General features: G+C 38.9%; 1 protein-coding gene and 1 pseudogene across 7 annotated transcripts; one reads left to right on the plus strand and one right to left on the minus strand.

The window, feature by feature from the left end:
• Positions 1-1,028: 1,028 nt before the first annotated feature.
• LOC132354091 (zinc finger protein 677-like) lies at positions 1,029-56,592 on the minus strand. Of its 7 annotated transcripts, XM_059905721.1 has the most exons (6): positions 56,443-56,592; positions 50,801-50,892; positions 49,309-49,435; positions 7,964-8,043; positions 3,545-3,579; positions 1,029-1,294 (listed from the first exon to the last, which is right to left on the minus strand). In XM_059905721.1, exons 2-5 carry the CDS (start codon positions 50,813-50,815, stop codon positions 3,568-3,570), a joined length of 234 nt encoding a protein of 77 aa, XP_059761704.1. In that variant the 5' UTR covers positions 50,816-50,892; positions 56,443-56,592; the 3' UTR covers positions 1,029-1,294; positions 3,545-3,567. The 7 variants fall into 7 exon arrangements, with proteins under 7 accessions (XP_059761704.1, XP_059761703.1, XP_059761700.1 ...); XM_059905717.1 differs by lacking the exons at positions 1,029-1,294; positions 3,545-3,579; positions 7,964-8,043 and adding exons at positions 11,834-12,006; positions 41,462-42,776; XM_059905718.1 differs by lacking the exons at positions 1,029-1,294; positions 3,545-3,579; positions 7,964-8,043 and adding exons at positions 32,614-32,699; positions 41,462-42,776.
• LOC132353837 (vomeronasal type-1 receptor 4-like) lies at positions 34,216-34,852 on the plus strand (annotated as a pseudogene).
• Positions 56,593-72,089: the final 15,497 nt, after the last annotated feature.

Consider the following 72,089-nt stretch of genomic DNA (forward strand, 5'->3'; position numbering starts at 1 on the left):
TATTCTAAAGAACTAACGTTGCATATTTTTAAACAGAAAGTTTTTAAAAAGTAGTTGAAAACACTCATAAGAACATCAGAAGTAGAGAAATAAACATTTGCAACTTCTAACTGCATGGTATTTCAGCAGGAAAAGATGACATAGACTCTGACCTGGGACATGAGAGCCTGCCATTTCTTTCCTCTTCCTCTTCCTTCTCTGGGCCTCTCTCTCAGAAGATATTATGCGGAGAAATCACATTTGCATCTTGTGAATATACTTTTAAAACCACCAGCAAAACCCTCTTCACCTGTTAACACCTCACCCACAGGCAGGGCTTTAAAAATGCAGAAAAGGCCAAATTTCCCAGTCCTTTGTCACAGCAGAGATTCAGAAACATGAGTTCTTACCTGGAGGCTGCCATGCGAGTTCCTCCTTCCCTGTCTTCAAGGGTCCTCCCCACACACAGATGCCCGCAGATTCTGATGCAGCAATGAGAAATATGGCTGCACCGACCTGCCCCTTCCAGCCTCCTGTAGGGCAGATCCTGTTACCTCCCCTTGAACCAATGCCTGCAAGCAAATCTCCTGTTACCTAGGAGCCCGCGTGCTCAACTTGACCTCAATTTAGAATCACGTGGAGTACTGAATTTAAAACAATGTTAATGTTCCCACCCAGACAAATAGAATCTGTAGGGTAGAGCACAGGTGAGGATCATTCTTACAACTCCACATGTGATCCTAATTGGAAGCCTGGGCGAGAAACACTTATCTAAGCCTTGCTTCTCAAGCTTTAATGTGCATATCAAGCGTTTGTGTTTTGTGCCCCACTCTAAGAAATTGTGATTCTACACGTTTGCAGTGGGGCCCGTGAGCTGGCATCTTAACAAGTTCCATGTTAGTGTTGATGTTGGGCCACCCAGACCCATTATCAGTTGAACTCAGCTAGAGAAAGCGCAGATAATGATGCTGAAATTCGGCCTCTGTGCACCGGTACCAAATTGAATCTTGGAGACAAAGTTTTGGGTGAAGTAGAAAAGAATAGCTTTATTGCTTCCAGGTAAAGGGGGCCATAGCCAGCTCATGCCCTCAAAACTGTGTGTCCTGACCTGGAGGGGGTAGTGAGGAGTCTTATTGCAATGGTTCAAAGAGGGCGTGATCAGCTCGTGGACCTTCTTCTGATTGGTTGGTGGGGAGGTAAGTGGCAGTCAGCATCGTCAACCTACAGGTTCCAACTGCTCTGGGGTCTCCGTGCTTGTGGGCAGCATGCCATCATTAATCGTTTAACTTCTCCCACTTGGAGGGGGTTTCAGTATCTGCAAAACAGCTCAAAGATATTGTTATGTGTATTCCTTGAGGGGGAAGCAGGACCTTACCCCAAGGCTGCACTATTGTTTCTTGACTGCTCTTCCCTTGTCTCTGCATTCCCTCCCTTCCCTAAATAGCAACTATTTGAACAAGCCTGTTGGAACTCAGGGAAGGTCATGGAGGCTGAATGAAGCCTATTTCCTACAAACCAAAAACGGGGGACGCAGAAGGGCTTTTGTGCCCAGGAGCCCCACAGGGTCCTGCTCAGTTTCAATAACACACCTGAGCCTCTTACACCCACTAACTCAATAGAGTTGGCTCTCAATGAAGACCACCAATCACTGTCCTGAAACAGCACATTCTTTACTGGCCCTTTAAAGTTTAAAGAAGGCTAGAGAATGTCTGAGCAAGTCTGTATTTGGAAAATAAACTGGATGCATCATTAATGCGGTATTTATTGAGCATTTACCATGTACTCACAGGTAGGTTACATTGCGTAGTGCTGGGAACCTCACACACATTTATGTGAATTAATTCTCATAAATCTTTAGGAGTTGGGTACTAAGTGTCCCACATTTTCCCTGAGGATGAAGATGCTGGGCCCTGCCTTTCTGTTTCTTCTGCCCTTCTCCTAAAATTGATTATAAATAAATGTTTGTATAGAATAGGAGCTAAGTAGAGATGGATGGAATACAGAAAGGAACAAGGAGTAGTACTTCAGAGGAAAGTCTCATTGTTTTCTTTTAATTTGGTAATGGGATAGATGGAAGAGATAAAAATAAGTTTTCCTCTACCCTTTGTAAGGGCAGAAAAAATTTCCCTTCTAGGTAATTTGGCTGGTCTAACAATTTGATAGAAGACAGATTAATGGGGGGAAAAAAAAGTTTAATAACATGTATACCTCTTGTATACATGGGAGAGATTCAAGAAAACTGAGTAGCTCCTCCAAATGGCCAAAGCCATCACATTAAATGCCATCTTCATCTAAAGACAAATAAAGATGTAGGGGTTGGGGGGGCAGTTGTGGGAGATGACCAGGAAAACACAGTAAACAGGGGTAAGGCTGTTATGCAGATTTCAGTCTTTCCCTTTCCCTCGGGCAAGAGTCTCTAGAGATTTAGACATCTTCCTCTTTCCAGTACAGATAGGGAGACACACTTACAAACGGAGATTTTTTTTTTTTTATGAATGTAAATGTCTCTTACAAAAGGAGGCTTCTACTCAGTTTTCAGAGCATTTTCTATGCCTGTTGTCTCTTAAAATAACCAACCTAAAATAATTCCTACGCCAAAGAGCTACACTTGGGGGTGACAAATTTCACTCCCCTTTCAGTAGGTAAATATTTAATTTTATAAGTAACTTCTAAACAGTTTTCCAAAGTAAATGTGCTTTTTACACTCCCATCAGCAATATATGAGAATTCTAGTTCCTCAACATTCTCACTGAAATTCAGTGTTATCAGTTATTTCTCAGTATAATTTTAGCCATTCTAGAAAATGTTTCTCACTATAAAATTTGAAGTGGTCTCACTATAGTTTTCCTGGCGATTAGGATGAATGTTGTAGGGGCAGAAAAGTTTTCCCCTCTTCCCTTCCAGCTTCTTTGGTTGGTCTAATATGCCAACTAAAAATTGGCACTTGTTGGGCTTCCCTGGTGGCGCAGTGGTTGGGAGTCTGCCTGCCAATGCAGGGGACACGGGTTCGAGCCCTGGTCTGGGAGGATCCCACATGCCGCAGAGCAACTGGGCCCGTGAGCCACAACTGCTGAGCTTGCGCGTCTGGAGCCTGTGCTCCGCAACAAGAGAGGCCGCGATAGTGAGAGGCCCGCGCACCACGATGAAGAGTGGCCCCCACCCTCCGCCACTGGAGAAAGCCCTCGCACAGAAACGAAGACCCAACACAGCCAAAAATAAATAAATAAATTTATATTTAAAAAAAAAAAAATTGGCACTTGCCATCTCGTACTACAAGAATGAAGTAGTATTTAAAAAAAAATACTACTACTGGGGAATTCCCTGGCTGTCCAGTAGTTAGGATGCCATGCTCTCACTGCCAAGGACACGGGTTCAATCCCCGGTTGGGGAACCAAGATCCCACAAGCCAAGCCGAGGGTGTGGCTAAAAAAAAAAATACTACTACTAAGTGTTAGCAAGGACGTGGAGAAATTAGAACCTATGTTCTTGCTGGTGAGAATGTAAAATGGTGTGCCGCTTTGAAAGACACTATGACGTTCTCTCAAAAAAGTAAACATAGAATTACCATATGATCCAGCAATTCCACTTCTAGGTATATATCTAAAAGAATTGAAAGAAGGGACTCAGATATTTGTACAACAATTTTCATTGCAGCAATATTCACAGTTTCTGAAAGATTTAAAAAAGTAAAACCAAATGTCCATAGACAGATTAATGAATAAACAAAATGTGATCTATATGTACAATGGAACGTTATTCAGCCTTTAAAAGGAAAACAAGTCTGAAACATGCTACATGGGTAAACCTTGAAGACATTGAGCTAAGTAAAATAAACCAGAAACAAAAGGACAAATATTCTATGATTCCACTTATACCGGGTGCCTAGAATGGTCAAATTCATAAAGATAGAAAGTAGCAGAGTGGTTACCAAGTGATAGAGAAGGCGGGGAATACCGAGTCAGTGTTTAATGGGTACAGAGTTTCAGTTTGAGATGATGAGAAATGTCTGCAGTTGGACAGTTGATGATGATTGAACAATAGTGCGAATGTACTTGATGACACTGAATTTACACTTAAAAATGGTTATGTTGGTAAATTTTATGTTATGTATATTTTACTACAATTAAAAAAAAAAAAGAGAAACTGACTTTTGCTTATACCCATGATGGAGTAACAAAGAACAGATCTACCTTCCTCTGGAAACAACACATACAAAGACAAATAACACATGCAACAGTGGTATTCAAAAAACTAGACATCATGGACTTCCCTGGTGGTGCAGTGGTTAAGAATCTGCCTGCCAATGCAGGGGAAATGGGTTGGATCCCTGGTCTGGGAAGATTCCACATGCCTCGGAGCAACTAAGCCCGTGCGCCACAACTACTGAGCCTGCGCTCTAGAGCTCGGGAGCCACAAGTACTGAAGCCCTCACGCCACAACTACTGAAGCCCACGCACCTAGAGCCATGCTCCGCAACAAGAGAAGCCACCGCGTTGAGAAGCCCTCACACCACAATGAAGATTAGCCCCCGCTCGCCACAACTAGAGAAAGCCTGCACGCAGCAATGAAGACTCAACGCAGCCAAAAATAAATAAATAAAATAAATAAAAGGTAAAAAAAAAAACTAGACATCAAGCAATGAAGGAAAATGATGCTTGAGAAATGGGAACAAAAGCATATGAGCTATATGACTCTTCAGATTACTCCCCAGAAAGAAGTTTTCAGCAGGTGAGCTAATTCAATCATGGCAATGAATCATATTTGATCTAATAAACTTTTGATCTACCCAGACTTGACAACGTATCTTATGTGGTTGTTCCTTTTCCTCTTTTATTTCATCACTATACTTCTATACTATACTTACTTACTATACTATACTATACTTCTGAAATAATACACTATAATTTGGTGTTTGCCATTCCCAAGCATTTAAAAATTTTTAACACTTACACATTTAACAATATACACAATTTTCTGCATGTTTACAATTTTTATACACAGCTAAATATACTGTTTACTTGAGCGTTTTGCCTTTGACCTCAAATAATTGTTTCTTAAATATCTCCATGTTGACATATGTGTCTCCAGTTCATTGTTTCACCATTGTTTATTTTTTGTTTTATAGCTGTGCTGGTAAATATTCTGCTTTCACTAGTGATACTGCCATGAATATTCTTGGGCACATCTTCCTATTGTTGCGAACAGACAGTGAGGAATAGAATTGCTGGACTGCCATTTTTGTGCATCTTCAAGTTTAGTTCATATGACCATTTTGGCTGTCTTCCAAAGTGATTCAATCAATAACACCTCTGCTATCAACGAAGGAGATTCTCCATTTCCCATATCATCTCACAGTGGGTAGTGTGTGTATTTTTATTATGTGGGTGATATGCTATTGTTGATTTTATTTGCATTTGTTATTAGTGATGCTATTTATATTGCCATTTATTATTCACATGAAGTTACTGATTTATTAATAATCTGGTCATACTCAGTTTTTCATTTTTTGTGGGTTGTTTTCCTTTTGTTTTTGGAATGGTAGAAAAAATTTGAACATCTAATCCGAACACTATTTTTTTTTTCGAGTGTTCAGCATTGCAAATACATCCTTCCATTTTGTAGCTGGTTGCAACTCCTATTTTCAGATAGCATTTAGTAACTTTAATATTGTCATAGTTTTAACCATTTCCTTTGCAGTTTGTATATCTTCTTTTTTAAATTTTTTTCAATTTTTCAATTTTATTTATTTACTTATTTATTTTTTGGGCCACACTGCTCTGCCATCTTTAAAACAAAACATTCTCAATGTTTTGAGAAGTGGAAGTGAGGAGTCTTAACCATCGAACCACCAGGGAAGTCCCTACAGTTTGTACATCTTCTTAAAGAAATTGTCTTCCACCCTGAAATAATAAAGTGTTTATTCTAAATTTTCTATTAAATGTTTTCCTGTATTTCTGTCTCCCACGTGTTGTTTGATCTATCTGGCATTTATCCATATATATTATTTAATGTAGGGATATAATGAAAGTTGTATCCATCTATGATTATTGAATAATCGCTTATTTCCTTACTGATGAGCAAATCCACCTTAGATATTACAGTATTATATATGAAAGTCTGCTTAGGGGCTACATGTTCTGGTTAATTAATCTCAGGGTAAATATAATATTACTGCATCACCACCTTCATTTTGCTACTTTCATTACAAAAGATCATAGTGTCTGTTAGAAGTCCTTTACATATGTTTTATTCTTTTAATTTTGTTTTCTCTATTTTGGGCACTGCCATTTCACCAGTTAATTTTCCAACTGTTTTGTCACATTCTCATTAAAACGTGTTAGTATTTTGATTGGAGCCTATTGAATTACACATTTGTAGTTTGGCAATAATTTACATTCTAATGTATTTCCAACAGTGAAATTGTGTCATGCTCCTCTTTTTAAATGTTTTATAACACCCGCCAGAAATTGTTCATAATTTTCTTTATAATGCCTTGCAGTTTTTCCCAGGTTTACCTTGGGACCATTTAACTATGACTGCTAAATTATATTTTAGTTAACTGGAAATGTATGTGAATACTATTGACTTTGGTAGATTGATCTTACACCCAGTAATTCTGTTGAAACTATTTAATTTTGTTGAAACTATGATATGAATCATAATTCCTTAGATATGCTCTGTAGACAATTACATCATCTGCCAATAATAAAATTAATGGGACTCCCATTTCCAAAATTACAGTTTTCATTATTATTACTTTTTATTTCTCAGAACACTAGCTATGTCTTGAAGCATAGTGTTAATGAGAAGCAATGACAGTGGGTCTATTTATCTGTTTATCTGAATTTAAAGGCACTAATGTTTTACCACAAAGCTTCATGTTTGCTATAATTTTTTATTACAATGACTCTACAATATTCTAGTAGTTTATTTTTCTATTTCTATGATAATAATTATAATTTTTAACTCCATCAAATTTTTATACTTTGTATGTGTTACTCATATTTCCCTTGTAAATGAATAATATTGAAAATTAGATTAATAGATTTTTTTAAATGTTAGGACTATAACAAGTAATTTAATGCACAAACCTTGTTTAGATCCTGCTTTAAACATCCAACAATAAAAAATGCATATTTTTGAGTCATTTAGGAGAATATGAAAATAAAGTGCATACTACAAGATATTAAGGATTTAAATATAATTTTGTGGTATAACAGTCTAGGAGTGTTATATTGTCTTAAATACAGGATATTATTTATGAGAGATAAGATTTATAGCATGCATTTTTTCATCTGGATCTTTTTCATCTCTAGTGGATTTAATAGGGCAAAAGGGAAATTAACTTGTTTTCTCACTATACCTAATACCTCAATGATATGCATAAAAATTGAGTAAGAATTAAATGAGGGGGAATAGACAAATCCTCCTTCAAGAAATATACCAAATATAATATGTAGATACTCCTCCTTCTAGGAGGTGGAGATTAATTCAACTGTACCCACACTCTTTATTTGAGCCAAACCTAGTAATTCCCTTCCTATCAATAGAGTATGGAAATTGACATGTGGGACTTCCCTGGTGGCCCAGTGGTTAAGAATCTGCCTGCCAATGCAGGGGACATGGGTTTGAGCCCTGGTCAGGGAAGATCCCACATGTCACGGAGCAACTGAGCCCGTCCGCCACAACGAAGAGTAGCCCCCGCTCGCTGCAACTAGAGAAAGCCTGCACGCAGCAAGGAAGACCCAACGCAGCCAAAAATAAATAAATAAATAAATAAATTTATTTTTTTAAAAAGGAAATTGACATGTAATCACTTTATAGTGAAGAAATCTGGAAATCACACCTAAATCAAATGATCAAGATGATCATCACCAATGATATGTCATGTTAACTGCACGAGGAGATGTGATATTCTTCAAGAAGTCTATAAACTCAGAAATAAATCACACACACAAAACTTTGGAGATATTCTAAGAAGTACCTGAATGAGAAAATGAAACAGAGAAGAGGAGACTGGGGAAACATGATGACTAAATACAATGTGGCATTCTGGAATGAAACCTGGAAGAGAAAAAAGACATCAGTATTAAAACTAGCAAAATGCAAATAAAGTCTGCAATCTAATTAACAGTAATATACCAACATTGGTTTCTTATTTTTGTTGAATGTACCATATTTATATACTGTGTTAACATCAGGGGCAATTGGGTGAGGAGAATATGGAAACACTTTGTAATCTTTGCCACTTTTCTGCAAGTCTAAATTTATTCCAAAATAAAAATTTACACATCACTAGTCATTAGGGAAATTCAAATTAAAACCACAATAAGATATCACCTCATGCCCGTTAGAATGCCCATTATCAAACAGACAAGAGATAACAAATGCTGGTACAGAAGTGGAGAAAAGGGAACGCTTGTGCAACTGTTGGTGGGATTCCAGATTGGTAATTGGTACAGCCACTATGAAAACCAATAAGCACGATCCTCCAAAAATTAAAAATGGAACTATTATACGATCCAGAAATTCCATTTCTGTGTATATATTCAAAGGTAATAAAAACACTAACTTGTAAATATATCCGCATTCCCATATTCATTGCAGTGCTATTTATTCAACACAATCGTCAAGACATGGAAGCAACCTAAGTGTCCATCAATGGATGAATGGATAAAGAAGTTGTGGTACATACATATTCAATACAATGGAATATTAAGAGTCAGAGGGTGGGGAGGGGAATAGGAGGAAGGTGATCAAAAGGTACAAACTTCCAGTTATAAGATAAATAAGTACTAGAGATGTAATGTACAATCTGATGACTATAGTTAACACTGCAGTAAGGATATATAGGAAAGCTGATAAGAGGAAATTCTGAGATTTCTCATCACAAGGATATTTTTTTCTGTTTTCTTCTCTCTCCCTTTTTATTGTATCTACATGAGATGACAGATATTAGCTGAACCTATTGTAATAATATCACAATACAGTTTAAGTAAATCAAACAATCCTGCAGTTTGCCTTAAACTTATACACTAATATATGTCAACTATTTGTCAATAAATCCGGGAAAATTATATTAAAATTGTAATTGTTTATAATTACAAAGTTACATTAAATTAGCTACTACATTTGAGTTAATATTCACTTTTTTCTTTTGAACGTGTACATTGTGATCCTTGGTGATTTCAAAAGCAATACTGTAAAACTCATTTTAAAAAATAGATTCATGTCTTTGGCCTCCGAATTGCTAGTCCTTTACTAATCCAAGCCTGATGAAAAAGTCCTCCATAAGTTTGTTTCCCCAAATTGGAAATGCAGAAATCCACTCTGAAATCAGTTTCTTAAGATAGTCAGTTGGCATTAAGGCTTAACAGAGAACAATGTACCTTCTAAAGACCACCAAAAATCACCAAAATCCATCCAATTTGATGGCAGAAACACAATGTGTATTTAATGTTTGTTTCCCACCTGTATTCTTTTTAAACATCAGAATATGTATCTTATTGTATTCTTTTTAAACAACAGAATAAATATCTTACCATGTTCTCCTTTGTCCCCTGATGCTCACTATTCCAATGTTTAACTGAAATATATTTTTTCAATATTTTCACCTTTCTCCATACACATTTTCTTTTTTTTTTTGAAATAATATTTTCATTTATTTGAAAAAAAGCCTTAATCTAGCATCCATACACATTTTCATATTCCAATTGACCACTATTTCTCTTAGGATGTAAGGCACAACGTTCTCAACTTAGCGGCCGGTGGCTACAATAACTAAAACATAATTTTCCCTCTAGCTTTACCCCAGTCACTTGCATTACAATGCAGGGACATTGAAGCCTCTCCTAAGGTTTCTTGAGGGAACATTCCACATATTATTACCTTTTATGGTACTGTATTTACAATGCTATGCTCAGTTAAATCTTGAGAAATTTTGATACAGCAGATTAAAAGTTAAATAGTCAAAAATAATTCTAGTATATCCAATTTATTTCAGGACTGTCTTATTATTGATTACACTCTGTACTTCTCCAGTGAAATGAGCAATAAAATACAATAATAAGAGTACTTTAATAATAATTTCATAAGATTTCACTTACAATGGCTATTATTATTTACTATTTATTGTACCAGAATCTGTTTTATACGCAACTGTACGTGCAATGAAACTGGCTATAATTGTGCTTAAGATCCTATGAAGAATGAGGACAAAATGGAATAAACATGATGAAAATCAGACTATTTACATTGTTCTGATGAGATGAGGTAACTGCACTTTTCCTGGTACACACACAGAGATGTCTGGATATACAGGGGACACATCTCCAGAGAACAAAGGGGCTGGCAGTTGGGAAACATGCCTTGATTAAGGCAGAGGTGTACACCAGCCACCAAATGGTCTTACGAACATGAATAAAATAAAAATAAATGATGGAGGAGAGGGTATAAAAACATACAAAGGTGCTCACCAGTACAAGGATGCTTTGGGTAGCTTTGGTCAAAGGGGAAGATCTAGGGGATACATTCTTCCCAAGGATCTTCTGGACCCGTTGCTTCTGCCTGTACAGAATGGATACCATGGAGCCACTTGCCCAGGTCATGTGTCCCAAACACAAAACATCATGGGAGGATACCAATACTATAAACAGTAAGTCTGTGTCTTTGTTATGAAGTTTAGAAGAACAGTATCCAAAATCTATAGTTTTTGTGATGTTTTTATTGTTCCATTTGCCAGTCAAATGCATAGGAACCATAGTATTTAGCAACATGTTTAGGATCCAGCAGAGAATGTTGGTAGGACCAATAAACTTTAGGGCTCTTACTTTAAGCTCTGCCCACTTGGAGTTGCTGGGACTGATTGCTATAGCCTGGAAGATACTCAGGAGGCAGGTGGTGCCCATGGACACACCTCTTGCCACTCTGTGAACAGAGAAAACAAGTTCGCATCCAAAATCTCTGAGAAAATCTTTCAACCCAAAAGCTGCCGTTGTCTCTGGGATTCCTCTTGAGAGAATGACCAAGGAGTTGGCTATAGTCAGGTGCTTGAAAATCAGATCCGTGGACCTTGACCTAGGCCCACTGAGGTACAGGAACACATAATGATATAAGAGTGAGAAATTTCCCAGGATTCCAATGCCTATCTGGAATAGGAAGATCATTACAAATTTCAAATCCATGAAGGGCATTCTGTCATTTTCCAGGGCTCACTGTTCACAAAGAGTGAAGATTCACAAAGAGACGATTCTGCACGAAAACATGAATTGTGGGCTATTTTTTTCATGAAATATTAAATTCAAGATTCTCCACTTACTATTACCTACCCTGATAATTTGTTTTAAATATATTTTTTCTTTTGTCCAAGGTTTCCCAAGTCTGATGTGTTTCGTTATATAGTGTTTACATTGTATGTATTGGGCTTTGCCCTAAACTATGGGACTTGACATTTAAATGAGTGATAAAATATTTAGAGTAGGACCTAAATTATTCTTCATTAAAGAACATAAAATGATCTGTTTATTGTTTTAGAAAAATTCATCAAAATTCTAATTAATATGAGATTTAAGAAAGATAATAAAACACAAAAAGTACGCAAAATGGAATTTGGAGTCAGGAAATCTTCTGCACTTAATAAATTGAAATAGGAGAAACACAAGGTTGAGCCTGAAAATGACATTAGAATTTTATAAACGAGAAAATATCAAAAGAAACAAGAGAACAAGAGAAACAAGATATTTGATCCTGAAAAATGCTGGAATCCTTAATTTTTCTACAGTCTGAATCCCTCAAGTGTAAAGTTAAGTTTTCCATGAAGCTTCCTTTCCTAACTTCATGAAGGAAAATTGTCCTAAGTTAACCAATTGACCACAAATAATTTCAGGAGAGAGCTAATTACTATCCATTAAACACATCAAAACCAAGTAAGAGAAGGGACTTCCCTGGCGGTCCAGTGGTTAAGACTCCGAGCTTCCACTGCAGGGGGTGCAGCTTCAATCCCTGGTCGGGGAACTAAGATTCCACATGCTGTGCCGTGCAGCCAAAAAAGAAAAACAAAAACAAACCTAAGAGAAAAATAATTATACTTCAGCAAATGTCACTTATATTTTTTATACAGAGATGGAGGATTAAATTAGCTCCATCAAACTCATTATTGCATGCATAGAACTTTTACTGAATTAACTGAACTAATTATGGAAACTTCTCTGTGACTTGTATAGAGCATATTAAATAGCAGATTCATTTCTGAACTACAGTCTTAAGGGTCATAAAAATAAGATTTTATTACTACCTGGAAGAAATCCCAACAATCGGTGAGGATTACATTAAAATACGTTAGGAGCTGTCAGAGATTGGTTTATGGTCTTGGACCTCCATTCTCTCTTCACAAGCTCAGCCTGTGCTTCAGGAATTATGATTCCTTCCTATGTGGGGCTTAGCACTGAACCAGTTTCTACTTCAGAAAAATACTTTTTCCAAACTAATAAGGATGTACTGTTTAGCACAGTGAACTCTACTCAATACTCTGTAATGGCCTATATGGGAAAAGAATCTAAAAAAGAGTGGATATATGTATATGTATGGCTGATTCACTTTGCTGTACACCTGAAACTAACACAACATTGTAAATCAACTATACTCCAATAAAAATTTTTAAAAAAGAAAAGAAAAAGAAAAATCCCTTTTCCAGACAAAGACTAATACAGATACAGAAGCCTTATTCCATTATAAAGTCTGTCTTTTATACTGAAATAGAAAATACTCACTTGACTCCTTTCTTCTGCCAGGACAGTGGATTCAGTGTGACAGTCATGATACCCTCTGCTTGTATGGGAAGGAAGCAGCCAGACCATAAGATATGGGATTGTAATTCTGTGACCTCACTTCCCCCCACAGAAATGCAATTATGACTTCACCAGTACTTTCAATGACACTGCACAATTGGGCATTTGAGACTATGTCTTAAAAAGTTTTTCCCAGTTCTCAATTCCCAGAAATGATTAGAAGTTTCTACTGAGCATCTCCAAAGAGACAGGTTTAGTGTTTGGAAGAAGTTTTTCCATTTCAATTACAGCCGGAGGCAGGCAGGTGGAAGTAGAAAATTTTGAGATTTGACAGTTAAGGGACTAGCAATAAAACACACATATTTAACTGGATTTTGTGCTTCCCTGATAAGTTTACTGTTCCCAACATATAACTCTGCATTTATGCTCAGCAAAATAAAGATTAGTAGTAGTAGTATGGAAGGATACAAAGGGGCAGAGAAGGAATTTGTAAGAAAAGAAGTGTGAAAAAAAAAAGAAAAGAGGTGTGAAAGGAAGAATATGATGCAATGAACTTACATTAGAAATCACAGACAAGATTTGTACAAAGTGCTAATTAATAGGGAAGTCTAGTGGACATGGATACTTTCTATTAGTATATATATATATTTTTTAATAGCTACTTTATTTATTTATTTATTTATTTATTTATTTTTGGCTGTGTTGGGTCTTCGTTTCTGTGCGAGGGCTTTCTCTAGTTGCAGCAAGCGGGGGCCACTCTTCATCGCGGTGCGGGGGCCGCTCTTCATCGCGGTGCGCCGGCCTTTCACTATCGCGGCCCCTCCCGTTGCAGGGCACAGGCTCCAGGCGCGCAGGCTCAGTAGTTGTGGCTCACGGGCCCAGCTGCTCCGCGGCATGTGGGATCTTCCCAGACCAGGGCTCGAACCCGTGTCCCCTGCATTGGCAGGCAGATTCTCAACCACTGCGCCACCAGGGAAGCCCCTATTAGTATATATTTATTTTATCATTTTTGATTCAAGAAGAGTACAAATTCTGAACTGATCCCTGTCCCCAGGGAACACCAAAAACAGCAATATTGGGCTTCCCTGGTGGCGCAGTGCTTGAGAATCTGCCTGCTAATGCAGGGGACACGGATTCGAGCCCTGGTCTGGGAAGATCCCACATGCCACGGAGCAACTAGGCCCGTGAGCCACAACTACTGAGCCTGCGCGTCTGGAGCCTGTGCTCTGCAACAAGAGAGGCCGCGATAGTGAGAGGCCCGCGCACCGCGATGAAGAGTGGCCCCCGCTCGTCGCAAGTGGAGAAAGCCCTAGCACAGAAACGAAGACCCAACATAGCAATCAATCAATCATCAATCAATTAAAAAAAAAAACAGCAATATTATAAAGCAACTCCCTCATACAAACAGCACAGATGATAAAATTTACTAGTGATATTCTACAACTCTTAAAATATGAAATAAACCCATGCTACTTTGGCCATGCAAAAGTATTGAACAATAATGCTTTCAAATAATTTTCTTTTCCCACTTAACTACTGATGGATAAAAGGAAGAATATACAATTGCTTTGTGAAAACAGTATCAGTTGTATTTGTCCTGATTCTTCAGAAGTACGTAAAGTAACTGGGGACTTATCCGAAATACATTTTCTTATTTTCTGAAAGATGGCTTCCTATTATATCTAGAAACATAGGGAATCATTGCTTTTTAAATTTTTTTATTTTTTTTACAGCAGGTTATTATTAGTCATCAGTTTTATACACATCAGTGTATACATGTCAATCCCAATCGCCCAAGTCATCACACCCCCACCCCCACCCCCAGCCGCTTTCCCCCCTTGGTGTCCATACGTTTGTTCTCTACATCTGTGTCTCAAATTCTGCCCTGCAAACTGGTTCATCTGTACCATTTTTCTAGGTTCCACATATATGCATTAATATATGATATTTGTTTTTCTCTTTCTGACTTACTTCACTCTGTATGACAGTCTCTAGATCCATCCGCTTCTCAACAAATGACCCAATTTCGTTCCTTTTTATGGGTGAGTAATATTCCATTGTATATATATACCACTTCTTCTTTATCCATTCGTCTGTCGTTGGGCATTTAGGTTGCTTCCATGACCTGGCTATTGTAAATAGTGCTGCAATGAACATTGGGGTGCATGTGTCTTTTTGAATTATGGTTTTCTCTGGGTATATACCCAGTAGTGGGATTGCTGGATCATATGGTAATTCTATTTTTAGTTTTTTAAGGAACCTCCATACTGTTCTCCATAGTGGCTGTATCAATTTACTTTCCCACCAACAGTGCAAGAGGGTTCCCTTTTCTCCACACCCTCTCCAGCATTTGTTGTTTGTAGATTTTCTGATGATCCCCATTCTAACTGGTGTGAGGTGATACCTCATTGTAGTTCTGATTTGCATTTCTCTAATAATTAGTGATGTTGAGCAGCTTTTCATGTGCTTCTTGGCCATCTGTATGTCTTCTTTGGAGAAATGTCTATTTAGGTCATCTGCCCATTTTTGGATTGGGTTGTTTGTTTTTTTAATATTGAGCTGCATGAGCTGTTTATATATTTTGGAGATTAATCCTTTGTCTGTTGATTTGTTTGCAAATATTTTCTCCCATTCTGAGGGCTGTCTTTTCGTCCTGTTTATGGTTTCCTTTGTTGTGCAGAAGCTTTGAAGTTTCATTAGGTCCCATTTGTTTACTTTTGTTTTTATTTCCATTACTCTAGAAGGTGGATCAAAAAAGATCTTGCTGTGATTTATGTCAAAGAGTGTTCTTCCTATGTTTTCCTCTAAGAGTTTTATACTGTCTGGCCTTACATTTAGGTCTCTAATCCATTTTGAGTTTATCTTTGCATATGGTGTTAGGGAGTGTTCTAATTTCATTCTTTTACACGTAGCTGTCCAGTTTTCCCAGCACCACTTATTGAAGAGGCTGTCTTTTCTCCATTGTATATTCTTGCCTCCTTTGTCATAGATTAGTTGACCATAGGTGCGTGGGTTTATCTCTGGGCTTTCTATCTTGTTCCATTGATCTATGTTTCTGTTTTTGCGCCAGTACCATATTGTCTTGATTACTGTAGCTTTGTAGTATAGTCTGAAGTCAGGAAGTCCCCAGCTCCGTTTTTTTCCCTCAAGACTGCTTTGGCTATTCGGGGTCTTTTTTGTCTCCATAAAATTTTTAAGATTTTTTGTTCTAGTTCCATAAAAAAATGCCATTGGTAATTTGATAGGGATTGCACTGAATCTGTAGATTGCTTTGGGTAGTATAGTCATTTTCAAAATATTGATTCTTCCAATCCAAGAACATGGTATATATCTCCATCTGTTGGTGTCTTTTTTTTTATTAACATCTTTATTGGAGTATAATTGCTTTACAATGGTGTGTTAGTTTCTGCTTTAAAACAATCAGTTATACATATACATATGTCCCCATATCTCTTCCCTCTTGTGTCTCCTTCCCTCCCACCCTCCTTATCCCACCCCTGCAGGTGATCACAAAGCACCGAGCTGATCTCCCTGTGCTATGCAGCTGCTTCCCACTAGGTATCTATTTTACGTATGGTAGTGTATATATGTCCATGCCACTCTCTCACTTTGTTCCAGCTTACCCTTCCCCTTCCCCATATCCTCAAGTCCATTCTCTAGTAGGTCTGTGTCTTTATTCCCGTCTTGCCCCTAGGTTCTTCATGACCATTTTTTTTCTTTTTTCTTTTTACATTCCATATATATGTGTTAGCATACGGTATTTGTTTTTGTCTTTCTGACGTACTTCACTCTGTATGACAGACTCTAGGTCCATCCACCTCACTACAGATAACTCAATTTCGTTTCTTTTATGGTTGAGTAATATTCCACTGTATATATTTGTCACATCTTCTTTATCCTGTTGGTATCATCTTTAATTTCTTTCATCAGTGCCTTATAGTTTTCTGCATACAGGTCTTTTGTTTCCCTAGGTAGGTTTATTCCTAGGTATTTTATTCTTTTTGTTGCAATGGTAAATGGGAGTGTTTCCATAATTTCTCTTTCAGATTTTTCATCATTAGTGTATAGGAATGCAAGAGATTTCTGTGCATTAATTTTGTATCCTGCAACCTTACCAAATTCATTGATTAGCTCTAGTAGTTTTCTGGTGGCATCTTTAGGATTCTCTATGTATCGTATCATGTCATCTGCAAACAGTGACAGTTTTACTTCTTCTTTTCCCATTTGTATTCCTTTTATTTCTTTTTCTTCTCTGATTGCCGTGGCTAGGACTTCCAAAACTATGTTGAATAATAGTGGTGAGAGTGGATATCCTTGTCTCCTTCCTGATCTTAGAAGAAATGCTTTCAGTTTTTCACCATTGAGAATGATGTTTGCTGTGGGTTTGTCGTATATGGCCTTTATTATGTTGAAGTAGGTTCCCTCTATGCCCACTTTCTGGAGTGTTTTTATCATAAATGGGTGCTGAATTTTGTCAAAAGATTTTTCTGCATCTATTGAGATGATCATATGGTTATTATTCTTCAATTTGTTAATATGGTGTAGCCCATTGATTGATTTGCGTATATTGAAGAATCCTTGCACCCCTGAGATAAATCCCACTTGATCATGGTGTATGATCCTTTTAATGTGTTGCTGGATTCTGTTTGCTAGTATTTTGCTGAGGATTTTTGCATCTATATTCATGAGTGATATTGGTCTTTAATTTTGTTTTTTTGTAGTATCTTTGTCTGGTTTTGGTATCAGGGTGATGGTGGCCTCATAGAATGAGTTTGGGAGTGTTCCTTCCTCTGCAATTTTTTGGAAGAGTTTGAGAAGGATGGGTGTTAGCTCTTCACTAAATTTTTGATAGAATTCACCTGTGAAGCCATCTGGTCCTGGACTTTTGTTTGTTGGAAGATTTTAAATCACAGTTTCAATTTCATTACGTGTGATTGGTCTGTTCATATTTTCTATTTCTTCCTGGTTCAGTCTTGGAAGGTTATACCTTTCTAAGAATTTGTCCATTTCTTCCAGGTTGTCCATTTTATTGGCATAGAGTTGCTTGTAGTAGTCTCTTAGGATGCTTTGTATTTCTGCGGTGTCTGTTGTAACGTCTCCTTTTTCATTTCTAATTTTATTGATTTGAGTCCTCTCCTTCTTTTTCTTGATGAGTCTGGCTAATGGTTTATCAATTTTGTTTATCTTCTCAAAGAACCAGCTTTTAGTTTTATTGATCTTTGTTACTGTTTTCTTTGTTTCTATTTCATTTATTTCTGCTCTGATCTTTATGATTTCTTTCCTTCTGCTTACTTTGGGTTTTGTTTGTTCTTCTTTCTCTAGTTCCCTTAGGTGTAAGGTTAGATTGTTTATTTGAGATTTTTCTTGTTTCTTGAGGTAGCCTTGTATAGCTATAAACTTCCCTCTTAGAACTGCTTTTGCTGCATCCCATAGGTTTTAGATTGTCGTGTTTTCATTGTCATTTGTCTCTAGGTATTTTTTGATTTCCTCTTTGATTTCTTCAGTGATCTCTTGGTCATTTAGTAACGTATTTTTTAGCCTCCATGTGTCTGTTTTCTTTACGTTTTTTTCCCTGTAATGCATGCTAATCTCACGGTGTTGTGGTCAGAAAAGATGCTTGATATGATTTCAATTTTCTTATATTTACTGAGGTTTGACTTGTGACCCAAGATGTGATCTATCCTGGAGAATGTTCCGTGCGCACTTGAGAAGAAAGTGTAACCTGCTGTTTTTGGATGGAATGTCCTATAAATATCAATTAAATCTATCTGGTCTATTGTGTCATTTAAAGCTTCAGTTTCCTTATTTATTTTCATTTTGGATGATCTGTCCATTGGTGTGAGGTGTTAAAGTCCCCCACTATTATTGTGATACTGTCAATTTCCTCTTTTATAGCTGTTAGCAGTTGGCTTATGTATTGAGGTGCTCCTATGTTGGGTGCATATATATTTATAATTGTTATATCTTCTTCTTGGATTGATCCCTTGATCATTATGTAGTGTCCTTCCTTGTCTCTTGTAATATTCTTTATTTAAAATCTATTTTACCTGATATGAGTATAGCTACTCCAGCTTTCTTTTGATTTCCATTTGCATGGAATATCTTTTTTCATCCCCTCACTTTCAGTCTGTATGTGTCCCTAGGTCTGAAGTGGGTCTCTTGTAGACAGCATATACGTGGGTCTTGTTTTTGTATCCATTCAGCAAGCCTGTGTATTTTGGCTGGAGCATTTAATCCATTCACGTTTAAGGTAATTATTGATATGTATGTTCCTATGACCATGTTCTTAATTGTTTTGGGTTTGTTTTTGTAGGTCCTTTTCTTCTCTTGTGTTTCCCACTTAGAGAAGTTCCTTTAGCATTTGTTGTAGAGCTGGTTTGGTGGTGCTGAATTCTCTTAGCTTTTGCTTGTCTGTAAAGCTTTTCATTTCTCCATCAACTCTGAATGAGATCCTTGCCGGGTAGAGTAATGTTGCTTGTAGGTTCTTCCCTTTCATCACTTTAAGTATATCATGCCACTCCCTTCTGGCTTGTAGAGTTTCTGCTGAGAAATCAGCTGTTAACCTTATGAGAGTTCCCTTGTATGTTATTTGTCATTTTTCCCTTGCTGCTTTCAATAATTTTTCTTTGTCTTTAATTTTTGCCAATTTGATTACTATGTGTCTCGGCGTGTTTCTCCTTGGGTTTATCCTGTATGGGACTCTCTGCACTTCCTGGACTTGGGTGGCTATTTCCTTTCCCACGTTAGGGAAGTTTTCGACTATAATCTCTTCAAATATTTTCTCTGGTCCTTTCTCTCTCTCTTCTCCTTCTGGGACCCCTATAATGCAAATGTTGTTGCGTTTAATGTTGTCCCAGAGGTCTCTTAGGCTGTCTTCATTTCTTTTCATTCTTTTTTCTTTATTCTGTTCTGCAGCAGTGAATTCCACCATTCTGTCTTCCAGGTCACTTATCCGTTCTTCTGCCTCAGTTATTCTGCTATTGATTCCTTCTAGTGTAGTTTTCATTTCAGTTATTGTATTGTTCATCTCTGTTTGTTTGTTCTTTAATTCTTCTAGGTCTTTGTTAAATGTTTCTTGCATCTTCTCGATCTTTGCCTGCATTGTTTTTCCGAAGTCCTGGATCATCTTCACTCTCATTATTCTGAATTCTTTTTCTGGAAGGTTGCCTATCTCCACTTCATTTAGTTGTTTTTCTGGGGTTTTATCTTGTTCCTTCATCTGTACATAGCCCTCTGCCTTTTCATCTTGTCTATCTTTCTGTGAATGTGGTTTTTGTTCCACAGGCTGCAGGATTGTAGCTCTTCTTGCTTCTGCTGTCTGCCCTCTGGTGGACGAGGCTATCTACAAAATAAATTCTTAAAATCTTACAATGATTGCCATGAATATTTGACACATTTCACATATATCTAGGGATCCAAAATTACTGAATATAATATTTACAAGTATTGGTACTAATAAAAGATTATATCATAATCAAATGCAGCTTATACTGGCAATTCAGTGGTTTAATTTTTAGGCAATACATTAATATAATCATGTTTTAAAAGTTAGAGAAAGACATAATTATATTGATAGTGGCAAACAAAGCTCTTTGGCAGAATTCAATAGGTGATAATAATGAAAAAAACCCAATAAGATATTAGTTACTATGTCCTTAACTGGATCAATATCACTGAGCTGTAGAGCAGTTATTCCACCTACAGAGAAATATTAGATTAATTTCCACTAAAGTCACTAGGAAAGAAAACTAGAAGGTTCATATTGTTTCAAATGTTTACCACTTTAGGGACTTCCCTGGCGGTGCAGTGGTTAAGAATCCACCTGCCAATGCAGGGGATACTGGTTCGAGCCCTGGTCCAGGAGGATCCCACATGCTGTGGAGTAACTAAGCCCGTGAGCCACAACTACTGAGCCTGAGCTCTAGAGCCTGTGAGCCACAACTACTGAAGCTCACATGCTGCAACTAGCAAAGACAATGTGCCTAGAGCCCATGCTCCACAATGAGAGAAGCCACAGCAATGAGAAGCCCACGCACCGCAACGAAGAGTAGCCCCCACTCTCTGCAACTAGAGAAAGCCTGCGCATAGCAATGATGACCCAATGCAGACAAAAATAAATGAATAAAATAAATAAATTTTAAAAAAATGTTTACCACTTTATTGGAGTCATTAGTGAAGGCAATTAATCATATAAAATAAAAGGATAAATTCATATTTGCTTGTCGAATATACAAATAATAATAATATGTACCCCAAGGAATTAACTTATATTTTATTTAAAAATAAAACAATAAAAAATATATTAGAATAAAACATTAACGTACAATGCATGAGTCTTCACATCTACAGATCCTACTCAGTTAAAAGTTACTAAGAAAAGGAGACTGCAATTGATAAAAGTATAAAATAAGATAGAAATGAACCTAACAAGAAACGAGAACAGCCTATACATGGAAAATTATCAAGTATTTTATATGATAATGCACACACACAGACACACATATTTGGAGAAAGGGAAAGCTGAAGTCATATCATGGATAGAAAGATTAGATAAACCCAATATATATAATACCAGATATTTTTCTTGGAGTAGAGACTTATTGAATAAGCAAAAAAAAAAATGTATTCAGGAAAATCCTGAAAAAGAACATGAAGAAAGCTGGTTTTACCAGATAGTAAATCATACTACAAAGCCTCTGTAAATAAAAGTGTGTTATTTGCATATATCTGACTGACAGATCATTGGAAAAGAAATTTCAGAAGTCAACCAAAACGTATGAAGAAATTTAATATCAAATAGAAAAGTGAGAAAAACCTCTCAAATAATTGGTGTTGGAATATTGGCATATTTTTACTGAAGAGCAAAGATAAACTACAATCCATTCCTGTTTTCACACCTCAACAAAAATGTCAAGTAAATCAGGAATGGACTTTTTTAATTAAATGAACTTTTCTTTCTGAGGGAATAACAAGAACTAGTTTACTCGCTCACCTGAAACAACAAATACAGAGATATAATACATGCAACAATGATAGTAAAAAAAAAAAAAAAAAAAAAAAAAAAAGTGGACATCAGGCAATAAAGGAAACGATCCCTGAGAAATGAGAAACAAAAGAGGTGAGTCACATGATAGCTCAGATTATTTTCAGGAGGATGTTTCCAGGCCATGGCACAGGGAGGACAGCAGAATCCCTACATCAAAGAGAGAGCTGAGAGTCCTTGGAGATCAAGGCAGAGAGAGTTCAAAGAACAGACTACCAGACCGGAGAGATCTGCATATAGACAGACCCCAGAAGTCTGCAGAAGCCTCCCTGAAATATCCAGCAGAGTACTGACTATACAAACATGTGAAGAAACTAGCTGATACTACAGGAAAAAAATATATATATATATGATTAGAGGAAACAGTACCTGGGGTTCACAGAGGGCCAGTTATAGTAGCTATTCCAAATAGTTAGACTTGAAAAAGTCAAAATTCAGGAGGCCTTGAGTAAATTAAACTAGCAGGCTTTGTCTCAGTAGTGAGGAACAATTATTCCTAAATTGAGTTCTGCTCAGGCCCCACCTAATAGATTGTAAACATCAAATCTACAAGGGTCAAATTGTTTCCAAGTCACTTAACTGCATCCCTGAAGAAATACCTCAAGAATACTTATGGGCATACAAATATATACAGTAAACAACAAGGGGAGATTAACCAAGATGGCGGAGTAGAAGGACGTGCTGTCACTCCCTCTTGCGAGAGCACCAGAATCACAACTGACTGCTGGACCATCATTGACAGGAAGACCCTGGACTTCACCAAGGAGGATACCCCACGTCCAAGGACAGAGGAGAAGCCACAGTGAGACGGTAGGAGGGGCGCAAGCAGAGTAAAATCAAACCCCGTAACTGCTGGGTGGGTGACTCACAGACTGGCGAACACTTATACCACAGAAGTCCACCCACTGGAGTAAAGGTTCTGAGCCCCACGTCAGGCTTCCCAACCTGGGGGTCAGGCAACGGGAGGAGGAATTCCTAGAGAATCAGACTTTGAAGCCTAGTGGGAATTGGATTGCAGGACTTTGACGGGACTGGGGGAAACAGAGATCCCACTCTTGGAGGGCACACACAAAGTAATGTGTGCATCAGGACCCAGGGGAAGGAGCAGTGAGCCTGGGGGAGACTGAACCAGACCTACCTGCTGGTGTTGGGGGGTCTCCTGCAGAGGCGAGTGGTGGCTCTGTTTCACCGTGGGGATAAGGACACTGGCAGCAGAGGTTCTGGGAAGTTCTCCTTGGCGTGAGCCCTCCCAGAGTCTGCCATTAACCCCACCAAAGAGCACGGGTAGGCTCCAGTGTTGGGTTGCCTCAGGCAAAACAGCCAACAGGGAGGGAACCCAGCCCCACCCATCAACAGTCAAGTGGATTAAGGTTTTACTGAGCTCTGACCGCCACAGCAACAGGGAGGGAACCCAGCCCCACCCATCAACAGTCAAGTGGATTAAGGTTTTACTGAGCTCTGACCGCCACAGCAACAGTCAGCTCTACCCACCACCAGAGCCTCCCATCAAGCCTCTTAGATAGCCTCAACCACCAGAGGGCAGACAACAGAAGCAAGAAAAACTATAATCCTGCAGCCTGTGGACCAAAAACCACAGTTACAGAAAGATAGAGAAGATGAAAAGGCAGAGGGCTATGTACCAGATGAAGGAACAAGAAAAATCCCCAGAAAAACAACTAAATGAAGTGGAGATAGGCAACCTTCCAGAAAAAGAATTCAGAATAATGATAGTGAAGATGATCCAGGACCTCGGAATAAGAATGGAGGCAAAGATTGAGAAGATGCAAGAAATGATTAACAAAGACCTAGAAGAATTAAAGAACAAACAAACAGAGATGACCAATACAATAACTGAAATGAAAACTACACTAGAAGGAATCAATAGCAGAATAACTGAGGCAGAAGAACGGATAAGTGACCTGGAAGACAGAATGATGGAATTCACTGCTGCGGAACAGACTAAAGAAAAAAGAATGAAAAGAAATGAAGACAGCCTAAGAGACCTCTGGGATAACATTAAACGCAACAACATTCGCATTATAGGGGTCCCAGAAGGAGAAGAGAGAGAGAAAGGACCAGAGAAAATATTTGAAGAGATTATAGTCGAAAACTTCCCTAACATGGGAAAGGAAATAGCCACCCAAGTCCAGGAAGCGCAGAGAGTCCCATACAGGATAAACCCAAGGAGAAACACGCCGAGACACATAGTAATCAAAGTGGCAAAAATTAAAGACAAAGAAAAGTTATTGAAAGCAGCAAGGGAAAAACGACAAATAACATACAAGGGAACTCCCATAAGGTTAACAGCTGATTTCTCAGCAGAAACTCTGCAAGCCAGAAGGGAGTGGCATGATATACTTAAAGTGATGAAAGGGAAGAACCTACAACCAAGATTACTCTACCCGGCAAGGATCTCATTTAGATTTGATGGAGAAATCAAAAGCTTTACAGACAAGCAAAAGCTAAGAGAATTCAGCACCACCAAACCAGCTCTACAACAAATGCTAAAGGAACTTCTCTAAGTGGGAAACACAAGAGAAGAAAAGGACCTACAAAAACAAACACAAAACAATTAAGAAAATGGTCATAGGAACATACATATCGATAATTACCTTAAACGTGAATGGATTAAATGCCCCAACCAAAAGACATAGACTGGCTGAATGGATACAAAAACAAGACCCATATATATGCTGTCTACAAGAGACCCACTTTAGACCTAGGGACACATACAGACTGAAAGTGAGGGGATGGAAAAAGATATTCCATGCAAATGGAAATCAAAAGAAAGCTGGAGTAGCTATACTCATATCAGATAAAATAGACTTTAAATTAAAGAATGTTACAAGAGACAAGGAAGGACACTACATAATGATCCAGGGATCAATCCAAGAAGAAGATATAACAATTATAAATATATATGCACCCAACATAGGAGCACCTCAATACATAAGGCAACTGCTAACAGCTATAAAAGAGGAAATCGACAGTAACACAATAATAGTGGGGGACTTTAACACCTCACTTACACCAATGGACAGATCATCCAAAATGAAAATAAATAAGGAAACAGAAGCTTTAAATGACACAATAGACCAGATAGATTTAATTGATATATATCGGACATTCCATCCAAAAACAGCAGATTACACGTTCTTCTCAAGTGCGCACGGAACATTCTCCAAGATAGATCACATCTTGGGTCACAAATCAAGCCTCAGTAAATTTAAGAAAATTGAAATCATATCAAGCATCTTTTCTGACCACAACGCTATGAGATTAGAAATGAATTACAGGGAAAAAAACGTAAAAAGGACAAACACATGGAGGCTAAACAATACGTTACTAAATAACCAAGAGATCACTGAAGAAATCAAAGAGGAAATCAAAAAATACCTAGAGACAAATGACAATGAAAACACGACGACCCAAAACTTATGGGATGCAGCAAAAGCAGTTCTAAGAGGGAAGTTTATAGCTATACAAGCCTACCTAAAGAAACAAGAAAAAGCTCAAGTAAACAATCTAACCTTACACTTAAAGAAACTAGAGAAAGAAGAACAAACAAAACCCAAAGTTAGCAGAAGGAAAGAAATCATAAAGATCAGAGCAGAAATAAATGAAATAGAAACAAAGAAAACAATAGCAAAGATCAATAAAACTAAAAGTTGGTTCTTTGAGAAGATAAACAAAATTGATAAACCATTAGCCAGACTCATCAAGAAAAAGAGGGAGAGGACTCAAATCAATAAAATCAGAAATGAAAAAGGAGAAGTTACAACAGACACTGCAGAAATACAAAGCATCCTAAGAGACTACTACAAGCAACTTTATGCCAATAAAATGGACAACCTGGAAGAAATGGACAAATTCTTAGAAAGGTATAACCTTCCAAGACTGAACCAGGAAGAAATAGAAAATATGAACAGACCAATCACAAGTAATGAAATTGAAACTGTGATTAAAAATCTTCCAACAAACAAAAGTCCAGGACCAGATGGCTTCACAGGTGAATTCTATCAAACATTTAGAGAAGAGCTAACACCCATCCTTCTCAAACTCTTCCAAAAAATTGCAGAGGAAGGAACACTCCCAAACTCATTCTATGAGGCCACCATCACCCTGATACCAAAACCAGACAAAGACACTACAAAAAAAGAAAATTACAGACCAATATCACTGATGAATATAGATGCAAAAATCCTCAACAAAATACTAGCAAACAGAATCCAACAACACATTAAAAGGATCATACACCACGATCAAGTGGGATTTATCCCAGGGATGCAAGGATTCTTCAATATACGCAAATCAATCAATGTGATACACCATATTAACAAATTGAAGAATAAAAACCATATGATCATCTCAATAGATGCAGAAAAAGCTTTTGACAAAATTCAACACCCATTTCTGATAAAAACTCTCCAGAAAGTGGGCATAGAGGGAACCTACCTCAACATAATAAAGGCCATATATGACAAACCCACAGCAAACATCATTCTCAATGGTGAAAAACTGAAAGCATTTCCTCTAAGATCAGGAACGAGACAAGGATGTCCACTCTCACCACTATTATTCAACATAGTTTTGGAAGTCCTAGCCACGGCAATCAGAGAAGAAAAAGAAATAAAAGGAATACAAATTGGAAAAGAAGAAGTAAAACTGTCACTGTTTGCGGATGACATGATACTATACATAGAGAATCCTAAAACTGCCACCAGAAAACTGCTAGAGCTAATTAATGAATATGGTAAAGTTGCAGGATACAAAATTAATGCACAGAAATCTCTTGCATTCCTATACACTAATGATGAAAAATCTGAAAGAGAAATTATGGAAACACTCCCATTTACCATTGCAACAAAAAGAATAAAATACCTAGGAATAAACCTACCTAGGGAGACAAAAGACCTGTATGCAGAAAACTATAAGACACTGATGAAAGAAATTAAAGATGATACCAACAGATGGAGAGATATACCATGTTCTTGGATTGGAAGAATCAACATTGTGAAAATGAGTATACTACCCAAAGCAATCTACAGATTCAATGCAATCCCTATCAAATTACCAATGGCATTTTTTACGGAGCTAGAACAAATCATCTTAAAATTTGTATGGAGACACAAAAGACCCCGAATAGGCAAAGCAGTCTTGAGGCAAAAAAATGGAGCTGGAGGAATCAGACTCCCTGACTTCAGACTATACTACAAAGCTACAGTAATCAAGACAATATGGTACTGGCACAAAAACAGAAACATAGATCAATGGAACAAGATAGAAAGCCCAGAGATTAACCCACGCACCTATGGTCAACTAATCTATGACAAAGGAGGCAAAGATATACAATGGAGAAAAGACAGTCTCTTCAATAAGTGGTGCTGGGAAAACTGGACAGCTACATGTAAAAGAATGAAATTAGAATACTCCCTAACACCATACACAAAAATAAACTCAAAATGGATTAGAGACCTAAATATAAGAGTGGACACTATAAAACTCTTAGAGGAAAACATAGGAAGAACACTCTTTGACATAAATCACAGCAAGATCTTTTTTGATCCACCTCCTAGAGTAATGGAAATAAAAACAAAAATAAACAAATGGGACCTAATGAAACTTCAAAGCTTTTGCACAGCAAAGGAAACCATAAACAAGACGAAAAGACAACCCTCAGAATGGGAGAAAATATTTGCAAATGAATCAACGGACAAAGGATTAATCTCCAAAATATATAAACAGCTCATTCAGCTCAATATCAAAGAAACAAACACCCCAATCCAAAAATGGGCAGAAGACCTAAATAGACATTTCTCCAAAGAAGACATACAGATGGCCACGAAGCACATGAAAAGATGCTCAACATCACTAATTATTAGAGAAATGCAAATCAAAACTACAATGAGGTATCACCTCACTCCTGTTAGAATGGGCATCATCAGAAAATCTACAAACAACAAATGCTGGAGAGGGTGTGGTGAAAAGGGAACCCTCTTGCACTGTTGGTGGGAATGTAAATTGATACAGCCACTATGGAGAACAATATGGAGGTTCCTTAAAAAACTAAAAATAGAATTACCATATGACCCAGCAATCCCACTACTGGGCATATACCCAGAGAAAACCGTAATTCAAAAAGACACATGCACCCGAATGTTCATTGCAGCACTATTTACAATAGCCAGGTCATGGAAGCAACCTAAATGCCCATCAACAGACGAATGGATAAAGAAGATGTGGTACATATATACAATGGAATATTACTCAGCCATAAAAAGGAACGAAATTGAGTCATTTGTTGAGACGTGGATGGATCTAGAGACTGTCATACAGAGTGAAGTAAGTCAGAAAGAGAAAAACAAATATCGTATATTAATGCATGTATGCGGAACCTAGAAAAATGGTACAGATGAGCCAGTTTGCAGGGCAGAAGTTGAGACACAGATGTAGAGAATGGACATATGGACACCAAGGGGGGAAAACTGCGGTGGGGTGGGGATGGTGGTGTGCTGAATTGGGCGATTGGGATTGACATGTATACACTGATGTGTATAAAACTGATGCCTAATAAGAACCTGCAGTATAAAAAAACAAACAAAACAACTAATACTAAACTTTCATTGGGTTATTTGTATGGAAACATGTTAATATAAATGTTTCAGACATTACATGAAATTTCTAAAAATCTTATATTTGTATTTGTATGGAAATATGTATGGAAATATGTTAATATAAATGTTTCAGACATTACATGAAATTTCTAAAAATCATATTTGTATTTGTATGGAAATATGTATGGAAATATGTTAATATAAATGTTTCAGACATTACATGAAATTTCTAAAAATCTTATATTTGTACTTGTATGGAAATATGTATGGAAATATGTTAATATAAATGTTTCAGACATTACATGAAATTTCTAAAAATCTTATATGTTCTGGTATAATGTTATAAGTAATAATCCTATTTATTACTTTAAAATGTATATCTCAGAAATAACTAATTTTCTTGTCAACTGCATTATTATGAACTGTCATCAAATCTTTAACCGTGGTCATTTTTAAGTCTTTTGTCATTTACAGACAGTTCTGGGTGTACTCTGATGATTTTGCAAATATGTTCCTATAAAAGGGTTTCATCTTCAAGAAATACATGGAAAAGACTCTGACAAGTACAGGTTTCTGGTAACGGACTGTACTGCTGAACTGAATGAATAAGCATTTTCAGAACTCTAATGAAAAACTGATGAACTCATAAAAGTGCTAACAAAAGATCAAGATGAAAAAAAAAAATTAATTACATGGGACTGAGTGAACTGATGAGGATGAGTATAATTTTTGTGACTTTCTGTCTGAATTTAAAAAAAAAAAAAAAAAAATTCCACAAGGACTCAGAGGCAAAGAATATACAAATCAATTTTCACTGCAAAGTAAAGGAGCTGTTACAGTGGAGGATTACTGGACTGAATGTCAATACTATGACATAGTATGAGTGTGTTTCATGTTTGGTAATTGCAATCATTGTTGCTTTTGTTGTGGTCATCCATGTACAATGCTTGGTGTCAGTCGATTTATCTCTTGTAAAAATAAAATACAGTGTGTGTGTGTGTGTGGAAAAAAAACAAAAAAAAAAAAAAAAAAAAAAACAAAGTGGTCTCTCCAAAAAAAAAAAAAAAAAAAAACAACAAGGTAAAACACAATGTGTGGCATCTGCATGTAATGACTCTGTCCAAAAATCTGCACTAAGACAGGAATAAACTGTAGAATAGCTTCTAGCAGTATAATGCCATGTCCCTGGGATGACCCCATCTTTACCCCTCCCCACCCTGCATCCAAATAAAATGCCTGCTTGAAAAGTCTCAATGCTGCTAAAAGAATTTTATGTATATTCTAGCCAACACCTAATGATTGGCCCCTGACCTCCTTCTTAGTGCATTTACTTAAGGGGCTTATGGCTGTGAAGATGTATCTTTTACAATTCAGAAGTGTCTTCCTCAGCACCAGAGAGTGATTCCTTTAATACAGAATCATCAGGAAGGATAGAGCCTCTGTCTTTTAGTGTCTTCGGGAGAACAGAATCCTAACTTCAATAACTGCCAGCTAGAAATGCTGTTGGAAAATGGTGCCAAGAGACTTGCTCGATGCAGGGTTGCCACAAACGTTCAATTTGTAAAAAACGCAGTATCTGGGAAGCACCATAAAGCAAAGCACAATAAAACAAGCTGTGCCTGTAAATAATAATAATTATAATAATAATTGCCAGCTAGTAAATGCAGCTGGCCTAATTGCTTTTACAATGACCAACCCTTTGTAATGTTTCCCTTCTCTGATTCTACCAAGCCTTCACTCACCAACCCCTCCTCCCTCATTCTCCCTTTAAAACACCCTCTCACCTTTGCACATATTGGAATGGAGCTCGGCTCTTTCCCCTACTGTCAGTAGTTACTGAATATAATCTGTTTTCACTACTTTAATGTCTGGCTGTTTATCTTTGACATCTCCATTCCAGGCATGCCAGCCAAACATTTTAGCCTTCCATTGCCCCCAGCACTCTTCATCCTCTGGGTCCTCCTTCACTCCCACCTGAATTCCCAACCATCCGGTTTCCTCAGCATCCCCATGACCACCGTGACTATGCCAACCCTGTAATCCTGTCCTTACTCCAGGCCCTTTAGCCCACTGGTGTCCACTATCCTCCCTAGCTCCTTTTGACCTCTCTTCCATTATCCCTACATCTCCAGCTCCCCTTCCTACCCCCACTTCTGCCTTGGACCACCAGGTACCCAACTCATTATCTTGCTCAATCTCTCCTTTTCTTCAACTCCTCATAGACATTAATTCTCCTGGGCCTTTTTACCCATTCCTGCTCTTTATCTACCTTGGCCCATTATCTTGCCATCCCTATCATCTTCTTCGTTCCCATGACGCCCTACACCCTTAGTACCGCAACATCCAGCATCTCCTGGACCCTTAAGTTCCTTTCATGCTCTATCACCTCTACCCTTAAACTCACCAGTGCTCTTTAACCCCTCCATGACATGAACGAAACGGTGCCTTTTAACCTTCTATTCTCTACCCTCCGTTTCACATTCCCACATCTCTGGGCTCTCTGTCTGCACCACCTCCTTCTCTCTATGCCACCCTTTTCCTGTGCTCTCGCTCTTACCTTGCTCTATCACACACCTGTGCGTTGTAACTCCTCCAACAGTCTCTTTTGCTAAGTGTCTTCATCTAAAGTGGCAATGCGGGACTTCCCTGGTGGTCCAGTGGGTAAGACTCCATGCTCCCAGTGCAGGGGGCCCAGGTTCAACCCCTGGTCAGGGAACTAGATGCTGCATGCATGCCACAAGTAAGAGTTCACAACTGAAGATTCCCATGTGCCACAACTAAGACCCGGTGCAGCCAAAATAAATAATAAATAAAATAAACAAATATTTTTAAAAAACAAAAAGAAGTATTTGATAACTATGGCCCGATTAATTGGGCATAAATTTAATTCTTTCAAAAAAATAAAAAAATAAAGTGGCAATGCATTTCACTTTTTACATTCTGGATGTTGTAATGTCATCCTCCTGAGTTGATTACAGAGTTGGAAGGAGTATAAAGGGTGACTTGATAAAAGGGGGTCTGAAAATACCACTATTTCCTTCATATATGAACACAATATCAACACACATATGCTGACTATATGAGTTTGATTTTTTTGAATGAAAATGAGACTGTGAGTTTGCGTATGCATCATACTAAGTGTGTAGTAATGTGAGTGTGTATCTCTAAATAGTAAGTCTGGGGATGAGTGTTTGTGGTGGATCTGTGAGGATGTATGTGTGTAAGTATGTGAGTTTACGTGACTATTTGATTGTGAATGCATGAGTGGCTTTGCAAGTGTGTGTGTATCACTGTGGGTGGGTTGGGGTGGGTGGTTGTGCATATTAGGGGATGTCCACCATTATGGCTCTTACACCTTACTTGGATATTGAAAGATATTGGATAATGGACCCAGATAAAATGTAGATTTGTTTGTAGAAAACCCAAAGATTTGATTTGAAGTCATGTTTTATATTTCTTGAATAAGTACAAGAGTAATCAGGGTTCATTATGGAAAATCCAGCAACAAATAAGAGGACGATGGCAACCATTCGATGCTCTTGAACGGTCAGTAGCATTGGCCTATCTGACATCTGGAGGAATGACCTTTTAAAGCATCAAATGCTGGTGCTTTTGTTTGTACAGCCCTCATAAATTTCTCCTTTTTTATTGCTTTTGTTCTATTTAGATTTCCTATCACTACTGACTTATCAGTATGAGTAAAGTACATTTTCCTACAGAATTTCCAGATCATCTAGAGTTCCAATATAATTTTCAACAAATGCTTGACTTAGAGTTCGTCCTTTTACTGTATTTCTTTGAACATCCTTCTCAGGTACTTTGTTTCTTTGCTCATTAAATTATGGTGTGACTCACTGGTGTGAAGATTAGGAGAAAACTCACTTTGGGGTGGAAAAATGGCTCTGGGAAACAGCATCCATGAGAAACATGTGTTGCACTGCCACTCCCTCACGTGTCAGACCTCAGTACCCCGTGCTCCTCCATGTGAGACCCCAGCTGCTCCCCAAATCATGGAAAAGGAAGAGCCTTTCCCAAACACTTCAGTGGTCTCTTTGGAGATGCTAATTAGAAACTTGTAATTGGTTTTAGTAACTAGCAACCGGGAAAAAGTTGTTCAGAAACGTCTTCAGTTCCCCAAGACCGCACTGTCAATGCCGTTCCAGATGAAATAATAATTGAACTTCTGTCTGGATGTCATGACCTTCACTCTGTGCTCACTGTCCAAACAGAGGGATGGAGTCTGGTGAGTACTTTCTCTTTCAGTCTGACAGTCAGAGGCTGTAAGGGAAGTAGGCATATTGGAAGTCAGAGTTAGTGATCATATTGGAAATCGGAATTTTTCGGGGTCTGAAACTGATCCACTGAAAAAAGCCCACAGGAAAGAGAAATCATTTCTGAGGTATCAACTGAACTATGAAGAGTAATCGGGGTCCTAGACATCCCAAATCACTCAGTGTCTCCATATATGATTACATGTAACCCTCGCTGAGAGTTTAATGATGTTTAATGCAAGTGATGATTCCTTTCAGCTGTTTAAGGACTATAGTTCTGAAACCAATCATTTTTAGCCCACCCTACTGGGATCACAGACAGTTTCTAGAATCACTAGAGGAGTGCCTATAATACCTCCATGCTTGTAATTTGCTGTATGGTGAACCTACAGGAATCGTCTAATCCAGTAAAGAAACGGTGTATTTGAATGAAAAATCCTGGAATAGAAATATTTTCTCTAACTCTGAGAGTATAAAGTGCTTAACAAAGACAGTAATTGTGTCCCTACTGAAATCATCCACTGCCTGCTGATGGTGGTGAGGCTGTCTTCCTCCTGAAGTGAAGGAAACACCATTTAAAGAAAAGGTAACTAAAATCCTGCATTTCAGACAGAAGCTGTCAGACTCAAAAGTATCCTCTGAGCTTTTCTCTGGTTTTAAAAGATTCTAATAAAAACTCAAAGATCTAAATTTAAACTTATAAAATGCACAAACTCCACTTCTTATTATACATCTACTTTTGAAATTATGTCATATATTAGTATCTTTCACACAACTCGCCTCCTTGATAATAGTTTTACTTAAGTCAGATATTAATGAATAGATAATTATATGATCTGAAATTAGTAATAATTTCATTTCTAACCCCAAGTGATTTTATCCTGTACTGGTGTTTGACATCCCATAATCTAAGCAAGACATGAGATTGTTCAATAATTCCCATGATCGGTGCTATTGTATTTTTCTTCTTGGCGAAAAGGCAGCACGTCTTCTCTTGTCATCCTAATATAGAGCGATTCTTGAATTCATTAAGTCCAAGTCATTGGGCAGGACCCGGCAGTATTATGCTGCAATCAGCACATCTGACATTTTAGTAAGATTTCTAAATCCTCATTTGTAATTGCTTTTGTCCCATAGAATAAATCTTTACAATTAAATTGAAGGTTGTTACAATCAAAATTATAAAATAACATACCAGCAATATCAAATAAAATCAAGGTATTAAAAATAAGACTAAATATATACCTGAATCAGTCAAAGAATGTAGCTAACATAACAAGCTTTTTAGCACAGCAGGACAATTAAACCCTCTGTCTTTAAAATAGGCACAGCCAAACTAAATTCTCCATTTTGCCCCTAAACAAGGCGTACTTTTAAACAAATACCTAACTTCTCTGTGTCTGTATTCTCCCCATCTTTACAATGAAAGGAATAGTAGTGTCTGCCTCATAGATTTGTGAAGAAAAGCAAAATTGTCACATGCACGGCTTTCATTGCAGTTGTTCATACATGGAAAGTGACTCTTGAGTGTCTTCCAGGCCATCATGATCAGCCCCAGAAACTCTAGATGGGCATAAATGAAAGTGAAAGCTCCCAAGCACATTGGCTCCTATATTTTCTTGTGTTGGATCCTGCAAATGCTGGTAAATATCATTTTTCCTATGTGTACGACTGGCAAATGGAGCAACAGAAACATCACGACAAAGGATTTGGGATACTGTGCTGGGGTAGGTAATAACAGAATTACACTTTCACTCCTTGCAACATTGTGGTCATTTCCTGATGTTTTATGCTTGGGGCTCATGCTCTGGGCCAGTGGCTCCATGATTTTTATCCTGTACAGGCATAAGCAGCGGGTCCAACACATTCATAGGAAAAATCTTTCGCACAGATTCACCCTTGAGGCCAGAGCAACCTGAAGACTCCTTGTCCTTGTAAACACCTTTGTATCATTTTACACTCTCTCCTCCATCTTCCAAGTCTGTATTGCTCTTTTTAATAATCCCAGTTGGTTACTAGTGAACATCTCTGCATTGGTTGCTGCATGTTTCCCAACTGTCAGTCCCTTTCTTCTCACGAGCCATAACGTCAATGTAATACAGGCTCTGCTTTGCCTGTGTAAGGAATGCAAAAGCTACTGATCTTATCAGAAAGAGATAAAGTTATGTTTTTGTACCATGTTCACTTGTGTATCCACTCATCCTCACGGAGCTGTAAGTGAAATTATGGAAGTCACATCACAAGGGAATGGTGCACAAGACATAAAATTCTGCCCCATAAAAAATGATGAAAAGTAGTAGCAACTGTAAGTGAAACATTATGTAATTATTATGTAATTACTTATACAATTGAATTGTATTAATGTTTGTAGTGGAGTAGTTCAGAGTCAATGAAATTTTAAAAAAACAGAAACAAAAGAACAGTAGAGCCTGACACAATCTGGACGTCCTGAGGATGTCTTTGAGTGTGTAACTTTCAATTTCACATAATGAATTTATCCAGAAATTAACTAAACGTGGAATTTCTGGAAAAGTTCCATAAAAAAAAGAATAGCATGTAGGATGGTCATTCAAGAAACTGAAGAGAAAAATGTTCTCAGGGAGTAATGAGGTATCATGGGGTGAAGATGGAATGGAAATCAGTTTCAGAGAGTAGGTATATTGGGAGCCAAGTTATGAAATTTGTATGTTACATTGTTATAAAGATGGTGCTCATGTGAAGTATAATGATATATAGGAAGACAGCATATTTAATTTTTTTTTTCACGTAGCAATGGCCAGATTAAATGGAGTGGGGAAAAAGAGAGTATAAAGATGTTTTGGACAATTTAAAAAAAAGAAAAAAGAAAACATGAGGTGAGTGAGAAAATTTAAAAAGACATGATGTTTGGGATAAGATGGCACAGGTTTTGGCATCTGTAGAAGACAGATTTTTCTGTATAGTATGAGGATACCAGCTGACCATATTGGAAAGAAAGAGATTTGAAGGAGTACTCTCATGTCAATTACATGAGGAATTAAGTGGAGGTTTTTACTATCCACACACAGTGGAGGAATAGTTATTTGGGGAAGAAAGTCATGAATCCTTTTTGTTTGTGTGGAGTTAATGGCAGGTGGATTTCTGCAGGAGCAAAATTGTTGTCTCAAGTATAGGAAATATTTTAATATAGCTATCTCTGTAAAGTATTAAAGATACAATCATTTGAAAAACAAAGATTGAGTTTGAAATAATGGATATTGATATGTTGAACCTTGTGGCCTGGAAATAGAGAAATACAAATTTTTAGCTGAGAAGAGGCACTTTGAAATATTTACCACATATTAGACCATAAACATACATATATATATACACACACATATATGTGTATATATATATATATATATATGTATATATGTGTGTATATATATATGCATAGTATGTTATGTTATACATAACATAATCTATATATATAATATATACATTATATATATATATACACACACACATAGTATGTTAGATTATGTTTGTTATTCATCAAGTAATAGTACTGGGAAATTGTACCTTAATAAATGTTGTAATAGTACCATTTAATTATACTGATGACCTACTGTAAAATCTATTATATGGTCATGTTGTGTTTTTAATAGGTTAAAAAGCCATGACATATATATTTCATTATTTTACTTTAATCCAAATGTTTTAACTAGATCTCTTGAAAACAACAAAAAAAATCCAACTGAGGAGTCAAACCATGTTAGACCCGGGGGAAGGCGATCAGGATGGTGGAGGAGGAGGATGCTGGGCTCATCTCCCCCTATGAACATATCAAAAATATTTTTACATCTACATGGGGGAAAATTCTCTTGCAAAACTAAGTGGAAACTGGTAAAAGGACTCCTGTACAACCAAGGCCGTAAAGAAAGATATACACAGAGTCAGGCAGGAAGGGAGGTGAAGCAATCAGGGTGGGATCCACAGGCATATCACAAGCTTGGAGATCCTCCCTGGAGAGTAAGGGGTTCAAACCACATACTGGGCACCCCAGCCCTGGGGTCCAACCCCAGGAAGACAATTCCCCTTGGTTAGTTTGAAAACCAGTGGGACTTCAAGGAGGGCTGTAAGAAACAGATTCCACTTGTGAAGGGCACACTCAAGCTCACTTACTCCCAGGAACAAGGTGGTGAAGGAAGCAGACTGAAACTGCCCGGGGCTCTGGCCAGTGTCCCGACTGCTCCAGTGAATGCCCTGGCCCACACCAAGTGCCCGTCCCAGCCCCTCTAGCTCCAGCGCAGCTCCCCACTAGGGAAAAGACTACCGCTGCAGGGGAGTGTGCACTTGGGGCAGCGGGGGGTGGGGTGGGGGGTGGTGAAGAGCAGGCTAGACCCGGCACTGCATCTGAACAAGGGGAGAGCAGTCATTACTGGCGCTCACGGAAGCGGCTGATCAGGAGCTGTCTGGAACTCTGACTGACATGCCAGGAACGTCCCAGCACACTCCAGCCCACACCGGGCACCTGCTCTGACCCCTCTTCCTTCAGCACCGCTCTTTTTGGGTTGAAGGTGCTGTTGCCAGGAGGATGGAGGGCACACACTCAGAGGAAACAGAACCAGCTTGGACCCTACCCTCAGGGCTTCTGCTCCACACCTTGGGACCCAACCCCACCCCTAATAGGGTGGTGATGGCCACTGAGCAGAGGGGAGGGAAAGCTCCTGCTCGCACCTGGCTCTGGCTCTATCTCCTCCATCTCCAGCCGCACTTCCCACCAAGGTGACAGCTGATGGCAACCCTGGGGAAGACGTGACCTGTGCTTACTTCAGATCCAGCTCTCCCAGCAAAGCCACTGGGCACACGCAACTGCATAGAGATGCTCCCACATAAGGACAGGCTTACTGACTCACCTAATTTCATTGAGACAGAGAAAGTTAACCAAAATGAGAAGACAGAGGAATTTGTTTCAAATGAAAGAAAAAGAAAAAAATAACTGAAAAAACAACTAATGAAAGAGAGATACACAACTTACCAGATAAAGAGTTCAAAGCATTCGTAACAAGCATGCTAACGGAACTTGAGGGGAAAAATAGATGAACACAGTGAGAATTTTAACAAGGAACAAAAAACATAATAAAAAATCAGTCAGAGTTGAATAATACAATAACTGAAATGAAAACCTCACTAGAAGGAATTAACAGCAGACTAGGTGATATAGAAGAAAGTATAAGTAATCCGGAAGACAGAATAATGGTAATCATCTAATCATAACATCAAAAAGAAAAACAAATTTTTTAAAAATGAGGACAGTTTAAGAGACCTCTGGGACAACATCAAGTGTACTAACATTCCCACTATAGGGGTCCCAGAAGGAGAAGTGAGAAAAGGGTTAAAAATGTATTTGATGGGGGCTTCCCTGGTGACACAGTGGTTGGGAAACCACCTGCTTATGCAGGGGACACGGGTTCGAGCCCTCGTCCAGGAAGATCCCACGTGCCGCGGAGCAACTAAGCCCATGTGCCACAACTACTGAGCCTGTGCTCTAGAGCCGAGCCACAACTACCAAAGCCTGCACATCTAGAGCCTGTGCTCCACAACAAGAGAAGCCACCACAATGAGAAGCCTGTGCACCGCAAGGAAGAGCAGCCCCCCGCCTCGCCACAACTAGAGGAAGCCTGCATGCAGCAACAAAGACCCAATGCAGCCAAAAATAAAATAAAATAAATAATTAAAAATATATATATATTTGATGAAATTATGGCTGAAAAATTCCTGACCCTGAAGAAAGAAACAGATATCCAGGTACAAGAACCACAGAGAGTCCCAAGCAAGATGAACCAAAAGAGACTCACACCAAGACACTGAGAATGGCTTTGGAGGTGGTATGCTCTTACACGAGCATAAGTTGCTCTTAAATTGAGAATCCCCTGTTTTAGAATACAGTTACATGCCCTATAATGGGAAGACTCACACAAGCATAGTGCCTTCTATTTACCAAATGATTGCACAGGAAGGTCCCCATGAGCCTCACAGTACTCAACTGAGATTTGCAGGGCAGGTGCCACCTCGAAGGAGCAATCTGAGACTCACAAAGGTTAAACAACTTGTCAGGACCCAGAAGTTCTGTCACAAAACTCAAGTAGTAATCCTCATAGTACACCAGAACTATCTTTATACTCCTATTCTTGTCTCATGCTGTATAAAATTAAAAGAATCTCCCCAACTGTCACTACTGGAAGTGTGTGTGTTTTATTTCAGGAACTATGACATTCACCAATATGCCCATAAAATTCTCTTAAAAGCACTAGGAATGCCTGGACCCCACTCAGAGTTTTTGTGCAGAGACATACGGTATTAGAGAACCATATTAGAAGACACATTCCATCCAAAAGGTAAGACCTGTGCTTGCGAATCTTTCTCCATGGTCAGGCTCTTGAGAAGCCCTGCCTTGAACAACCAAGCTTCTGATCCCTGTTTTTAAGGACAAGATTGAAGCTCTGTTGATTCAGAAATGAAAAGAATCACATTGGTGCTTCTAGACTTCGGTCTTCCTCTTTCTTCAGAAGGTCTGCTCACTTCATGCAGGATTGGTGGTGGTTCCAAAACGAAATATCCACCAATCCATAATACAGCAAACACTTTAAACACCGAATTCTCTAGCTCTACCCTTGTGCTCCTGATTCAGGAGTTCTTGGAAGTAGAGTAGACCTGTATTATGTAGGATGTAGACACATACACATTTACAATACTCATGAAACACGAAGAAGTGATGAGTAGACAGTTGTAAGAATTATTGTTAGACTCATTTATCATATCTTTTATTCTCATATCAACAAACAGCTGGATTTGAATTTTGTAAAAGCCACAGCAAACCACATTCCCTTTAACTTTTTATTTTGAAATAATCACAGATGTACAGGAAGGTACAAAGATAGTAGAGGCATTCAGAACCTTCACCTAGTTTCCTCCGAGAGTTACATCTTACACAAATATAGTACAGTATCACTCTGTGAACACAGTAAACAAATTTGCAACCAAAGTCGCTGAGAAAATGTTTCTGCCCAAAAGCCATCACTGTCCTGGAGATTCCTGTAAAGATGAAGATGAAGGAGTTGGCTACAAGCAAGTGCCTGACCATCAAATCTGCAGACCCTAACCTTCACCCAGAGAAGGAAAGCAAGATATAATGGTAAAGAAGAGAGAAATTCTCCAGGATTCTAATCATAGTCTGTGATAAGAAGACCATTTCTATTGCCAAAAAAACCTGGAGGATCTGTTAGTTCCCAATGACTGACATATTTCTTCTGGGGGATGCTGCAGGAGAACCTGAAGCAATGGTTATGTTTATCATTTCAACTGAAATTCAATATTCTCCACTTACCATTAGTTCTCACTGAGAAATATTTACTTAAGTTTTACTTTCATTAAGAGCCTTCTAAGAGTTGAATATGTAACTCTGAAAAACCTTTACAATGTAAGAATCACTGATAGGAAGCTCAGTAACGTCTTCATCCTTCACAAATCTTGGAGATGGAAACTACTACTATTTTTATTCTAAAGAGGAAGAAAACTTAAGCACAGGGAGTTCCGTGATTTCACTAAATTCACACATTGGTGAGCAGCAGATATGGGGACTTCAACTTAGTGGAGACGGTAACAAAGTATAGTATTTAACCATCATGATATACTGAAAAAGGTTAGCTACGTTCTTCCAATAATCTAGACCTATATTTAGTTGTTTTCGTAACTTGTCAGCATGTTTTAGATTAGTGGTATGTTATTTTGTAGTTTTAGCCGTGACAAGTTTCCATTTATGAGTAAAGATTTTTCTATATGCCAATACCAATTATGCATCAAGCTTTTGAGATCTTAATAAAATGCAGATGCTCTGACTGCAACCCAGAACAACAGGAACCTGGCCCATGACCAATTCAGATTTAATGACTGTAAGACTGCGTCAACATTAGTATGGTAACAGAGAGGCTCTTTACGCCATGAACAAAACGGGGTGGCACCTATCACTGGAATTGAACAATTTCATGATACCCTAAAGTGTGGTACATAAAACACTACAATACAATAAATACCCTACAATACAATAATACCCTAAAGTGTGGTACAATAAAACACTACAGTAGGGCTGCAGGATACAAGATTAATGTATATATACCACCAATGAACAAGTGCAATTGAAAATTAAAAACAAAAACCAAAAATAAAGGAAAGAAAATTTAAAACAAATCACCTTTTACATTAGCACCGAAATTTTTAAAAAGTTCCTTTACAGGTGTAAAGTTCCTTTACAGGTGTGTTTCATCATGGCAGCACATGAGAGGTCTGTGATGAAGATATAACATCATTAACAGATTTTGAACCTCAGATTGAAAGTCACTAAAAATAGAGCCTTACCAAGAAATCTAAGAATAAAAACATTTCATAACTTGATTAGTGGGCCTTTCCACACGTCCTTGATCCTTTGACCCCCCCTGCCACCATCTCATGAATTTTAAATGATTTTAACTTTTAATTACTCTGCAGAGTGTAACATGATTTGACTAATCTTCAAGAAGGACTAGACTTAGTTTTCCCTACTAATAATTCCCTGATGCACAGTACATTCTGAAACCTGCTTAAACAATTTACCTCACTCATATTTGTAAGCGTTTTCTCCACTATGAAATCTTTGGTGATCCTGAGGCCAGGTCATTTCCTGAAGGCCTTAATATATTCTCTTATAAGGTTTCTTTCCAGTATAAGTTCTCTCATCACTCCAAACATATGAACATTTAATAAAAACCTTACCACACACTTTACATCTGTATCTTCACTCCATGTATATTCTGGTGTCTGTTGAGACTTGAGTACTGCTTAAAGGCTTTGCCACACTCATGACACTTGTAAGGTTTCTCTCCAGTATGAATTCTCTGATGAACTGTAAGGCTTGAATTCTGACTGAAGGCCTTGCCACATACATGACATTTATATGGTTTCTCTCCAGTATGAACTTTCTTATGTTGAGTAAGGTTTGAACTCCCAGTGAAAGCTTTGCCACACTCATGACATTTGTATGGTTTCTCTCCAGTATGGATCCTCTCATGGCCCCAAAGGTGTGAACGTGTGGTGAAATCCTTACCACACTCGTTACATTTATAAGGTTTCTCTCCAGTATGGATTCTCTTATGTTGAGCAAGATTTGAATGCTCAGAAAACGCTTTGCCACACTCATTACATTTGTAAGGTTTCTCTCCAGTATGAATTCGCTCATGACCCCAAAGGTGTGAACGTATCATAAAGTCCTTACCACATACATTACATTTATATGGTTTCTCCCCAGTATGAATTCTCTGATGCCTTGTGAGGTTTGAGAATCTGTTAAAGGTTTTGCCACACTCACTACATTTGTAAGGTCTCTGTTCAGAATGAATTCTTTGATGATTAGCTAAGACTGAGCAATGGCTAAAAGCCTTCCCACAGTCATTACATTTGTAGGGTTTTTCTCTAATATGTGTTTTCTGGTGTTGTGTAAGCAATGAAGGATGCGTTAAAACCTTCCCATTTTTATTACAAATGTTGGTTTTGACACTAGGAGGAATTATTTGAAGTGGTGAAACTGAGGAACAGTTTTTCATAGACTTCTCAACTTGATTACATTCATAAATTTTCTCCTCAGTTTGAAAAATCTGCAGTTCAGCCAAATGCGAATGAAGGCTTAATCCAAGCCTATTTTCCAAACATTTCAAAAACTTGTTTCCTGAATAGCCTACGTTACTTTTTAGTTCCTTATTCCTCATATATGACTTGTAATATCTGTAATATTGAGACATACTTCTTACAGAAACATTCTGCTTTAAAGGAAAATTATTCCAGGATTTATGATGTTGTTGATCTCTACTACCAGTGAGATTTTTGCAAGGGGTTGTAGTCACTCCTTTGTAACGTTTTTCTTCATATTCCCACTGATTCACAAACTTGTGCATATTTTGCTGGACTTCACTGAAATCAAAATCATCAAAATCATGACTTACAAGTCTTTCAAAAACCAATGTCTGAAATAAGTCTCCATTATTAATGTCCTCTTTTGGTGATAATTCTTTGATCACACATCTGGTAGACATATCTGTAAGATATAAGGCTTCCTTTTAACCAGATTGGAAGATAGATATTTTATGCTGAAAAATATAATATTACACCAAAGGTAAAACTCATGATTAACAGACTTATCAAGTTTTACAACCATGGTCTGCAAATGTTTAGGAACACAAATGAATAAGATTCCTCTAAAAAGAAAGGGTGATTACACACAATTCAAATTATTTTCAGGGAAGCCTATTTTCAAATGCTCTGTTATCAAAAGTTACAATAACCTTGAAAGAAAAGGAATTTCTCCACAGGCACCCCAAAGCACACAACTCATGGGAGGCATACAACTGTCTAACATTTGAAAAATAAAAGATATTAAAAATAATCACTGGGGTCCAGTGGTTAAGACTCCACGCTCCCAATGCAGGGGGCACAGGTTCAATCCCTGGTCGCGGAACTAAGATCCTGCATGCTGCATGGTGGGAGGAAGGGAGGGAGGGTGGGAAGAAGGGAGGGAGGGATGGAAGGAGGGAGGGAGGGAGGAAGGAGGGAGGGAGGGAGGAAGGAAGGAAGGAAGGAAGGAAGGGAGGAAGGGAGAGAGGAAAAGTGTCTTAAGAAAATTAATATTTAAAAAAACACTACTGAATACTTGTATACAACACTAAAACAACACTGTAAGCACAGCAAAACATTATTTTGAATACTTGTTATACAACTATACCCATGAAAAACAGGCATACTGCAACATTAACGATTAGTTCACTGTGCTTATATTACATAACATATGCTAAATATTAATTATCTGTTAATCAAAATAAACAGGAATAAACATTTTAGTAATGTGAGACAAATCCAGCCATAAATCATAAATAATAAGAATTTACATTTGTTAAATACACACACACACAGACACACACACAGTGTCTGTGGAATTCTAAAGAATTCACCTATAAGACTAAAAGAAAGGACATATTTCAGAAGGAGCACACAATATGAGAACTGGAAAATATGTTAAAAATCACTGATTTTGAAATAAAAGGTCCAGGTAAATATGTAATATTACAGAAATTAATGGGGAAATGTGACAACAAAACTGACAAAGCAGGGAACGCCAAATGTACTTCTCTGTACAAAACAAGAAATGAACTCACAAAAACTGTCAGAATCAACTTTCTAAGAACTCTGGAAACTAATCAAAGGATTCCAGCTACCAGGAACACTCTTAACCAAGAAAAAGGCAGCTGTTTTTTCTTACCTTGACCCATCCCTGTTCCTCAGCTAGGCAGTGGCCTTGAAGATGAGAGCCCCACAGGCTGGTACAGGTTTCCAGAATCAGAGGTGACAGAACAGACCTTATAAAGAATTTCAACTGTTTGTGTTTTGGTTTTTTGGTTTTGTTTTTTTTCTTTTGATCTGCCTGATGGATACCTAAAGGATTGGCTCAAAATACCTGCAAAACTATACCTAGGTGGAACTGCTAACTTGAGGGCTTGGTCAAAAACATTTAAAGGTAAATATACTAGCCACTGCCACCTAGGGCAAGGGATAACAACTTGGGCAAACAATGGACAAATCGAAAACCCTGGGAAAAAAGTGGGGAGTGAGTTGTACTGGGAATTAAGGACTTTGAACATCTGCCACATATTCCAGGGAATCTAGATAGATTTGGGATGCCTAGGACTGGGAATATAAGAAAAGACCTGAGAAGCTCCTAAGCCCTCATGTACAGCTGAACATCAGATTTTCTGCAAGAAGTGAATGCTAAGGCAGAGTTGTAAACTCCTTGCCTGAGTGCTTAAGGAATTCTCCAACACAAAGAGCTCATCTACAAAGAGTATAAGGTGGTTTTGTTTTGGTTTTGGTTCCAGGTGTTTAAGGAAATGTGTCAAATCACTAACTGACCAATAAGTCAACAAAGATTTCAGTGGCCACACACAGCAATGAAAACACATCACACAAAATTAGTTGAGAGAAATAAAGACACAACAGCAGTCACAAGAAACAACAACAAAATCCAGGGGGGTGAACGTGGGGGGAGGAGTGGATTATGATTTCCAAGGTTTCAACGTACTCAAAATATCCCATTTGTTAAACAAAAGGTTACAAAGCAGGCAAAGTAACAATAAAGTATCAATATAACCCATACAGAAAAATGAATAAATAAATAGCATAAATTGTCCACAATGGAGCCCAAACTTTGGACTTAATCAACAAACACTTTAAATCAACTAATTAAGCTAAAGGGAATGATGGACACAGAATTAATGAAGGTAAGGAAAACAGTGTTTAAACAAATAGAGAATATCAATAAAATGATAGAGATTATAAAAAGAAACTAAACAGAAATTCTGGGGCTGAAAGGTAAATTTATCAAAATGAAAAATTTCCTAGAGAGGTTCAGCACCAGATTTGATTAGGCAAAGGGGAGTATCAGCAAACTTGTAGGTAGATCAGTCAGAATTACCTAGTCTAAGGGGCAGAAAGAAAAAAAAGACTGAATATAAATGAACAGAGCTTAGGAGACCTGTAGATACCATCAGTGGACGAACATATGAGTTATGGGAGTCCCAAAGAGAAGGAGAAAGAAGGCAGAAAGAATATCAGAATATGCTCAAAAATTTCTTAAATGTGAATAAAGGCATGAACCTACAAATCTAAAGACTGAATGAACCGCATGTAGGAAAACTCAAAGAGAATCACATGTAACAAATTATAATCAAACTGTTAAAAGACAAAGGGAAAGAGAGAATCTTAAAAGCAGCAAGGGAGAAGGTAGGTATTTGTCATATACAAAAGATCCTCAGTGATTAAAAGCTGATTTCTTGCCAAAACCATGGAGTCCAGAAACAATGGATGACGTATTTGAAGTGTTGACAGAGAAAAAAAACTGTCAGCCAATTCTATCTCTAGCAAAACTGTCTTTTAAAAACGAGGGAGAAATTATGACTTCCAAGATAAACAAAAGGTGATGGATTTTCTTACGACTAGACCTGCCCTATAATAATTAAAAGAGATAACACTTTTTTTTTTTTCCTTTTTCCATTATGGTTTATTACAGGATATTGAATATAGTGCCCTGTGCTATACAGTAGGACCTTGTTGTTTATCCATTCTATATATAATAGTTTGCATCTGCTAATCCCAAACTCCCAATCCATCCCTCCCCCACCTCTCCTCCCCCTTGGCAACCACAAGTCTGAAAAGAGAGAACATTTCTTAATTCATTCTATGAGGCCAGCATTATTCTGATACCAAAGCCAGACAAAAACAGCTCAAGAAAAGATACTACAGATCAACATACTTTATGAATATAGATGAAAAATCTTCAACAAAATACTAGCCAATTGAATACATAGCATATTAAGATTATACATCATAAAAAAGGCAGCCTTGTACCAAGAATTCAAGGGTAGTTGGTTCAACATATGGAAATCTATCAATATAATAGCCCACATCAATAGTAGGAAGGGGGGGGGAAACTTACATAATCATCTCATTGTATGCAGAATAGACATTTGAAAAAAATCCAGAAACCGTTCTTGATGAAAACACTCAGCATACAAAAAGTGAATTTCCTCAACTTGATAAAGATCATTTATAAAAAACTCACAGCTAATATCATACACAGTCAATGATGAAATGATAAAAGCTTTCCACCTAAAATAAGAAATAAGACATGATGCCCACTTTCACCACTGCTATCCAGCTATTCAATGTTGTACTGGAAGTTCTACCCAGAGCAATTATGCAAGAAAAAGAAATTAAAAGTATACAAATTGGAGAATAAAAAGGAAAATTATCTCCATGAGCAGATGACACAATCCTGTATAATGAAAATTCCATAAAATACACACACACACACAAGACCTACTAGTCTTATAAACGATGTCAGCCAAGTTGCAGGATACAGTATCTACATATGAAAATCAGCTGTGTTTCTATACATCAACAATGAACAATTTGAAAAAAAATTTTTTTAATAATTCCACTTACAATAATATCCAAAGAATAAAATACCTAGGAATGAATTTAAGCAAGGAGATGAAAGACATATAGACTGAAAACTACAAAACATTGCTGATATAGATAACTATTAAGGACCTACTGTATAGCACAGGGAACTCTACTCAATACTCTGTAATGGCCTATATGGGAAAAGAATCTAAAAAAGAGTGGATATCTGTATATGTGTAACAGATTCACTTTGCTGTACACCTGAAACTAACACAACACTGTAAATCAACTATACTCCAATAAAAATTTAAAAAAAAAAAACATTGTTGATAGAAATGAAAGAAGACCTAAATAAATGAGAAGACACTTCATATTTATGATAATATTCACCAACATGGTCTATAGATTCTATGTAAACACTATCAAAATTCCAAGAACATTTTCTGGAAAAATGGAAAAGATGATGAAATTCATACGGAACCGCAAAGGGCCCTGAAGAGTCAAGGCAATATTGCAAAAGATATGATATACACAGAATAGATAAATCCACAGAGACAGAATGCAGACTGGTAGGTGCCAGGGACTGGGGACAGAGGAAAATGTTGAGAAACTGCCTAGCAGGGAATGAATGCTAACCATACTTTTTTGAACAATAAACAATGGCATACACATGTAATGAACACTGCTGCAAGAACAACAGTTTGGCCAATGGTCTCACTGATATGTGGTTATGAACTTGCAATTTTCTCCCTGGAATAAATCTCTGTACTTGAGAAAACCCCAAATCAAACAGGATGATCATTAGTATACTTAATCAACATTGCCACACTGCCCTTGAGAGACACTTCTGTGGTGATCCACAAAACCCAGAAGGACAACTGGAACCATTTGTGTCAGGCTCTCATGATACTTTCTATCTCAGCATCCTGGAACATGCTGGCCACTCTACTCAGTTACTTCAGAGGGTACTTCCCCATGAAGCAGGATGATACTGTAGCACCTCAATCAAAGCATTCTCCACTCAGAATTTTCTTTTACCCAGTGAAACTCCTCGTGGCAGAGTTCACTAGAGCTTGTCCAGCACCTAAAGGGTGGGTTATCACAGCAGAAAACAGAGAATAACATCTCAGACACCAAGTAGGTGTATTTCAGAAGTAAGTTTCAGAGGCAAAATCACACACACCCAAAAAAAATATGAAATCAGGTAGAGCCCAAGCTTTTCCACATTTGCATACTAAGTAGGCACTGCCAAGAGAGAGAAAAATAAAAGATACGAGAGTAAAGTAAGGGATTCAGATTTTGTGGGATGTTGAAATGGGTCCTGGGGTCTGCCTACAAACCCCAAAATGTGCCTGAGATATGCTCCCCGTGAAGGACTGGGGATCAAAGAAAGGTTCTCTCCGCCCACTGTCTTTACAATACTGCTGAGGAACAATCTCAAAAGATGCATGCTAGTCCCATGATACATGCTCCTAAAGGCAAAAGCAGAAACGAAGAAATGCCTGAGGCACCTGAAGGGGCAGAAAGGGCTTGAGACAGGCCCCTGTACTCGCCTGGGGCCCCAGATGCAGTGGGTAAGCAGCCGGTGTCCCCCATCCCCAAAAGAAGGTCTCTCACGTATGTGAAATGGGGATGGAAGCTAGAGAAAGAAAGGAGCCGGGACGAGAGAGACCTCAGCTCGGATGTGTGTGGACTGAGAACGGAGTCTAGAATGAGAGGCTGGTCCCCCAAAGCCCAAACACAAAAACGGTCACAGACGGCAGGTAACAGAAAGTTGTGAGTCAGGATAAAGACTTTGCCTTCGACTTTGCAACGAGGTGGAATACCGCTGGGATGGGAGGAAACTTTTAAGACACATGAATAAGAGGAGGGGAAGTACAATTTCCTTCGCGAGCTCACAGCAATAAACTTCTGTCTTCCCAAAGACCTCCCACATTTAGGAAGAATTTCCTAAAAAACATCTGATGAAGTAGCCACCTCTTTGCCGTCTGAGTTCTTCTGTATGTTCGTATCATTGATACATTCCCACCCACCTCATTTTTTTTTTTTTCTCTCTATTTTCACCTCACTCTTCAGAGGCCAGGGCTCTCTCCGCTGCTCCAAGATGAAAATAATATTCACCTCAGAAAGACAGATTCCTGCTTACATGAAAAAAGGTGAATGATGTGCTGTGGCTTTTCCATAATACAATTCCAGCCCTTTGTGCAACTGAAAAGGGCAATACAGATGGGACAGAATAATATTTCACAAATTTTTTCAATGATGGTCTTCTTCCAAATGCTTAAAGAATATTTTAAATATACAGATACGTAGCTTTCTTCCAAGAACTACTAAACCAGTAGTGCAGGAGTAAAATCAGGCAGATAGCTTAAAATTTCGCCATAAGATTTTGTGCTTACTCAGCTTCCAGAACCACCACCACCTAGCACGTCATGGACAGATCAACTGAAGAAAGAGAAGGTTTAAATTCCAGACACTCCATTATAAAGCCTCTCATCTCTGAATCAACATGGCTTCAACCTTAGGTGAACAAGGCAGGGGTTCCCAAGACACTCAAGATAAATGCAAAGACACCCGAGGGCAGATCCCAATTTCCGGAGGGAAACTATCCTCACCCAGGGAGACCAGGTTCCTGTAGTTCTCCAACATCACGTCCCTGTACAAGGCCCTCTGAGCAGGGTCCAGGCATTCCCACTCCTCCTGAGAGAATTCTACGGCCACATCCCTGAATGTCAACAGTGCCTGAAATGAGAACACATTTCACCAAGAGGCCATCAGGAGAGTACTTATCTTCACACAAAATGAGAAGAGGAGAGAGGTGCCAGCATCAATTAGATAGAAGTGAGTGTTCTGATAGAGCCACAAAGAGAATCTTGAACAATATATCCCTAATTTTGTTTTATTACACTTTTCTATCAGAGGATGTCAAATCTACTAAATTACTGAGGAATTTAAAATTGCATGCAGAAAGAAAAAAAATATATATATACACAAATGAAAAAAATTCAACAAAGCATTGTCTAAACACAAGTTCCAGACATTATATACCAAATGATAACTAACTTCCAGATGAGGTACAGTAATGTCTTTAGGGATGACAAAGTCCACAGTAGCTTTAAAGAAAGGTAAGAATTGAAAAGATGGGATAATGATAATTACAGTAACAACCAAAAGTTACCATACAGTAAGAATTACTCCAAATGTTTTATAAGTATTAACTCATATAACAACATAGCATCCAATTTATTCCCACCTTACAGAGGACCCAACTCTGTTATTCAACAGCTAATAAATGGCAGACATCACCTGAACCAGGTGGCCCGGCTTTAGAACAGAACCTACAGCATCATACGTTTAAGTATCAGATATGACATTAAAAGTACGATGACACAGTTGTTTCCTAACTGAGAAAACCTGAAACAAGTTCAAGGCTGAAAACACAGAACTGGCTGAAAGGTCAACACATATACACGTACACACACATGCATACATACAATGAGGACTATTCTTACTGCTCTTAACTCATTAACATGGCACGGTAGGAGAAAACTTAAGGATGTGGAAAGCATGTAAGACACACTTTCAAAGTTAAAATGAATATAAGACTTATTTAGGAAACGATGGTGTCGTTTATACACACCATGGGTTCCTGCTCACATACACAAGTGGGTGCACTATAATCATACACGCCAAAATTAACTGAAATAAAAGTGGTAGTGTCTAAAATGACATTTTTTAAATACACCTTCATTTTCTAATATTTTTTACTTGTGCATTTCAGCATTTTTGGTACAATGAACATGTATAAATTGTACTAAATTTAATTAAGATTGTCAACATTATTCTATAGTAGCCTGGTTATTAAAAAACACTGCAAAAATTGAGAAAAAATACATTAGAAAACTTAACTTTGATCTCCATAAATACATAGAGTGTGTAAAAATACAGAATAGAATCTGTGTGGCGATGAGAGAAGACTGAAGGAAGGCCGTGGGGCGAGTCCAAGCAAACCTGTCAGGCAGGATACTTGAGAGTGAGAGATTATCAAATCCAAATGGCATTTCAGGACAGAGAGGCCTGAATAGTAAACTAAGAATATGATTTTACCTGAGAAAGAGTCATTCCTGACTCCTTGTCCTTTCCTCTTCTTCCTCTTCAGGGCTTCTCTCTCAGGCAAGGTGAGTCCTGAGATGTCAATCCTGAGTGTCAAAAGATGCTGTTTAATGCTTGGAATCGACACACCCCCTTCCTGAGTCACAACCACAAACACAGGGAAGACCTCAGCACGTGGAACAGACAGTCCTCTGCTGTAAGGTTTTTGACCCCTTTCTTCAGAACTCACTCCCCTCCTGGTTAAGGCACACACAAGCTGCAGCAGTGGGGACCCAGGAAGGACTGACCCTCCCCTTCAAGTCAGAGACCCAGTCCTGACCGAAGGCCATGCAGAGAACAGCACCCCCTCCACCCCTCTAGTTTAAGGGCTGGTCTCAGTCCTCAGAAACAGATGAGCCAGAGCCCTAGTGCTCAGGGCTGGATACAGATTCGATCACCTGAGGCTACTTAGACATCATCGAGGCTGGGCCCCAGTCAGCCATGACCTAGAAGAAAACCTTACGGGAACTGGGCACAAAAGAGGTATCTGAAAATGGCTCAGCAATCTAATGTAAAGTCAGGGTTGAGCATCAGTCAGAGGGGTCAACCCCAGCACACCTCCCACTCCGTGGCCCTGTTCTCTCCTCGGGCCCTGCCCCCTGTATCTGGATAGTGGAAGGGGAAAGAGCAGAGAGAAACACACAGAGCAGGCATTACAGGCTAGGGCGGGGGTAGGAGCGTGGCTGGAAAGTTAAACGAGAGACTCAGAAAAGGCCCCACTGAGAACGGGGGCAGGTGTGTTATCAGAACAAACATCTGGGGGAGGAGGTTCACCACGTGCATCTGAGGGGTCAGAGAGTTCTAGGGATCCCTGAGGCACTGGTGACCCTGACCCCGGGAAAAGCAAAGACATCTGTGTGGCTCAATCTCAGTGAGGAGGGAGGAAACAAGCAGGAGATGATGTCACACAAGTACTGCAGGAAGCAGATCAGCAAGGCCCGTGGTCCTCAGACATTTTTCTACCCCATCCCAAGTGAATTTTGGAAACCATGTATTGTCTCATCCATCTTAACATCTAATTCTTTTGTATCTCAAGTTAAAACACATACGAATAATGTAACATCCTGTATATTTGAAAAGCAGTCAAGATGGTCACACTGGCCCCAAGAAGCATGCCACAGCTCTTAATGGAAATGTGGAGGACCGTAGGGTCCAGGAGCTAATGTCTGGACAGTGTGGCAAGAAGATGCCTGTGAGACGCGCCAGCAGGGATGGGAAGGGTACAGCTGGACGACAGGAGTCTGGAGTTCAGGGCTGAGGTCTGAGAAGGAGATGTGGAATTGGGAGACGTCAGGGTGTCTAAAGCCATAAGATAGGATGATGTGGAAGGTTACTGGGTGCGGCCAGAGAAAAGGCCCCAGATGGAGCTTGGGGCCCTGCCCCCATCAGCGACCAGGGGTTGAGGCAAAACCAGGAGAAGAAAATGAAAAGTGAACAAGGAGAAAAGAAAATTGAAACAGATGGCCAGACTTCAAATGATAGTTTAAGTTTACTTTTAAATACTGGGATATCCTGCAAGCCATGAGAAAAAAAAGTGTTTAACGGAAGAGGGAGTGATCAACAGTTGCTGATAGGACAAGACAAAGACTGTGAATTAACCAGTGAGTTTAGAAATAGGGAGGACAGGGCTTCCCTGGTGGCGCAGTGGTTGAGAATCTGCCTGCTAATGCAGGGGACACGGGTTCGAGCCCTGGTCTGGGAAGATCCCACATGCCACGGAGCAACTGGGCCCGTGAGCCACAACTACTGAGCCTGCGCGTCTGGAGCCTGTGCCCCGCAACGGGAGGGGCCGCGATAGTGAAAGGCCCGCGCACCGCGATGAAGAGCGGCCTCCGCACCGCGATGAAGAGTGGCCCCCACTTGCCGCAACTAGAGAAAGCCCTCACACGAAAACTAAGAGACCCAACACAGCCATAAATAAATAAATAAATAAATAAATAAAGTATTAAAAAAAAAAAAAAAAAAAAAAGGCTCACAGGTTAAAATTTAAAAAAAAAAAAAAAAAAAAAAAAAAAGAAATAGGGAGGACACTACAGCCTCTGACAAGGAAAGTGGGATGGTAGATGGGAAAGCTTGATTGGATGGGGTTCCAGCAACAGCTGGAAGCAAAAGTTGATGAACTATGTTTGACAAATGGTGCCATCATGTCCTCTTACTTGAGGACTAATCACTGTTTATCTTGAGAACATGTACATAATGGGTTGTGTCTGCTTGGCTATAAAAAAGGGTGAGGTTTCTTTCTGCCATAGTAATCTTTTTGGTGGAGTCCCTGTGATGTGGGTATATGTCCAGAAGTGCAATTGCTGGATCCCATGGTAATTCTATGTTTAATTTTTTGAGGAAATTACCACTGTTTTCCACAGCTTCTGTATCATTTTATCCTTGTAAGCAATGTACAAAGGTTTCAATTCTCCACATTCTCTCCAACACTTGTTATTTTCAGTTTCTTTTGATAACAGCCATCCCAACAGGTGTGAAGTAGTATCTCACTGTGGTTTTGATTTGCATTTCCCTTACGATTGGTGATACTGAGCATCTTTTCATGAGCTGTTGGGCCATCTGTATATCTTCTTTGGAGAAATGTCTATTCAAGTGTTTTGCCTATTTTTCAATTTTGTTTGTTTTTCAGTGGTAGGAGCTCTTTATGTATTCTAGATAATAATTCTTTATCACATATATGATTTGCAAAATTTTCCTCTTATTCTGTGGGTTGCCTTTTCACTCTGCTGATAGTGTGCTTTGATGCACAAAGTTTTTTTATTTTGATGAAGCCCATTTAACTATTTTTTCCTTTGTTGCCTGTGCTCTCTGGTGTCATATCCAGGAGCCTGGATTTTGTCCCAAAGGCAATGGGAAGCCAGTAGAGGGGTTAATGACAGGTACTGAAATGGTCTAACTTCAGATTTACTTCTGATGCAGAGACAGAACTCTGAGGCAGACTCTGTCCCTGAGCCCTGCATCTTTCCTAGTAGTTTTCATCATCGTTGTTGGCCTGGCACTCTTTTAAGCTTATAATTACAATGGTCACCCTCTTGCAGAAAAATGCCACATAGATATCCATACAATATTGTCAGTCATTTTAGGGATCGCTGTCATTCAGCAATCCTGATCTTGTTCATCACCTCTGTGTTGTAGGTAGGTTCACAGAGGCCCAGAAGAGAAGTTACCTTGAGAACATATGAGCTGAGTGAGAACTGCATGTAACTGAATTTTGAAAGGGTGGCCTAGAAGAGACAGTGAGAAGTTTGTCCTTATCATCTCATTCCCCTTTTAAAAATTCCAGGATCATCTTTAATACACCTGAGCAAAAGACACCTCTTTTGTGGTTTTAATCACATTGATCCCAAGCATTTACTCCCTCTTTTGCAGAAAATCACAGTGAAACACTTTAGAAATATAAAATGATGAACACAGATTTTGGTGCTGAAACTTTTAAAGAGGGTTAGCTATGGAAATAGGATCAGTGCAAATTTCTTTACCATGAACAGATGGGCTCTGTTAGAACAAAGTTTCAAGTCAATCCAGACCATCCCTCAATATTTTCACAGAATGGACAAAAGGGACTTGAGGGGAACATCTACTTTGTAGCTCACAGCTCACTAATTCAACAAATCACATAAAGGGGACAAAAGAGGCTGCTGAGTATTAGACTAACTCACTAAATTAAGTTCTAACCATTAAGATGCTAGACACCCTTACCAAGTATATATTGAAACAGTCTAAAATTATTTACTAAGTACTACAGAATGTTCCAACATATGACAAAGGGTAGAAAGAATGCAGGGTTTATAATCTGAACTAGACACAATATATTCAAAAGGGAAAACAATTTGGGACTCTTTTTTTTTTTTAATCTAATGACTTCTGGGGTCAAATTTTTTTTTTTTTAATTGAGACTACCTCATATTTAGAATAGAATGATGACAGCTGGTTATCACATGTCACCGAAGCTTATTTCAGAAGCTGATGATTATTTACAGAGAAGGGGGAATTCGGTATACTAAAATTTACCTCAATATGCTTTTTAAAAAAATGAATTAAATGTAAGAGGGGTGCAAAAATGTATGTCCATTTAAAAGAAGAAAAAGCAACGGTTTTAATATTCCCTTAAAAAGCACCACATAGTGACGGATTCAGTAATTTCTTGTCCTCACACCATTCCAAGCAAAGATGGCAACCCACAACTCACAGACAAGTCCCCCCTCGTTGTCAGAGTAAAGGGCTGCAAATGGAAGCTACACTGTGAGGCGAATAATTATAAAACGCACAAGCCTTATAAACAGGAGTTTTGCAACTCTCATTCTCATCAATTAAGCAAATTTTAAACTAAATATATTACAAAGCCACAAGTCAATATATCACACCTTAGCCATATCCCATCAAGTCACCACTCACGCAGAATCAGGTTTCCCTTCTTTCACTCTACTCTGTATTTCTGTTAATCTGTTTATGTCTCCCTTTCCTTGTTTCTCTCCATCGTTCTCCTTTTCTGTGTTTCCTCTCTCACTCCCGCTGCTTTCTCCCCTTTTCTCTATTCCTTTCCTTACACTTGTTTTGCACAAGGCTTGAAACCTATTTCAACTTCAGTTTCTCCTTCTCCCCAGTCTGTTCCCAATCTCTATATATGTCTGCCTTTTTCTCCCCGCATTTCTGTGTCCCCTCTGCTCTCCATTACATTGTCTTTCCTATTACACCCCCTCTGCCCCACCTCACTGGCATCCCTAGCTGGCTAGGTTCTCTCAGCGCTGCTTCTCACTCTGCCAACCCTAAGCCCTCGTTCTGTCCCTGCACTCAGCTCCCCCAACTGTTTTTCTCCTAACCACTCTGTCTGAAGTGCCTTGACCTTCGTGGCTGGAGCTCCACCCTTTCCTCTGTGTTTCTATTTTCTTTTCTCCTCTTGCTACTTTGCCACGTTATTCCCTTTCACTTTGTCTCTCTTCAAGTCCTTCCCAGATCCTCTATTTTTGCCTTTTCTTTATGCACCGCCTCACTCATCTTTTCTCCCTCTCACTTTTCTATTTCTCTTCATTCTCCCTCTGTCTCTTTCTCCTGATCTTCCTCACTCCCTTGTGCTGCCGCTTTCCTGGTCTCCCCTTTGCAATCATCACTTCCACAAAGCACCAGATCCCCGCGTGGGGGAGGTGACTTGCTCTTGGGGCACCCCGAGTTCTTCAGTCCTAAATCCCATCCTTCAGAAAAGTGTGCTCTTCCGAGACACTGGGCCTCTTATTAAGGGGGAGGGGGGGACGGGGGGAGGTTCCCAGGAAGGCGGTGGGGTCTGCTGAATCCCAGGGCCAGGGAGAGAAGCCAGGCCTCTATGGGCCAAGAGGGACGAGGATGAGGGGAGACGCGCCAAGTGTTTGAATCTATCTCAAAAGTCCATCTACCATGACGCTGAACAGCGCGGGGCGGGAGGAGTGGTCAGGGAAGGGTTTTACAGGACAACAACGTGGCAGGCGGGTCTAATGGCCCGAAGGCCCAAAATCCATGGGCGGGGAAGGCCTCGGAAAGATCTTAACCGAAAATGAACGCGGACCCCCGACCCAGCATCGAAGCGGTCAGGCTTCGGGAACTCTCACCGGGACGCCAGAACTTACCGAAGGTAAGAGGCACGGGTGCAGGAATGTTAACGTCCGTAGCAACCCCAAGACTCCAGGCGTATAGGACTGTGGACTGAGACGCTCAGGTTTTAACTCAAAAAGACGAAAACTCACAGACGCCGGCGTGACCGTGGAACCCCGCTAGCCTCTTCCGGTCTGCGAGATACTGCGCGTGCGCGCTCCTTCCGGGGAATGCTGTGGGCGGGGCCTAGGCGGAGCGCCTTCGGAAAGGGGCGCGAATAGCGGCCAGGTGTAGGCGGGGACCGCGGGGGGCGGGGACCGCGGGGGGCGGGGACCGCGGGGGGCGGGGACCGCGGGGGGCGGGGACCGCGGGGGGCGGGGACCGCGGGGGGCGGGGACCGCGGGGGGCGGGGACCGCGGGGGGCGGGGACCGCGGGGGGCGGGGACCGCGGGGGGCGGGGCGGAGCCGAGCCGGGGCGGGGCCGGGGCGGGGCCGGGGCGGGGCCGGGGCGCCCCTTGGCAGCTCCCCAAGGGCATGCTTTTCTTTCCGAGTTTGGATCACTTTGAATTTCTTTCGTGTGCCGCGGAGCCGGGCTGCTCCTTGCCTGTTTTAAGTTGATGTTTCAAACAATTTAAGGGGAAAACTTAGAGTTGAGAGGCCACTTGTTGAAAGCTAAGACGTTTACGTTTTAAGTAGTTGAAAACGAGTTTAGTCAAAAATCGTTTTTGTAAAGGGGTGCCGGGTCCTGAGAGAGAGGCGAGGCGGACTCTGCGGTCTGGGAACCCGGACCTGGTTTCGGAGTCGATGTGGGGAGACAGTTGGATCCAGGAACGCCTCCTGCAATTAGAATTTAATTTAAGCGATATAATTAAGCAAGGAGTGCAGTTGTCTGTGCAAGAAATGCAAACTTGAATGTGAAATGCAAAACTCTACGGGTGGGAAATGGGCCACTTCGTACGGACGTCCATCAGAACATCATATCCATTTACATTCCCCATTCACCCTTTGCTCAGCCCTGGGCTCAGTCCCAGAGACTTTCATAGGTACAAGACCTGGGCAGGGGGAGGTAGAGTCATGAGGCATGTGATGATTTAGGTCACCAACCACTGCTTTAAAAAAATTAAAAATCAAAAATTGATATAAACTGTATTGTTCTTTATAGTACTTGTTATTCTATTCCACACCTGAGGCGAATGATAAGTACCTTTGGGATAAATTTCTGTGACGTCATAATTCATTTGTCAGTAATTTCTAAATATAACAATCTCTAATTCACTTTACATTTATCCAAGAGTAACTAGGAAGAATATTTTTAATAAAAATATTGTTTTACATTTTAGCTCTTTTTTATTTTCTATTTCTCAGTGTTCTGTCAGGTGTGAATAACAAACCCTATATGTACTCTTTAGAAGACTATTGAAGTTGTGTTCACCTTAAAAATACTATTGCAATATTTCCAGGGGCGTTTGATAGGGATGTCTATATTATTTTATATGAACCCTAAAGGAAGCAAACTAGATTTATCGAATTTCCAATGGTCTCTTTTATAATATTTAAGGCAATTTCGATGAGTTAATATCCACCATGAAATATATGTTTCTTTCAAATCCCTAAAGGTAGATTTCTCTCCAGTGAGAATTTTTTAATGTGATAAAAGCATTTTGAATAAAAAGTCTTTTAACGTATATTTAATCTGTAAGGTTTCACTGCAGTATATATTATATGATCTTTCACAAGTTTTAAGCATTGATTATAGATTTTCGATGTTCACTACATTTGAATTAACTGATATTTAAGAAAGCTTGAGCATCATTACTCATAAATTGAAAAGATTTCACTCCCAAAATAATATTCTGACTATCCCCCACAGATTGAATTTTGGATGAGAACTTCACCACACACATTATATTTTTTAAAATTACTCTTGGGTATTTATCTCCTGATGCTTAGTTATGTTTGGCTTTTGGTTAAATACATTGCCCCATTCATTATAATTTTAAGATATCCCCCAGTATGCATTTCTGATGACCAATGATGATTCATGCTGCCTAAAGACCTTCCAAATTTGCTGCATTCATTAAGTTTTTTTCTAAATTGTATAACTCTGATATTTTGTTATCAATGAAGAATGGATCAAAACTTTCCCATCTTTACTGCAAATATTGGTTTTGACACACGGAAGGATTCTTCCAAGTTGTGAAACTAAGGAACCATTTTGATAGATTTCTTATCTTGATTACATTTATTCTATGCATGCTCAATTTTAAACCTCTGCAGTTCACTAAGATTTAACTGAATGCTCAACCCTATTATCAAATTATTCCATGCATTTGTTTCCTGCACTAGACACATTTTTTAATGAAAAATATATATACATATATACAGTGTCAGGGATAGATTTTCAGATCTTTAGAAGGTAGATTATGTAAATTATGCTGTATTATGTATTATTGCCAACTAGCCATGTTGGCACAAAAGAGATTTCAGCATGGACTCCCATTTTCTCATGCAAATAAATAAATGGATGGTGAAACTTTTCATCAAACAGAACATCTGGAGAGAAGCCAGTCATAGGTGAAATTCATGAATCCACCTTGCTTAAGGGAAATTGTTGTTTGTAAAATGTACAAGGGAGCAAAACAAACTAATTCACAAGAAAAAAAAAAGGGATATTTCCTTAATCACAGGAAGATTTTGACATATGTCTCCCTGTAGTATTATAAAAACAGATGCAAATTATTAAAGATTATTAAAGACTTCAAAATAAAGACTTCAAAAATTTGAAAAACACAGGAAGTAGTTTGACCTAGTGCATTAAACTCTGTATCAGAAAAATAGAGACACTACATTTTTTAAGCACATTGTAATATATAATATATACGACTGCCAAAATTTTAAAAAATATCTGGACTTAGGTAAGGAGAGATTTTATACAAAAGATGATTGCAAATAGAGAGACTGCTCTGACCACAAGATCTGCACATCTATAATGGGTCTTTTAAAAAGGAACATTAAAAACTTAGGCTAAAGTGGGGTTTATCCCAGGAATGCAAGTATTCTTCAATATATGCAAATCAATCAATATGATACACTATATTAACAAATTAAAGAATAAAAACCATATGATCATCTCAATAGATGCAGAAAAAGCTTTTGACAAAATTCAATACCCATTTATGATAAAAACCCTCCAGAAAGTAGGCATAGAGGGAACTTACCTCAACATAATAAAGCCCATATATGACAAACCCACAGCCAACATCATCCTCAATGGTGAAAAACTGAAACCATTTCCACTAAGATCAGGAACAAGACAAGGTTGCCCATTCTCACCACTATTATTCAACATAGTTTTGGAAGTTTTAGCCACAGCAATCAGAGAAGAAAAAGAAATAAAAGGAATCCAAACGAGAAAAGAAGAAGTAAAGCTGTCACTGTTTGCAGATGACATGATACTATACATAGAGAATCCTAAGGACACTACCAGAAAACTACTAGAGCTAATCAATGAATTTGGTAAAGTAGCAGGATACAAAATTAATGCACAGAAATCTCTTGCATTCCTATACACTAATGATGAAAAATCTGAAAGAGAAATTAAGGAAACACTTCTATTTACCTTTGCAACAAAAAGAATAAAATACCTAGGACTAAACCTACCTAAGGAGACAAGAGAGCTGTATGCAGAAAACTGTAAGACACTGATGAAAGAAATTAAAGATGATACAAACAGATGGAGAGATATACCATGTTCTTGGATTGGAAGAATCAACATTGTGAAAATGACTATACTACCCAAAGCAATCTACAGAGTCAATGCAATCCCTATCAAACTACCAATGGCATTTTTCACAGAACTAGAACAAAAAATTTCACAATTTGTATGGAAACACAAAAGACCCCGAATAGCCAAAGCAATCTTGAGAAAGAAAAACAGAGCTGGAGGAATCAGGCTCCCTGACTTCAGACTATACTACAAAGCTACAGTAATCAAGACAGTATGCTACTGGCACAAGAACAGAAATATAGATCAATGGAACAGGATAGAAAGCCCAGAGATAAACCCACGCACATATGGTCACCTTATTTTTGATAAAGGAGGCAAGAATATACAGTGGAGAAAAGACAGCCTCTTCAGTAAGTGGTACTCGGAAAACTGGACAGCTACATGTAAAAGAATGAAATTAGAACACTCCCTAACACCGTCCACAAAAATAAACTCAAAATGGATTATAGACCTAAATGTAAGGCCAGAACTATCAAACTCTTAGAGGAAAACATAGGCAGAACACTCTATGACATAAATCACAGCAAGATCCTTTTTGACCCACCTCCTAGAGAAATGGAAATAAAAACAAAAATAAACAAATGGGACCTAATGAAACTTCAAAGCTTTTGCACAGCAAAGGAAACCATAAACAAGACGAAAAAACCCTCAGAATGGGAGAAAATATTTGCCAATGAAGCAACTGACAAAGGATTAATCTCCAAAAATTTACAAGCAGCTCATGCAGCTCAATATCAAAAAAACAAATAACCCAATCCAAAAATGGGCAGATGACTTAAATAGACATTTCTCCAAAGAAGATATACAGATTGCCAACAAATACATGAAAGAATGCTCAACATCATTAATCATTAGAGAAATGCAAATCAAAACTATGGTGTGAGATATCATCTCACACCAGTCAGAATGGCCATCATCAAAAAATCTACAAACAATAAATGCTGGAGAGGATGTGGAAAAAAGGGAACCCTCTTGCACTGTTGGTGGGAATGTAAATTGATACAGCCACTATGGAGAACAGTATGGAGGTTCCTTAAAAAACTAAAAATAGAACTACCATACGACCCAGCAATCCCACTACTGGGCATATACTCTGAGAAAACCGTAATTCAAAAAGAGTCATGTACCACAATGTTCATTGCAGCTCTATTTACAATAGCCAGGACATGGAAGCAACCTAAGTGTCCATCGACAGATGAATGGATAAAGAAGATGTGGCACATATATACAATGGAGTATTACTCAGCCATAAAAAGAAACGAAATTGAGTTATTTGTAATGAGGTGGATGGACCTAGAGTCTGTCATACAGAGTGAAGTAAGTCAGAAAGAGAAAAACAAATACCGTATGCTAACACATATATATGAAATCCAAAAAAAAAAAAAAATGGTCATGAAGAACCTAGGGTCAGGATGGGAATAAAGATGCAGACCCACTAGAGAATGGACTTGAGGACACGGGCAGGGGGAAGGGTAAGCTGGGATGAAGTGAATGAGTGGCATGGACATATACACACTACCAAATGTAAAACCGATAGCTAGTGGGAAGCAGCCACATAGCACAGGGAGATCAGCTAGGTGCTTTGTGACCACCTAGAGGTGTGGGATGGCGGGGAGGGAGGGAGACGCAAGAGGGAGGAGATATGGGGATGTATATATATGTATAGCTGATTCACTTTGTTATAAAGCAGAAAGTAAGACACCATTGTAAAGCAATTATACTCCAATAAAGATGTTAAAAAAATAAAACAAAAAACAAAAACTTAGGCTAATACTAACAGTGAACTTGTTCAAGAACTTTGAGATATATGTCTTTGAATGGCATTGAACGGTCTTGCAGCTTCATTAAGGCTATTGTATCTGTCCCTGTCACATACAAGAGACATTAAGTACTATATTGAAAGACGTTGCTCTAAATCACCAAAGTCAGATGTCTATGTAACTGTTATATAAACAAGGAGAACCCAGCTGTTATAATAGGAAAAATGTTTTTTCCTTTGCCATGTTTCTGACGCTCATGGAAAAAAATCTGCAGACACCGTCAACAATTTTTAGGGTCATGATTAGACAATAAAAGCGGTAATTAAAATGTCAGATGCAGGTAACATTCAAAACTTTAATATGTCCTAGCATCCTCTCTCCTATCAGCTGAGCCCTGTTAGAGACAAGTAAGAGAGGAAGTACTCTCACTTCCCCTCAGAGTCCCTTCCTCTTCCTCATTCCAAGGTTTCTATTGGCTGATTTGGTTCACTAGCTTCACTACTCGCTGGTCTTGGCTGGTGTATAAAGCTGCAACACAGTAGTAGTTTTAAAGATATTTTAATTTTTATCCCTAGAGAATTTGGCAGGACGATTTACCATAAAACATATAAATGATCACCAGTCCCGGAAATGCTCTGAAGGTGAGGTGTAGTGAAGTCCATGTCCCTCCGTTTTCTCAGATCCCACCCTTGTATTGGTCTCCAAGCCCACCCCAGCAAGCTACCTTGGGATACCTGGCCACAGTCTAGGTGCTGCACTTGATGGCCATGGCCACGCCCAGAGCCCGCCGCCTGCACCAACAGGGAATTGCAGTGCATGAACAGTTTCCAGAAGACCTGGAAGAAGATGGAGAGGATGGGGGTGGTGGTCACGCCTTATGCAAGTGTTTCCATCTTTCTGGTTCAGACTTGACATTTGTGGCCCTCTCATTCACAAACTGTCCACATGGATAATGGGGGATGTCTCCAGACGTTAAAATTCCCACAGTAATTTGTCCCGCAAGAGCCCCAGCTTCACCATGAGATGTTCTCAGCTGCAGGTCCTGGAGGTCTGCATCCACCTCATGTTAAAATCGCTCTGAGGTTGATCCCCTTTAGTGGCCTTTCTGCCTTGAGGCTGTGTGGACACTGCCTGCTGTTGGGGAAATATAATTTAAAATGAAATATTTTCCCAGATCAGAAAACCTCTTTGCAAAAGCAGTAGAGAAATGAAAGCGTTTTTTTTTTAATTGAATAAGCATTAAACCAGAATGTGATGCAAATCACAGGCAATTTGCTGACACTAAAGAGTTTGCAAAATAAGAAACAAATCACAAAGAAAAATAAAATAAAAACAAATCACAATTTTATAGCCAAGCAGAAAAGTCTATTGCCTACATGTTCCCAAGATAAACAATAGCTAGTCATGAGGTGAGAGTACTTGACCTCACTATTTGCAACACACAGTTCATGCTGGATTCATTGGTAGTTGGGGTGACCATCTTTTGTCCAGAGGAAAAACCAAACTTCTCGTAACTTTATGACAAGAGATAATTTTGCAGCTTGGAGCAAGTTTCCAGGAGATGGAAGTTAGACTCCCACCCTTTGAGGAAAAAAGCCCTCAAAATGGAGTTCAGGGGCTTCCCTGGTGGTGCAGTGGTTAAGAATCCACCTGCCAATGCAGGCGACATGGGTTTGAGCCCTGTTCTGGGAAGATCCCACATGCCATGGAGCACCTAAGCCTGGGGGCCACAACTACTGAGCCTGCACTCTAGAGCCCATGAGCCACAACTACTGAAGCTCGTGTACCACAACTACTGAAGCCCATGCTCCTAGAGCCCGTGCTCTGCAACAAGAGAAACCATCGCAATGAGAAGCCCGCGCACCACAACATAGAGTAGCCCCGCTTGTCGCAGCTAGAGAAAGCCCGCACGCAGCAACGAAGACCCAACTCAGCCAATAAATAAATAAATAAATAAAATCTATTTTTTTAAAAAAATGGAGTCCATATTGCTAAGAGAGTTACTTAAAATGGACCTGGCAGAAGTTAAAGAAGGCAGGGCTTAGGCACATTCTTGGGGGTGGGGGGGAGGGGGAGGTGAGAACCATGAACTTTTGAACTAAGCCAAACCATAAATAGTCCAAGGATTCTATAAGAATAATCTGGAACTTGTCACAGTAACAGACTTCTACCTCCCTCTAGTGATAATGGGGGTCAAAATTTGCCACACCAAAATGTCTCTTTGGCAAGCAGGTTATTTCAAGCTGAAAAGAATCAGTACCCAAAAGGCTCAGGAAAAAACACTGACCTTCTTCCTAACTGCCTAAAAGAATGTAGATAGAGGGCCTTTTCCTGGAATAGAGATATCAGCAGAGAGATCTACAAAGAATATGGACTAGGTATGGTGGGGGAAACTTGGCAGGGCCTAGAGATCAGAGTTCACTGTGTCCCATTGTCTCTCCCTGGCCCAGCAGACATTTGTTTACCAAACGTTTGTTTTTCCCTCTTCATGTGAATTGCCTCAAAACACTACTACCAACATCTTTTGTCTTTAGCTGAAGATGGCATTTAAGGTGAGGGCTAAGTCCATTTTGGCAAGTCACTCAGTTTTCCTGGGCCTCTCCCATATATACATGTTATTAAAACCTAAAAGAACCTAGATGGTTAGAGGAAAATTTCTCCCTCCCGACAAGAGCCTTTAGCAACCAACCATGTATAAATACGAATAGCTTCAGCTTGCGAGTACTAATCATAATTCTTTCAAAACAACTTTTGCAACCTTTTGGGTTTTTGCCTTTATCAACCCCTGCCTTTTCTCTCCTCCTTGGAACACATTTTCAACTCCTACTCAAATCTTTTGTCTACCAAATTACAATTCTCAGACCAAAAATAAAGCTTTTCTTTGCAGCTCTGCTGTGAATTTTGTTTGACACATCCCACAGAACCTGGGAGATAGGGGTGCTATCTTCTTTGATATTCCATTCCAAAGAGAAGGCTCCTAGGTCCTTGGAAGACATTCTTGGGTTATAATGCCAACAAACGATCTATTCGTTTTCAAAAGGATTTATATACATGTCAAAGGAAGGAGAAAGTACAGGTTTTCTAAAGTTTCCTAAAGCTCTAAGAAAAATATGAGGAGGGATCTCTTCCCTTATTTTCAACAGGGAGAATTACGTCTCTTATTTTTAATTTGTATTTGTCTCTATATTGCTGAGTAATTTTCCTACTTAAATCTCTTCCCCGACTTCCAACACACATCCCTCGTGCTGTTCAAAGCCCTTACTGGGAAGATGGTTTCATGCCCTTCAAACTCTCCCAGGCTCCTTAAGGGCAGCGTCTGCTGTAGTGCTCCAAGTGCAGCCCTAGATGCTGCATCCTTTCCCTGGGTCTGGAATTCTGTAGATCACACTCCTTCCCTGAGAGTCCTCATCCTCAAGTTCTCCTGGGTAGGGACCTGCCTCTCCCCAGACCTTCCCTTGGCAGCCATTGGCTTGGGAAGTCCCCTGACCCCTGTGCTCAGAGAGGTGACAGGTTCCTGTTCTGTGATGAGTTTCTTGTGTCCCATGTCACATCAAATGACTGTGCTGGGTGTTCCAATTCCAATTCCCACCAGAAGTTCCAATTCCCACTGGAAACTGTCCTTCCCAGTAGGGGCACATATTTATTCCATTCCTGTTTCCCAAATTTGACCTGAAATTGATTATTTTTCATTTTAACTTTCAAAGTACTTCTCCTTTTAAATGTATTTTGTCAGATTCAGATTATGAGGTTTCTATGATTTTCTAATTCTTATTATATATTGAAAATATTCACATTTATATATATGTAGTATATAATTTTACTCCAATTTTAAAGTTCACTTGGTAAAGATGTCCAAGATGTTCACAACTTACTTTAACCAGTTTAGCCTAATACTCAACAGCCTAGTTTCTTCCCTTAATTTGTTATATTAGTGAAAATTTTCCCTCAAGTTTCTTTGCTCTTTTCTACACATGTTGAATGATTCCAACAGAGCCCATCTGTTCATGATGGAGGAATTGCTCAGAGCTTATTTCCATATTTGAACTGCTTTTATATTTTCTAGCACTAATAACTAGGTCTCAACTCAACATTTAAAAAAAAATTACTGTGACTTTATAGAAAAAAAAAAATGTCCGTGTTTAACCACTGAAGAAGTTTCCTTGGCTCAGGCACATGAAAACATCCTGGAATTTTTAGAGTTATGGTCAGAAAACCAAACCCAACCTGCATGCCCCTAGAGGGCAATGGGCTTTTCATTGTTGGAAGATTTTTGATAACTGATTCCATCTCCTTACTTGTCGTTAGTCTGTTCAGATTTTGTTTGTGATTCAGTCATGGTAGGTTGTATATTTCTAGGAATTTACTTTTCTAGGTTATCAAATTGGTTGGACTGTTCATAGATCTTTTGTATTTGTTATTTGTTGTAATATCTCTTCTTTCATTTCTGATTTTGAGTCTTCTTTCTTTGTGTAGGTAAAATTTTACCAATTTTATCTTTTAAAACTCCAGCCCTTAGTTTCCTTGACCTTTCTTTTTTTTTCTTTCTGGTCTCTATTTTATTTATTTCTACACTGATCTTTGATATTTCCTTCCTTCTACTAACTTGAGCTTAGTTTTTTTCTTCTTTTCCAGTCACTTGAGCAGTAAAGTTAGGTTTGAGATTTTTTTTAGTGTGAGTCAAAAAGGATCTTGCTGTGATTTATGTCAAAGAGTGTTCTTCCTATGTTTTCCTCTAAGAGTTTTATAGTGTCTGGCCTTACATTTAGGTCTTTAATCCATTTTGAGTTTATTTTTGTGTATGGTGTTAGGGAGTGTTCTAATTTCATTCTTTTACATGTAGTTGTCCAGTTTTCTGAGCACCACTTACTGAAGAGGCTGTCTTTTCACCACTGTATATTCTTGCCTCCTTTATCAAAAATAAGGTGACCATATGTGCGTGGGTTTATCTCTGGGCTTTCTATCTTGTTCCATTGATCTATATTTCTGTTCTTGTGCCAGTAGCATACTGTCTTGATTACTGTAGCTTTGTAGTATAGTCTGAAGTCAGGGAGCCTGATTCCTCCAGCTCTGTTTTTCTTTCTCAAGATTGCTTTGGCTATTCGGGGTCTTTTGTGTTTCCATACAAATTGTGAAATTTTTTGTTCTAGTTCTGTGAAAAATGCCATTGGTAATTTGATAGGGATTGCATTGACTCTGTAGATTGCTTTGGGTAGTATAGTCATTTTCACAATGTTGATTCTTCCAATCCAAGAACATGGTATATCTCTCCATCTGTTTGCATCATCTTTAATTTCTTTCATCAGTGTCTTATAGTTTTCTGCATACAGGTCTTTTGTCTCCTTAGGTAGTTTTATTCCTAGGTATTTTATTCTTTTTGTTGCAAAGGTAAATAGAAGTGTTTCCTTAATTTCTCTTTCAGATTTTTCATCATTAGTGTATAGGAATGCAAGAGATTTCTGTGCATTCATTTTGTACCCTGCTACTTTACCAAATTCATTGATTAGCTCTAGTAGTTTTCTGGTAGCATCTTTAGGATTCTTTACGTATAGTATCATGTCATCTGCAAACAGTGACAGTTTTACTTGTTCTTTTCCGATTTGGATTCCTTTTATTTCTTTTTCTCCTCAGATTGCTGTAGCTAAGACTTCCAAAACTATGTTGGATAATAGTGGCGAGAGTGGGTAACCTTGTTTTGTTCTTGATCTTAGTGGAAATGGTTTCAGTTTTTCACCATTGAGAATGATGTTGGCTGTGGGTTTGTCATATATGGGCTTTATTATGTTGAGGTAAGTTCCCTCCATGCCTACTTTCTGGAGGGTTTTTATCATAAATGGGTGTTGAAATTTGTCAAAAGTTTTTCTGCATCTATTGAGATGGTCATATGGTTTTTATCCTTCAGTTTGTTAATATGGTGTATCACATTGATTGATTTGCATATATTGAAGAATCCTTGCATTCCTGGGATAAACCCCACTTGATCATGGTGTATGATCCTTTTAATGTGCTGTTGGATGCTGTTTGCTAGTATTCTGTTGAGGATTTTTGCATCTATGTTCATCAGTGCTATTGGCCTGTAGTTTTCTTTCTTTGTGACATCTTTGTCTGGTTTTGGTATCAGGGTGATGGTGGCCTCGTAGAATGAGTTTGGGAGTGTTCCTCGCTCTGCTATATTTTGGAAAAGTTTGAGAAGGATAGGTGTTAACTCTTCTCTAAATGTTTCATAGAATTCGCCTGTGAAGCCATCTGGTCCTGGGCTTTTGTTTGTTGGAAGATTTTTGATCACAGTTTCAATTTCATTACTTGTGATTGGTCGGTTTATATTTTCTATTTCTTCCTGATTCAGTCTCGGAAGGTTGTGCTTTTCTAAGAATTTGTCCATTTCTTCCAGGTTGTCCATTTTATTGGCATATTGTTGCTTGTAGTAATCTCTCATGATCCTTTGTATTTCTGCACTGTCAGTTGTTACTTCTCCTTTTCATTTCTAATTTTATGGATTTGAGTCCTCTCCTTTTTTTACTTGATGAGTCTGGCTAATGGTTTATCAACTTTGTTTACCTTCTCAAAGAACCAGCTTTTAGTTTTATTGACCTTTGCTATCGTTTCCTTCATATCTTTTTCATTTATTTCTGATATGATCTTTATGATTTCTTTCCTTCTGTTAACTTTGGGGGTTTTTTGTTCTTCTTTCTCTAATTACTTCAGATGTAAGGTTAGGGTGTTTATTGAGATGTTTCTTGTTTCTTGAGGTAGGATTGTATTGCTATAAACTTCCCTCTTAGAACTGCTTTTGCTGCATCCCATAGGTTTTGGGCCATCGTGTTTTCACTGTCACTTCTTTCTAGGTGTTTTTTGATTTCCTCTTTGATTTCCTCAATGATCTCTTGGTTATTTAGTAGCGTACTGTTTAGCCTCCATGTGTTTGTATGTTTTACAGCTTTTTTCCTATAATTGATATCTAGTCTCATAGCGTTGTGGTCAGAAAAGATACTTGATACAATTTCAATATTCTTAAATTTACCAAGGCTTGATTTGTGACCCAAGATATGATCTATCCTGGAGAATGTTCCATGAGCACTTGAGAAGAAAGTGTATTCTGTTGTTTTTGTATGGAATGTTCTATAAATATCAATTAAGTCCCTCTTCTTTAATGTGTCATTTAAAGCTTGTGTTTCCTTATTTATTTTCATTTTGGATGATCTGTCCATTGGTGAACGTGGGGTGTTAAAGTCCCCTACTATGATTGTGTTACTGTTGATTTCCCCTTTTATGGCTATTAGCATTTGCCTTATGTACTGAGGTGCTCCTATGTTGGGTGCATAAATATTTACAATTGTTATATCTTCTTCTTGGGTTGATCCCTTGATCATTATGTAGTGTCCTTCTTTGTCTCTTGTAATAGTCTTTATTTTAAAGTCTATTTTGTCTGATATGAGTATAGCTACTCCAGCTTTCTTTTGATTTCCATTTGCATGGAATATCTTTTTCCATCCTCTCACTTTCAGTCTGTATGTGTCCCTAGGTTTGAAGTGGGTCTCTTGTAGACAGCATATATATTGGTCTTGTTTTTGGATCCATTCAGCTAGTCTATGTCTTTTGGTTGGCGCATTTAATCCATTTACATTTAAGGTAATTTTCAATATGTATGCTCCTATTACCATTTTCTTGTTTTGGGTTTGTTTTTGTAGGTCTTTTCCTTCTCTTGTGTTTCCTGCCTAGAGAAGTTTCTTTAGCATTTGTTGCAGAGCTGGTTTGGTGGTGCTGAATTCTCTTAGCTTTTGCTTGTCTGTAAAGATTTTAATTTCTCCGTCAAATCTGAATGAGATCCTTGCTGTGTAGAGTAATCTTGGTTGTAGGTTTCTTCCTGTCATCACTTTAAATATGTCCTGCCACTCCCTTCTGGCTTGCAGAATTTCTGCTGAAAGATCAGCTGTTGACCTTATGGGGATTCCCTTGTATGTTATTTGTTGCCTTTCCCTTGCTGCTTTTAATATTTTTTCTTTGTATTTAATATTTGATAGTTTGGTTAAGATGTATCTTGGTGTGTTTCTCCTTGGATTTATCCTGTATGGGACTCTCTGCGCTTCCTGGACTTGATTGACTATTTCCTTTCCCATATTAGGGAAGTTTTCAACTATCATCTCTTCAAATATTTTCTCAGAACTTTTCTTTTTATTTTCTTCTCTTGGGACCCCTATAATTCGAATGTTGGTGTGTTTAATGCTGTCCCAGAGGTCTCTGAGACTGTCCTCCACTCTATTCATTCTTTTTTCTTTATTCTTCTCTGCAGTAGTTTTTTCTACTATTTTATCTTCCAGGTCACTTATCCGTTCTTCTGCCTCAGTTATTCTGCTATTGATTCCTTCTAGAGAATTTTAAGTTTCATTTATTGTGTTTTTCATCATTGTTTGTTTGCTCTTTAGTTCTTCTAGGTCCTTGTTAAACACTTCTTGTATTTTCTCCATTCTATTTCCAAGATTTTGGATCGTTTTCACTATCACTACTCTGAATTCTTCTTCAGGTAGACTGCCTATTTCCTCTTCATTTGTTTGGTCTGGTGGGTTTTTACCTTGCTCTTTCATCTGCTGTGTGTTTCTCTGTCTTCTTATTTTGCTTGACTTACTGTGTTTGGTGTCTCCTTTTCTCAGGCTGCAGGTTTGTAGTTCCCGTTGTTTTTGGTGTCTGCCCCAGTGGCTAAGGTTGGTTTAGTAGGTTGTGTAGGCTTCCTGGTGGAGGGGACTAGTGCCCATGTTCTGGTGGATGAGGCTGGATCTTGTCTTTCTGGTGGGCAGGACCACATCTGGTGGTGTGTTTTGGGGTGTCTGTGACCTTATTATGATTTTAGGCAGCCTCTCTGTTAATGGGAGGGGTTGTGTTCCTGTCTTGCTAGGGTGGCATATGACACCTTGGCATAGGGTGTCCAGCACTGTAGCTTGCTGGTCATTGAGTGGAGCTGGGTCTTAGCATTGAGATGGTGATCTCTGGGAGAGCTTTTGCCCTTTGATATTATGTGCAGTCGGGAGGACTCTGGTTGACCAATGTCCTGAACTCGGCTCTTTCACCTCAGAGGCACAGGCCTGACACCGGCCTGAGCACCAAGACCCTGTCAGCCACACAGCTCAGAAGAAAAGGGGGAAAGAAAGAAAGAAAAGAAAGAAAGAAAGAGAAAGAAAGAAAATAGCTATTAAACTAAAAAATAAAAAAATTATTGAAAATAAAACAATTAAAAAGTAATAAAAAAAAGAAGAGAGCAACCAAACCAAAAGACAAATCCACCAATGATAAGCGCTAAAAACTATGCTAAAAAAAAAAAAAAAAAAGACAGACAGAACCCTAGGACGGATGGTAAAAGCAAAGCTATACAGAGAAAATCACACAAAGAAGCATACACATACACACTCACAAAAAGAGAAAAAGGAAAAATATATATATATATATCATTGCTCCCAAAGTCCCCTGCCCCAATTTTGGGATGATTCGTTGTCATTCAGGTATTCCACAGATGCAGGGTACATCAAGTTGATTGTGGAGATTTAATCCGCTGCTCCTGAGGCTGCTGGGAGAGATTTCCCTTTCTCTTATTTGTTCGCACATCTCCTGGGGCTCAGCTTTGTATTTGGCCTGAGGGTGTCTGTTCTTCGCTCAGACAGGACAGGGTTAAAGGAGTGGCTGATTAGGGGGCTCTGGCTCACTCAGGCCGGGGGGGAGTGAGGGGTACGGAATGTGGGGCGAGCCTGCGGCAGCAGAGGCCAGCATGACATTGCAGCAGCCTGAGGCACGCTGTGTGTCCTCCCAGGGAAGTTGTCCCTGGATCACAGGACACTGGCAGTGGCGGGCTGCAGAGGCTCCCAGGAGGGGAGGTGTGGATAGTGACCTGTGCTTGCACACAGGCTTCTTGGTGGCTGCAGCAGCAGTCTTAGTGTTTCATGCCCGTCTCTGGTGTCTGTGCTGATAGCCGTGGCTCACGCCCGTCTCTGGGGCTTGTTTAGGTGGTACTCTGAATCCCCTCTCCTTGTGCACCCCGAAACAATGGTCTCTTGCCTTTTAGACAGTTCCAGACTTTTTCCCGGACTCCCTCCAGGCTAGCTGTGGTGCACTAGCCCCCTTCAGGCTGTGTTCACGCAGCCAACCCCAGTCC

Source organism: Balaenoptera ricei, chromosome 19 (assembly GCF_028023285.1).
Source record: "Balaenoptera ricei isolate mBalRic1 chromosome 19, mBalRic1.hap2, whole genome shotgun sequence".
NCBI classification, from domain to species: domain Eukaryota; kingdom Metazoa; phylum Chordata; class Mammalia; order Artiodactyla; family Balaenopteridae; genus Balaenoptera; species Balaenoptera ricei.

What these genes read in the sequence shown, in the direction of transcription:
- LOC132354091 (XM_059905717.1), bottom strand. An exon ending in CAGGAACCTGGTCTCCCTGG is followed by an intron (nt 42,777 to 49,308) that starts GTGAGGATAGTT and finishes TATATCTTACAG; the next exon opens with ATATGTCTACCAGATGTGTG.